This window comes from Vicia villosa, unplaced genomic scaffold, assembly GCF_029867415.1.
Source record: "Vicia villosa cultivar HV-30 ecotype Madison, WI unplaced genomic scaffold, Vvil1.0 ctg.001502F_1_1, whole genome shotgun sequence".
Classification (NCBI taxonomy): Eukaryota; Viridiplantae; Streptophyta; class Magnoliopsida; order Fabales; family Fabaceae; genus Vicia; species Vicia villosa.
In genome coordinates, this window is record NW_026705642.1 from 210,698 (window position 1) to 282,786 (window position 72,089).

The 72,089-nt window shown below is 38.2% G+C and overlaps 1 protein-coding gene across 1 annotated transcript; it reads right to left on the minus strand.

Annotated features, from left to right (window-relative positions):
• Window positions 1-46,221: 46,221 nt before the first annotated feature.
• On the minus strand, window positions 46,222-51,420 carry LOC131635504 (tetraspanin-8-like). Its single transcript, XM_058906122.1, has 4 exons — window positions 51,220-51,420; window positions 48,033-48,163; window positions 47,178-47,277; window positions 46,222-46,834 (listed from the first exon to the last, which is right to left on the minus strand). Exons 2-4 carry the CDS (start codon window positions 48,053-48,055, stop codon window positions 46,505-46,507), a joined length of 453 nt encoding a protein of 150 aa, XP_058762105.1. The 5' UTR covers window positions 48,056-48,163; window positions 51,220-51,420; the 3' UTR covers window positions 46,222-46,504.
• Between the last annotated feature and the right edge of the window lie 20,669 nt (window positions 51,421-72,089).

Sequence of the window (72,089 nt, forward strand, 5' to 3'; positions counted from 1 at the left end):
CTCAAAAAGGGCATAGTGAGAAGAATGCGCAATTCGGGGTCTCTAGACATGTTCGAAGCAGAAAGCTTGCCCCTGCTATCCTTGGAGGGTTTAGAACAAAGGATCAATTAGAGGGTGCTTTGTTTGAAGCTTTACTCGAGGTGTTATAGGCCTTAGTTTTTATTATCCAAAATCTTTTGAATGCCTCTTCTCTTAGCTTCTAGTATGTTTTTTTAATTCTGTAGTTGATGGTAACAACAACCCCCAAATAGATGTACTCTTCTACTTTTAATGAAAAATATTTTGGCATCGCTTTGTCTTTTTGCTTTATTTGCCAAATATCTTGTTTGAACACGAAGCCATTTTGGTGCTATTTTTACCATTTTGGCCTACGTAGCATACTTCGAATATCTACGTTTTTGCAATCTTTACTTCGTGCATGCTTGGTTTGTATCTTTTCAGATATTTTCCATTTACTCTTAAGATCCTACGATCTTCTTCCAATTATTCTATCTCATAAGCGTTATTTGAGAATATTTTTAAAATTCGAAAGGGTCCTTCCCAATATGGGGACCATTTACCTAGTGATTGATTCTTTCGATCTATAGGCAAAATAACTTTCCAAACTAAGTCATTATTAATAAATGTTTTACCTTTCACCTTTTTATTGTATGCTCTAGACACCCTTTCTTTTTGCCTCTTTATCATCTCTAACGCTCGAAGTGTGTCTTCGTCCAAATCTACCAATTCGTTCATCATCAATTCCCAATATATGTTTGGGGGAATTTCTGCCTGTCTTTGGATTCAGACTGATTGCAAGTATATCTCAACTGGAAGCACTGCATCGTGTCCGAATGTCAATTGGAAAGGTGTAGTGTTTGTAGCTTCTTTTGGCGACGTTCGACAGGCCCAGAGTGCTTGGTCTAAAGTTTTATGCCAACTCTTGGGTTTTTTCCCTACGTGTTTCTTTATGAGACCAATTATTATTTTATTTGCTGCTTCGACTTGTCCATTTGCCTGAGCGTAGTAAGGTGTAGAGGTAAACAACTTAAACCCCATTTCTTTGGCGAAGTCTTGCATCTTTCGCCCAGTAAACACTGATCCTTGATCTGTGGTTATACTATCTGGGATTTCGAATCTATATATAATGTGTCTTTGAATAAACTCAATCACAGCCTCTTGATCCACATTTGCAAGTGGAATCGCTTCGACCCATTTTGTGAAGTAGTCTATTCCCACCAAGATATATCTTTGACCTTTAGAAGATTTGGGGTGAATTTCCCCAATTAAATCTAGTGCCCAACCTCTGAAAGGCCATGGCTTTATTATTGAACTTAATTCATTTGCAGGAGCATGCTGAATACCTGCATGTTCTTGACACTCTTGACATCCTTTAGCGAATTCTATGCAATCTTTTAACATAGAGGGCCAATACATTCTGTACCTAAACAAAAGCCATTTCATTTTGTGTCCCGCTTAGTGCGCACCACATGCTCCACTATGTACATTCGAGAGAGCCAAATATGCTTCAGCTTCACCCAGACACTTTAGCAAAACTCCTTCAGGAGTCTTCTTAAACAATTCATTTCCCATCAAGAAATATGATAAGGCTCGATACTTTACCTTTCTATCCGTGTCTGTCGAAGGATCTTTTAAATAATTTACAATTGGACTCCTACAATCTGTGTCTGCTAAAGAGTCTATATTTAAAACTTCGAACTCCTCTTTGTTAGCAAAACCTAATTGTGAATTCTCCAGATCACTTGGGGAGAGCTTGGTGGCCATTGCTTTGCCTCTTACTTCGATCAGCTCTTCTAGTTTTTCTGTTGATACTCTGTATCCTGAGGCTAACTGTGCCAAATCATTTGCTTCTTGATTATTCAATCTTGAAATGTGACTTAAATCCACATACTCGAATTTTTTAAGCAGCCTGTTTGCTATGACAAAATACATGATCAAATTTTCTTTGATACATTTGTATTCTTTCGTCAATTGCTTAATCACTAGTTCAGAGTCTCCTTTAATTTCGACTCTAGTTTCCCCCAATTCTAACAAAGCTTCAAGTCCAATGATCAGTGCTTCGTATTCAGCTTCGTTGTTGGAGCATAAGGGACCTTTGATCTTATACTTGAGCTTTGTTGGAATTCCATCAGGAGAAATTATCAGTATTCCAACACCGGTTCCTTCTTTATGAGTCGAACCATCGAAGTATAACTTCCAAGGCTTCAAGTCTACATATTGTTGAGGGTGCTCAACCACTGCATGGTCAACAATGAAATCTGATACGATCTGCCCTTTCATTGCTTTAAGTGGTTGAAATATCAAAGAGTACTCCGTAAGGGCTAAAGCCCATTTGCCAATTCGACTATGCAATATTGGTTTTGATAGCATATGTTTAATAACATCACAATGAGACGAAACATAAACATCAACTGGCTTTATATAATACTTGAGTTTAATACAAGAGAAATATAAACAAAGGCAGAGTTTTTCTATGGCGCTATACCTAGTCTCTTCATCATTGAGTACTCTACTTAAATAATAAATAGCTCTTTCAACACCATTGTCATCTTCTTGTGCTAGCGTGCTGCCTATTGTATTATCTAAAGCTGAGATATACAGGCGCATACGCTTCTTCCCATCTGGGGGAGACAATATTGGTGGATGCATCAAGTATTGCTTGATTTTTTCAAAAGCTTCTTGGTGTTCAGCACGCCATTCGAACTTTCCTTGCTTGAGCCGCAGTAAGGGGGAAAAGGCTTGCGTGCGTCCACTTAAGTTTGAGATAAATCTTCTCAAGAAGTTTATCTTTCCCAGTAAAGACTGTAATTCTTTCTTCGTGGATGGAGGCTTTGTTTCCATAATAGCTTTTGTTTTATTTTGATTTATTTCTATTCCCTTCTTATGGACCACGAAGCCCAGGAAATCTCCAGCTTGCACAAAGAAAGCACATTTAAGGGGGTTCATCTTTAAGCCATGTTTTCTCATTCTCTCGAATGATTGGCTCAGATGGTCGAGATGACTGTTATCTGGAACATACTTTACAACAATGTCATCTATGTATACTTGCATGAAAGTTTCTATAAAATCATGAAATATAGAATTCATTGCTCTTTGATAAGTTGCCCCAGCATTTTTTAAGCCAAAAGACATTACAACCCACTCGTAGGTGCCTATTGCCCCTAGGCAACGAAAAGCTGTTTTGGACACATCTTCTTCTGCAGTGAAGATCTTGTTATACCTAGAATATCCATCCAACATACTTAGATATTCGAAGCCTGCGGCTGAATCTACTAGCATTTCTGCCACAGGCATGGGATATTCATCCTTAGGCGTTGCTGCATTTAGATCACAAAAATCTATGCACACTCTTAATGAACCATTCTTTTTAATAACTGGCACAATATTAGCAATCCATTCAACATACCTTGTGGTTCTGATGAATTTGCACCGTAGAAGTCTCTCGACCTCTGCTTTGATCTTCGAATGAATTTCTGGTGCGAACCTCCTGGGAGTCTGTTTGATGGGCTTTTCCCCCTCTTTTATGGGCAGCTTTAATTCGACCAAGTCTCTTCCTAAACCAGGCATCTCGTCGTAATCCCATGCAAAGCAATCTTTGTTTTCTTTCAATAACTTAATGACTCTCGATTTCAATGTTGGCTATAATTTTGCACTGACATATGTTACCCTCTTTTGATCTCCGTCTCCAAGATTTACTTCTTCGAGTGGATCTTGGGATAACATTTTGATATTTTCCCCCATTAGGTCTTTCTCGAATCCCAAAGGTTCTTCGTCGTAGATTGCATCCAGCCTTTGACTCAACTCTTCATCTGAAATCTTTCCAGCTTGAACTGTATCTTCAAGGAATTGAGGGATCGGACGCATACCAGCATCTGTCGTTTCTTCCTTTCTTGAAATTGTATCAACAATCATGTTTGATAATTCTGCTTCGAGGGCCGTCTTTCTTTTGTTCTCGGCTATGTAAGCCGAAATCTTTTCGAAGAAGGATGATTCAAGCATCATCAACATCGTCGTCCCAGCCTGTTGGCCGTATTGTTGGAAAATGCTCTATTGGTGCGGTATCTTCTGGATCGTCCATTATTTCTCTATTCCATTGGAACCCATTTGGGTTCAAAGACAAATAGTATAAAGCATTCTTATTTGGGGTGTATATATCTTCTGCAGCATGGCAAGGCCCTATGTTTTCCAAATTCCTATCGAAACTGGTTTTATTGACTTGATTATCTTCAGCCATGTAGTAACTCTGATCCCCTTCAATGTTCTCTACTATACCATCTTCCCTCCAAATGGTTAATCTTTGATGCATTGTCGAAGGCACCGCAGTAACTCCATGGATCCACTCTCTTCCTAGCAAGAGATTGCAGTTTGCCTTCGCTGGTATCACCATGAACATCGTTGGTCTAGTGACCGAACCCACAGTTAAATTCACTTGAATGACACCAAGAGTTTGCCCGATTTTGTCTTCGTAGTTAGACAAAACCATATTATGCGGCCTTATATCAGTGTCGAACATACCAATTCTCTTTAACATGTACTGGGGCATTAGGTTCACTGCTGCCCCTCCATCTACCAGGACTTTGTTAATGCCAACATTTTCAATCTTAGCCCTTATGAAGAGTGGTTTTAGATGATTTCTCATACCTTCATCTGGCCTCTCGAAGAATGCATTCTGCTCTTCAACTTCCCCGTTGTTTAGCACATAATAACACACAGGTTTGTGTCTTGCCATCTCTTCCATATCAGCTTCTTCACAATCTTCAGCTTCTGTTTCTTGATTAAACTCGTGAGGGAGCACTGACACAACATTGCAATTGAGGTTTATGGACGATACTCCATCTGAGTCGAAATCGTTTGTCATTCTATCGTCTTCTTTCCAAGGGCTAGAATGCATCTTCTCTTCTTCCTTCTCATTTTCAGAGTCGAACAATTTGCGTTCTACTGGAGGTTTACTTATCCTTGCCCCCTGGGTTTGGACTTGGTTGCTACTAGACTCTCCAATCTCCCTTGGTTTGTATTCTCTTTGGGCCTTCTTCATCCTCTGATGCCTTCTTCATTGAGATCTGGACATAGGATTTTTTCCTTTGTAATTCTCCAACCTGTACATCTCTCGATTTGAGGTGTGAAATTGCTTCCTATATGCCATTGCAGTCCTTCCCCCTTGGTCCCAACTTCGCCATTTGTTGGTTCTCACACCAGCTTGCATCCATCTATCCCTGGGTATGTCTGCAGGGACTTTGAACGTGACTCTTCGAGCTCTAGGGTGTGGGCTGTCAGGCCTCTTTGATGGGGTCAATATGTCGAACCCATACAGGTTGGGACGAAGCCCCTGGGTTTCTCGACCCATGTAGAAATATACCCTTTCGAATGATCGTGCTAGCAATTCGTCATAGACTGCTCCACATCTGGGACACAATGCAATTTCAGTGTTTTCCTTATGACACTTGACCAAGAAACCCACCAAGATTTCTTCCATCCTTGGATACACCTTCAGCAATGGGTTTCCTCCTCTCCAGGGTTGTTCCAATCTTTCTCGTAAGGCCCTTTCGAAATTAGCCTGAACCCTTTGATTCAGCATGATTGAACATCTTGGGCACATCAGCATTTTTCCACTATTTTTCTCATGACAATTCCAGAGATAATCTTTCAAGCTTTCTCCTCTTGGTGGGATTTCAATGTTTCCTTTCTCCCTTATCAGCTATTTTTCTAGTTCTTCTATTTCAGACAAAGGATGCCTAACATTGACCATGTTAACAACTGCCGGAGGAGCTTCAGAAATCTGTATCTGCTGAAGTTTCACCCTGAGGTCTTCAGTGGCCTCACTAGTTTTTCCTTTCAGATCTTCAGTTATAGCTGCATCGAAAGATTCTTCAACATCAGTATTGAAGACTTTGTTGTCATTTAGGCTTTAAGTAGCCTGCTTTCCAATTGAAATTGTCTCCGATTCAGCAACATCTACTTCAGACACTTCCACCATGTTGACGTCAAGTGGTTCACACAGGTTAGTGGCAGCAACATTCAAAAGGGTCTGTGTCAACCTTCATATGACTCTTGGTTTTGTCAGCGAATTTCAGACGTCCGTCCTTGATAGCATTCTGAATTAGATCCCTGAAAAGAAAACATTGTGAGGTTTTATGGCCTAAAAAACCATGATATTTGCAAATGCCTCGTTTCTTTCGTTGTTCTAACGGAGGAACTTTAGAATTAGGAGGCACTATCATCTGGCCATCTTTTACTAACAAATCAAATATTTCGTCACATTTAGTGACGTCAAATGTATAAGTTTTCTTAGGAAATCTATCGTTTTTATCATTCTCTACTGGATTTTTTCCATTGGCCGGTGTGATCAATTTGCAAGAATAAGGTGGCGCTTCTTTTAACTCCGCTAGGTCTATTTCGACCTCTTCCATGCTGTATGAATCTTCAAAAGATTCACCGTCGACGTCTTCAGCCTCGACGTATGCTATTTTTTCTTTCTTGTAACTTTTATTTGCTCTGGCCTTTTCTGCTTTAAGTGGTTCGACTTGTCGAACCCTGTGTGCCAATTGGGCCATGTCCCTTAGGTATTGAGTATCCAATTTCTTTCGAATTGAATAATCTAAACCGCCTGCAACCATTTCGACTAATTCATGCTCTGGGACAGTCGTGAAGCATCTTGATTTCAACAAACGGAACCTATTTAAGTAATCATCTATATTCTCCGTGAACTTCCTCTTGATGCTAGCCAATTCTTTCAGGCTTATCTTGGTTTGACCCATGTAAAACTGTTCATGGAATAATCTCTCCAAGTGTGCCCATGCATCTATGGAATTTGGGGGTAAGGTGGTGAACCAAACGAAAGCATTCTTTGTTAGCGAACTAGGGAAGTATTTAATTCTCAAATCTTCGTTCCCCGCTAGGTCTCCTGCTTCTGTTAGATATCTGGCTATGTGTTCCACCGTTGATTCATTTGTGTCCCCTGAAAATTTAGTGAATTTTGGTACTTTGGTACCCCTTGGCAATTCTGTTTGCATAACATATTCTGCTATGGGGGATGTATAATTTGGACGTCGGAGTCCAGTATTGAGGCCATTGTTAGCCATTATTCTCTCTATCATGGCAGTGAGATTGTTCTCCGTTGCCAAATTGTCTCTCCTAACCCTATGCACAACTTCGTCAGGATGTTCGTTCCTTCTCACTGCAACTACATTAGGCTGTTGCTGGGCAACTGCTTGTTGGCCAACGTTAGTCGTTTGACTTCGAGTTTCTAAATCTATCACTTGGTTTCGTTCAACTGGTGTTGGCCTAGGTGGCTGTATTGCGGTTCGAACTGGTTCTAGAATGGGTTCCCCTTCCTGATAGGTTGATTGGTTGTTTCTTCGCCTATTTTGTGGAACTCCTAAAAAATTCGCCATTCGATTTATTTGAGATGATATTTTCTGGATAGTTTCTACATTATCCTGGTTAGTCCTGGCAATGTTTGTTGCTAATGGATTCAAAATCGACCCCAATTCTTTAGCAAGGGTTCCTAACATATCATGGTTACTTGCATCCATTTCTTGTCGAAATGCTGCTTGACTATTTGTAGTGAAAGGGGGTATTTGGCCAGAGAAACCAGTATTCTGTGCGCTTCGACCTATAGAACTGACATTCGACGAAAATGTCGTCGGGTTAGTTGTAGTGTATGTAGGCCCTGGTCCTCGTAAACCTGTCATATATGAATATGGCATTCCATATGGATTGTTGGGTCTCCATCCTTCGAAGGTGGATGATGGTCCTGGGGAAAATAATTGACTTGCAGCGTTTGTCGAGAAAGGTGGTATCTCGCTCGCGCTGATGAATGGAGGCGCGGTGATCGAACTCGAAACTGGTATAGTCCCTTTCGTTGTCATGCACTCGGTTTTTTACCGTACCTTTTGCGGAGAGATACGCGAACTGACTCTTTTCTTCCTGCTTTTGTGTTTTTGAAAATCAGAGAGTCGCCACCGACTTTTATTTTATCCAATTAAGGAAAGGTTTATAAAAGAAACAGAAAAAGACCTTTAAGAAATTCTGGGTAAGGGGGTAGGTTATACAAAGGGAAGGTATTAGCACCCTTTGTATCCATGGTTATCCATGGGCTCTTTAATTTGCTTAGCTCACTTCTTTTGAATTACTTTTCTCTTGCCTTGAAATGCTTGTATGTGGTTTCAAATACTTTTGTAAATTGACTTTGTAATGATCCTTGTGTGGATGTATACAAAGTGTTTTATCTTTCGAAAAGATGTTTTGAAAAAAAGAACGTTAACTTCGTAATGATCCTCGTTTGGATATATACAAAGTATTGTCTTTTTTTGAAAGTTTTATTTTGAAAAAAAAACAGTATAAGAGACATTTGTTTGTTTTGATTTGAGCAAGCAAATTAGGAGGTCTACCCTAAGTTATAAGGTCTTTTCCTATTTCCTTTAAAAAACTATCCTTTTACCGGATGTAAACGAAAGTTCGATTTTACATTTGAAACTGTAGAATTTGATTTTGATTTTGAAAAGAGTAAAAGAGGGATTACCCTAAGAGGTGCAAGTGTGATTGTGTTTTGATTCAGATATTTTATCTTTGAAGTTAGTGATCTAACGATTCAATTTTAATCTTTGGCATACACGCAGTTTAATATGTACTGAAAATTAAAATGCGGAAATGTAAAATGCGGAAAGTAAATATACGCTATTACATCGATTTTGCGGGAATGTAAACTACGCTATTTACATGAATTTGACAACCTATACACTTGATCTATGAATTTAAATTGCAAGAAAATAAAAGAAATATTTTTGGATTTTTTGATGATTAATTTTAATTAGAATTAATGCATGATTAATTTAATTAAAATGAGAAAAAGATGGAAATAAAATTTAAACCTAAAAATTAAGTTTAAAATATGTTCAAAATACTTGTTAATTAATTTTAAGACAAAACTAATTTTTTTGGAATTTTTGAAGTTGATTTTGAAATTATTAAGTTAAATAATCACATAATTGTACAAATAATTACACAAATAATTAAAACTTAAAGAGAAAATTATCCTAAATATGTACAAAGTTAGCTTATAATATGTAAACTATATTTAATATAAGGAACAATTTTTTTATGATTTTTTGATGGGTTGGAATAATTAAAAGATAAATATATACCTATTATCTAATTAATTATACAAAATATTTAAATTATGAAGAAAAATAAAATATTTTTATATCAGAAAATAAAATATTATTTTATCAACTTAAAAATATTTTTTGTGTATTTTTTGGATTTTTAGAACTATTTTAAAATAATTTTATAAAGAAAATAAAATAAAAATATAAAATATAAAAAGATATGATCATGTGTGGTTGATTGGAGAGTCTATGACATGGGGGTGCGTTTTGGTGCGTTGGATATGTTAAGATCATGATTTAATGGCTTAGATTGTGAGGGAACATGATATGATAGTGGGTGACATTCGCTGAATCCAAGGAGAATTCAAACTTCTGACTGGGCCCACACGCAAGTTGACCAGCGAATGAGAGGAAGGGAAAGTGCCACGCGAGCGGTCAACTTTTCCACCTCACTATTCATCATCTTCTTCCTTTGTACCTGCGGAATTTCCTGCAAACTTACCTGCGGATTTTCCTGCGGATTTTGCTTTCAATTTTTTAACCTTTTGAATGACCTACAAAATGAAAATAAAAAAGAACAAGGGCCACCCATATCACCTAAATGGACCCTTCTGAACATGATAGCGTCGTTAGTTTTTTCATTTGGAGCTTGTATCATGGAGAACGAAAGTTTCACATGTTTGAAGCTCAAAAATGGTGGAGCTTCAAAACCACATTAAAGCTTACATGTGATCACTCAAATCTACTCTATAGCATGCCATGAGTCCATGCAAGTGGTTAGTTTTTATTTTTATCAAGCATGCATACGAAAACGAAAGTTATATGTGTATGCTCATGGGAAACACCATACATGCATTATGACTCTCATGGGACCATACAAAGAGTTTATTCTTACTCTATATTACTTTAGAAGATGATTGGAAGTGTTTGTTTGTATTGATAATGGTTGGAATATAGAAAACGAAAATTTACAAAGTTATGGAATTTTTGAGAATTTTATGAAGTTTCTTGCTATGCCTTTGCTATATTTTCGTGTGTTTCTTCTTTGTGGAGTATGCTGCTTCATTTATAAGCTAGGATGTGCTTAAAATTGAAGCTAAGAAGAATTGATGAGCTTTGTTGAAACTTTGATTTTTAAATATTAAAAATCTTTGAAACTTTGACCAAAGCTTGCTCTCCTTTACTTCTCTTGATTTGTACTTCCTTTTGCTGCAGAAGATAAGCAACCTTTGATGGCTCATGCTTAAGATTCAAGCTACACATTATCCTTCCATTTTCCTTTTTTAATTTAATCTTAAATGGGATAAAATTAAATCAAAAAAAGAAACAAAAATGCTATGGGCTTTGTCTTGGTCGTGGGAGGCCCTTTACATCATGGGAAACATGTTTGGACCATGGAAATTGGGTCTCATTTGGAAAAAAAACATTTTTGATCAATGTTGATTTCATGCATTTTCCCAAAAAATGGTCAACTTCAACAAGGCATAAATCCCTCAATTTTTATCATATGAAGGAGATCTTGTACTTTTTGGAAACCTCAAAGAGTTCTCTAACCAATTTCCATGCTCCTTGTGTATCCTTTTGAAAAAAGTGACTTTTTGTTGACTTTGAAAATGACCTGTAATGTCTTTGTCCATATTTTTCAAATGGTGAATCTAATGACCATGGGACCAATTGCATTAGAAAGATAATTGAATTTCCTTCAACATGAGCTTTGGTTTGAATTTTTTGGATGAAGGATGAGAGAGTTATGATCAGTCAAAGTTCAGTTGACTTTTTAGGAGAAAACCCTAATTTTGAAACTTAGGGTTTTGTTGATTTTTGATCTTTCCTTAATGAATTATGATCAACCAATGATCAAATGATGAATCCTTTGACAAAATATTGATGTTGACAAAAGATTTCATTTTTGACTGTCTGTTGACTTTTTTGGTCAAATGGGTCGTCTGTTGACTGTTTGAGCTGCTGACTGTGCGTCTGAGTGAATTGATGTTTGAAAATTTGTATGGTGGTACTTTGAGATATATGGAGGTCCATGAAATCCATTTGAGGTCTCAAAAATTTGTTCTCCTGAAAAAAACAAGAAACCCTAGTTAGGGACTATTTGTGTAGGAGACAGTTAAGCGTACCTGATTTTTGTGCAGTGCTGAGTCTCTGCTAATCATGTGATATTCAGAAGACTTCTAGGACAAAAATCTTGGAATTTTGAAATTCAAAAGTTTGATTTGATTGATGGTACAAAACACGGAGAATTGCACTGTCAGCGGTTTGACTGTCAACTAACTGTTCAGGCATGTAGCAGTTAAAGTGAAAATTCAACAGTCAAAGTTAATATTTTTGTTGTTTTTGTTTTTGGTTTTGTTTTGTGTTAATGATGAAAATTTATTTACATGACTTGTTAGAAAAACACAGACGTAATAAATAAATAATAATTACTGTATGCGAGCAAAATTACCGATAATAACCCTGAAAATCATTTAATGCACAGAAAAATAAATATTTAACTGGCAGAAAACACACAAAATATTATCTGGATAATTAAGCAATAATATGACAAATAGTACGACATTTAATACTGACAGTGCAAATATTACATACTATAATGAACAGTACGACGAGTAAACGGTACATTAAGAAATAAGAGATACGGCAAAATTTAGGAATGACGATTAATAACCCATGCTACAAACAGTAACATGTAGATGATTGGGAGTGTCAACATCCCAGGTCCACATTTTTCAGGGCTATGCAGACAGAAGAAGGACATGATTACCACCACGACGGTGATGATCATAAGAAAACACGTCTCTATCCGCTTCGCCATTTTTTCCGGGGGAAGAAGAGAGAATGAATATGAAGTAGAAATTTGAGAGATGAGTTAGAATTTGATGTGAGATTTTATGAAAAAAATGAGAAGTATTTATAGAATGAAAAGAAAGATAGAGACGTTGGGGAATGAAGTGATTCCGTACAAAAAAGGAGAATTTGAGTGGAAGTAGAATTTGAAAGAAAGTGTATGATAGTGTTGGGAAAAAGAGAGATGCATAGAATAAAGTTAGGATTTGATTTTGAAAGAAAGAGATTTGAATAGAAAGGAAAAGATTTTGAAAATAATGGAATATAGTACAAAAATTAGTGGGAAACAAAAGATAATAATAATTTACTTGTTACCAGTACAGTCTGAATCCCCGAACTATGCGCATGCAAAAGATTTAACTCTGTACCAATTGCGTCAGTACTATTTATCTGTAAATGAATCTCAAATAAATAGCGTGTGTGAAGTAATAAACAGTAATTGGCGTTTGCGTAAGAATAAATCCAACAGCGAGCCAAAATACCGTATAAGAAAAATTCTAAAAACCAAGTATTCATAAATCAGGATATGAAAATCCAAGATTATATGAAACTCTTAATTTTTAGATTGAAGTTTTCTTGAAAAAAGATGCGGGCAAATTTTGGGGTATAACAGTTGCCCCTATTCAATCTTCTTAAACCTGAAGAGATTGTTTGAAATCTGAAGGTAGAAGATGATTGAATATTTTAGATGCCCTGAAAATTTGCACTTACCTCCACCGGACGTGATGTTGGAAATTTCATTTGAATGTTGTATGAGAAATGTTGTTGGCAGATTGAAACATTACCTGAGATGGGCTTTCAGATGCCATCTGGCAGATGTATTTGATGGTTTGTTCACCAGAATGAATCCATTGATTATATCTTGATGAAGGATTTGAAAACCTCTGCGTTGACTGTTTGGAACCGTCCAAGGTTACCGCTTTAAGTCTAGGAGGATGATCGTTACGGAACTGTCCAAAGTTTTTCCGCTTTAGATTTTGAAAGTTGATCGCTGTGGAACCGTCTGAGGTATCAGCTTTAGATCTTCGATGGTAGATCGTTCTGGAACCGTCTGAGGTATCGACTTAGATCTTCGATGGTAGATCGTTCTGGAACCGTCTGAGGTATCGACTTAGATCTGTGTTGCTTGTTTTTTGAGTTGATAGGTGATTTGTAAGGAGAGATTTATTTAGAATGAATCTTCGGCTGATTATATCTGAGAGGACTGCTTATCTGAATAGAATTCAAGGGGAACACTGCATGTGATTGAGAACATCTTTGCTGAAGACATCCATTTGCCTGAAAAAAATCAAGTTAGTGATTTGCAATATTTATGATGTATGTAATGTATGAGATTCTCGAACTAAAGGAGAAATATGCATATTATGTTGTGTATGAATATGTGTATGATGTATGATGTATGATGTATGATGTATGATGTATGATGTATGATGTATGATGTATTGAGCGTATCAAGCTTCTGGTTGGGAAAATAAATGAAGGCATTGTGATCGTTGATGATTTTTGTCGTCTTGTTTGAATACCCTCGGCTGGGGACCTTCTTTGAGAACCAGGGTGCTCTGTTGAAGGATCTTTGACTACCGCTCGGGGATGAAAGGTAATTTGAAAATTCTGACTTTGATGCCCTTTTAAAATGGGAATGAGGAAGATGCATAATCCTATGATGCACTATTTGACCAAGTCCTGGTGTGGAGATCACACCTTCTAGGGATAGCAATCTGGAACAGCCCTGCTGGGGAATAAGATTTCTCGAATCACTTTGTTGGAGAGAAAAATCTCATTGAGGAATTTGCTGAGAAATGCACTTCTGTTGTGGATTTTTCTTCTGATGCTGGTTTCAGGATGATGTCCAAATGATTGGGACATTACTTGAATGTTATTCCTGTTTTTCCTGGTAAACATCAATCATATTCAAATGCACATGTTCATTCAAAATTATCATTGAGACGTTTACGTATTCAAAACAGAAAAAGTGAAAATGTTGATTTTGAGCCTAAGCTGCATTGATTTTTGAAAAAGAGCCATAATAGGCTGATTAGTACAAGGAGACAAAAATCCTAGTAGTAGGAAATTGTCATAAAGTTTTGAAAAGTATTTATAAAGAGAAATAGCTATGTGAAAACAATCCAGTTGAGTTTCAATTCTGCTATTGCCAATCTGTCTTCGAGCATCTCATCCCTCACTTGTTGGAAGAAAGTAATTGGACTGATCGGTGTCTTTGATGTGTTAAATCTTGAAGGTGAGTAGGTAAATAAACGGAACATAGTTGTACGCTTTATTCCCTAAATTTTGCTTAGGCTGCCCTTTCAGGTTTTCAGCCTACCGGGATAATTTTATTTAGCCTCTAATTTTTGCCTGGATCGCCCTTTCGGGTTTTCAATCCACCGAGACGCTCATTTTTGCCTAAGTTGCCCTTTCAGGTTTTCAACTTAGCGAGCTTTTCTTTAAGCGAAGTACTTTTTGACTATGTCCGCATTCACAGGGTGTGGGAAATCCTCGCCATCCATGGTGGTAAGCAACATGGCACCGCCGGAGAATATTTTCTTGATTATAAACGGTCCCTCACAAGTGGGAGTCCACTTGCCCCTGGGGTCACCTTGTGGTAAGATGATGCGTTTGACAACCAAGCCACCAGTTTGGTATGCCTGACTTTTGACTTTCTTGTTGAAGGCTTTGATCATACGCTTTTGGTACAACTGGCCATGACAAATAGCTGCGAGCCTCTTCTCATCAATTAAGTTTATCTGGTCCAACCGAGTCTGAATCCAATCGTCTTCGTCTAGATCAGCTTCTTTCATAATCCTTAGGGAAGGAATCTGAATTTCAATTGGAAGAACTGCCTCCATACCATAGACTAAGGAAAATGGAGTTGCCCCTGTTGAAGTACGCGTAGATGTGCGATAACCATGAAGAGCAAAAGGTAACATCTCGTGCCAGTCTTTGTAGGTTACTGTCATCTTCTGTATGATTTTCTTGATGTTCTTATTGGCAGCTTCCACCGCGCCATTCATCTTTGGTCGATATGGAGAGGAATTATGATGTTTGATCTTGAACTGTGTGCAAAGTTCAGTAATCATTCTGTTGTTTAGATTTGTGCCATTGTCTGTGATGATCCTTTCAGGGATGCCATACCGACAAATGAGATTGTGCTTGATAAACCGGGCCACAACATTCTTGGTGATAGAAGCAAATGAAGCTGCTTCTACCCATTTGGTGAAGTAATCGATAGCGACCAGTATAAAACGATGTCCGTTGGAGGCAGTAGGCTTGATTTCTCCAATCATATCAATACCTCACATTGCAAAAGGCCAAGGAGCCGTCAGGACGTTTAGCGGGACTGGAGGTACATGTACTTTGTCGGCATATATCTGGCATTTGTGACAGGTTCTGGAGTGACGATGGCAGTCTTTTGTAAGAACAAGCATACACTCACAAATGAGTTTTTGATTCATGGCAAACATCACAAGCAACCAAATACAAAAGCATAAATGAATGACTCAAGACAATGGAAGATTATGAAGCTCAAATCACTCAGAAAATGGTATTGCATCTGTTAGGTCGACCAAGCAAAGCCCTAGGTCGACTCAAAACCAGAGCAAACTCAGCAAAACTGACAAGGTCACTATTAGGTCGACCTACCCACACTCCCAGGTCGACCTAAACTGAAGGGATTTACACATGTCACTGTTAGGTCGGCCTACCCACACTCCTAGGTCGACCTAAACTGAAGAAAAGTCACAAAAATGCATTTCAACTGACTTTAGGTCGACCTAAACCTTCAACAGGTCGACCTAACTGGAAACAACTGACTTTAGGTCGACCTAAACCTTCAACAGGTCAACCTAACTGACTTTAGGTCGACCTAAACCTTCAGCAGGTCAACCTAACAGATTTTAGGCCAACCTAACAGGTCAACCTAACTGGGACAATTTCAACTCTGCTTCTGTTAGGTCGACCTAAGCACTAAAGTAGGTCAACCTATTTGCTGAAAACTTCCCAAATTATGTGTTTTCTCTGCTCCAACATACCAGCAACTATATATATCATTCCATGTTAATTATTCATCAACACCAACAACTGAAAGATACACAAATGCGTCTCATCTTCGTTCTTCATCATCTCCAACACAATTACACATAATCATTCTTGTGTTGAGGGTTAGTGATCGAGTTCGATAACATCCATGGAACGGAATTGAAGATTCCTAGTGGGTGAAGATTTGTGGGGTTTTTGGTGAATAAAATCCGAGGGTTTTGTCCTCCAAGATAGGTGAATTTTGGGGGTTTTTATCAAGAAGCTTCATCAAGGATCCAGCTGAGTGTGAAGATTGAAGAACAAGTGTTCGAGCAATTCAAGACACTGCAGAAAGGGATCAAAGTGAAGCTCTTGGAAGACCTTGATCTGGATTAAGGGGAAAGAAGATTCAAAGGATCGACAAATTTGGTTTATTGTTTATCGCTTTGTTATCTTCTTTGTATAAACTGCTTTCAACATTAATGAAAGATTTCCCAATTTCAGTTTGGAATTGGGGGCAGACGTAGTCGTAGCGAGGACGATCGACGAACTGCCTAAACAAATATCGTGTTCTTGTCGCTTTTATCTTTTCATTTAAGTTCTGTTCATATTTGGTTATAATTACAAATTGATCAACGATTCGAGTGTTAAAATTGTGAATTAAGAACTTGCATAAACATCACAATTCATCACACATTGAATTACTATCAATTTGATCATTATCACCAAGTGTTTGTGTTTTTGCTTCTTTCACTATTACTGTATTGCAAACATCGTTCATCATATAAGAAGTTAATCGATTTTCATTAGAGCAACATATTGATTCTATAGGGTATTCTCTTATCGTTTATCTCAAGCTGTTTAGTGGTTTTAACACATATACAATCGTTTCAATAGTGGTCCAGAATAGACGCGAGTCGATTCAGAACCGCTTTCGCTTAAAGTTCAATTAATTCCGAAAAACTGTGTGAGATCTATTCACCCCCTCTAGATCCTTAAGCCTAGCGTCTAACAAGTGGCATCAAGAGCTCTGGTTTATTCTGTGCTACGTGAAACACTTATTGGAAAGATGGCTTCCGGACCTAAAGGGGCTCACAATAGAGCTCCAGTTTTCAACGGTGAAAACTATGGCTATTGGAAGGATTGTATGTGTGTCCACATCAATGCAATTGATAGGAACATCTGGACAGCTATTGTCAATGGTCCCTTTCAGATCACCATGACAAATGCAGCTGGTGCAGTTGTTCCAAAACCAGAAAATACTTGGGATGCCGAAGATGAAAAGAGATATGGATACGATTGGAAAGCGAGAAACATTCTAATCTCAGCTCTAGGAGTTGATGAATACTATCGCGTTTCCCATTGTAGATCCGCTAAAGCTATGTGGGACACATTGCAAGTTGCCCACGAGGGAACGGATGATGTCAAACTAGCTAGAATCAATACGCTAACTCAAGAATTCGAACTCTTCCACATGGAAGATGGTGAATCCATCGAAAACATGCAGAAGAGATTCGTTCACTTGAAAAATCGTTTAAATTCTCTTGATAGACCTGTTTCCAATGCAGTTGCTACTAACAAAATCTTAAGATGTTTGAACAGGGAATGGCAACCCAAGGTTACAGCAATAAAGGAAGCAAATGATCTAAACACCTTAGACATCACCACTCTCTTTGGTAAACTAGAAGAACATGAACAACATCTTAAATGCCTTGACATGCATGAGAAAAGGGCAAAGAAATAGAAGAACATGGAGAAAGAGGTAGAGAAGAAGTCAATAGCTCTAAAAGCTTCAAGCTCCAAGACCTCAAGACAAGAGCTAGAGGATAGTGATACAAGTGATGATGAAGACTCCGATGATGAGGAAATGGAACTGTTTGTGCGAAGATACCACAAATACCTAAAGAAAAATGGAGCAAAACATTATGACTAAGGGTTGATCAACTATAGAAAGCAATCAAACAAGTTCAAACAAGATGACAATAACAAAGGAAAAATCAAAGGTCCTTGCTTCAATTGTGGCAAAGCCGGTCACTACAAACCGGATTGTCCATACCTTGAAAAGGAGAAAGAGAAGAACCAAAGAAAAGGTCACAACAAATCTAGAAGAGCCTACATAGCATGGGAAAGTGATTCATCTAGTGAAGACTCATCAAGCGATGAAGAAGAATTGGCAAACTTATGTCTTACGGCTCATCAACACAAGAAAAAGAAACGTGTAAGTCATCTTAAACTTGAACTTGTAGATAAGGTATCTCATGCTCAATTAAAATTAGCCTTTGAAGAACTACATAGAGATGCAATTGAAGCTTTTAAACTTTTGGCCTCAAATAAGAATTTTTTTTCATATCTTGAATCAAAAGTTGAGAAGACCGAAAAGGACATGGAAGCTTTGAAACAATCTATGCTAGATATTCAAAAGGATAAAACTGAGGAAGATCCTACATCATGGTTTGGTTGTGAGACATGTCATATTTGGCAAAAAGAAGTGAGAGACCTAAAGGCCAAATTAGATAAGGCTCTACAACCAAAAATGACGTTTGCGGTTGATCCGAATAAGTTCAAAAGATCGTATACTCCTTTATATAGTAAATACACTTTTGTACCAAAAGTATCAACTAACAAAACAGCATATTCTCATCATATTACCTGTCACTATTGTTGCAAAAAGGGACATACCATTGAAAAATGCAAATTTAGGAGGATTTTAGTTCCTAAAGGAGTATTTCAATGGTTACCTAAATGCAACAGTTTATGTACTCACCACCCAGGACCCAATGAAGATTGGGGACCTTCCACTATAAATTAATTTTGCAGGAAAAGTGTCTTGACATTGCCGAAAGGTTGTGGTTCCTTGATAGCGGATGTTCAAGACATATGACGGGAGACATATCACTCTTTGTTGAAGTTCCACGCAAAGAAAAAGGGGTGTGTCACCTATGGAGACAACAATCGGGGAGCTATACTTGGTAAAAGAAGTGTAGGTAACCCGTCTACCACAACTATAACTGATGTGTTACTAAGTAGAAGGTCTTAAACATAATCTCCTAAGTATTAGTCAATTGTGCGACAAAGACTTCAAAGTAACTTTTACAAATTTTGGCTACACAATAGAACATATTAAGAAAAGAGAGATCATGTTTAATGGCACATGGGTAAACCACATTTATATGCTAAAACTGGAAGAAGGCATATTTTTTTTACTCTCAATCTAGTAAGGCATATAGGCATATAGGTTCTATCAATTCAGTTACTACTTATTGTTGAAGAGTCAGTTCATGTGTTCTTTTTGATGAATCTTATGCAAAATGTGTCGAGAAAGGTATATCTTTTGATAGTGCAGACCCATCCACTGAAGAAATTGTCAAAGATAAGGAAGATGAAAGTGAAAGTGTTGCAAAGGAAGATGCTAAGAAAGAGAAAGATGAGTCTCATGATAGTGTTGAAAAAGAAAGCATCTCAAACAATGAAGAACTTCCTAAGGCCTGGACAAATGTAAAAGATCATCCAATCGACAACATAATAGGGGACATCTCAAAGGGCGTGACAACACGCTCCAAGATAAGTAACTTTTGTCATCATTTTGCTTTTGTTTCACAAGTTGAACCGAAAAACGTGAAGGACGCATTACTTGATGAGCATTGGCTAATGGCCATGCAAGAAGAATTAAACCAATTTAAACGGAATGATGTTTGGGACTTTGTCTCTCATCCGGGAGATCATCAAGTAATCGGTACTAGATGGGTTTTTCGTAACAAACTTGATGAAAACGGAGTTATCACTAGAAACAAAGCTAGATTAGTTGCTCAAGGTTACAATCAATATGAAGGTATTGATTATGAAGAGACATACGCTCCTGTAGCACGTCTCGAAGCTATTCGCCTCTTACTTGCCTATGCTTGTTCAAAAGACTTCAAACTATTCCAAATGGATGATATTATATTTGGGTCGACTAATGCAAAACTTGTCAAAGAATTTTCTAAGCTTATGCAGAGTGAATTTGAGATGAGTCTCATGGAGCTGCTCAAAAAGATTTGGAATGAGTGAAGCGAAGGAGATTGACACACCTATGGCAACAAATACTAACCTAGACAAAGATGAGAAAGATATCAATCTTGTCCAAAGGAATCTCACTTAAAAGCTGTCAAAAGAATTCTGTGATATCTACGTGGAACTCCTACATATGGCCTATGGTATCCGAAGGGAAATGAGTGTTATTTGGTAGGATTCTCCGACTCAGATTTTGCTGGCTGCAAATCCGATAGAAAGAGCACCAGTGGAACATGTCATCTATTCTCAAATTCATTGATAAGTTGGCATAGCAAGAAACAAGTATCGGTTGCATTATCTACTGCTGAGGCAGAATATGTAGCTGCCGGAAGCTGCTGTGCGCAGATATTATGGCTCAAGCAACAACTTCTTGACTTTGGTATTAAGCTTGATTGTATACCTATCATGTGCGACAACACAAGTTCCATAAACTTGAAGAGCAAGAAGCAACTAGCTGACATCTTCACCAAACCTCTTGCAACGGAGCAGTTCTTCAACATTCATAGGGAATTAGGGATATTAGATATCTCTAATTTGAGCTAAATGCGTTTGTTTTCTTAATTTTATTCCTTTACTTTATATATATTGATTATGCTCAAGCTAACATCTCTCTCAGTATGAAGGTAGTTCATCATCACATCAAGTATCATTCCACATTGACTAGAGGAATATACTTCATTCTACGAAATGATGACGAGATACCTATAATTGAGAAAGTGGTAACATGTTTGTTGTTCACTTCCAAAAATATCATTGATGCTATAATATGCTATCAATTAACATGTTTATAGTGACTTCTTATATGCTTCTCCACCTATCTCATTTACATGTATATGTTGTTCATCATTACTCATAACATATCATGTTTGGACATAAAAATAGTAGAATAAGCATACATCTAACATGTTTGGGCAAACGTTAGCGAGCATTGCATTAGTTCATTTCATTGCATTGCATCTCATTTCTGTCATGTTATTATGTCTTTTATTACTTGAACTTAAGCTTGGTTTGTACCTTTAAATATGTTTGGATATTATGCTCTATTTCTTTACTATTGTGTTATGTAAGACATTGTTTTGTTTAGATTATTTTGTTATTCTCTTCTACTATTCTCCTGGTTTCTTTTGATGTTGTCAAAGGGGGAGATGAGTTGAGAGTACGGGGGAGCTTAGTACGGGGGAGCTTACGCATACAAGACCGGGGGAGCTTTCGTCATTTAATCAAATGTTTGCCATCATCAAAAAGGGGGAGTTTGTAAGAACAAGCATACACTCACAAATGAGTTTTTGATTCATGGCAAACATCACAAGCAACCAAATACAAAAGCATAAATGAATGACTCAAGACAATGGAAGATTATGAAGCTCAAATCACTCAGAAAATGGTATTGCATCTGTTAGGTCGACCAAGCAAAGCCCTAGGTCGACTCAAAACCAGAGCAAACTCAGCAAAACTGACAAGGTCACTGTTAGGTCGACCTACCCACACTCCCAGGTCGACCTAAACTGAAGGGATTTACACATGTCACTGTTAGGTCGACCTACCCACACTCCTAGGTCGACCTAAACTGAAGAAAAGTCACAAAAATGCATTTCAACTGACTTTAGGTCGACCTAAACCTTGAACAGGTCGACCTAAACCTTGAACAGGTCGACCTAACTGGAAACAACTGACTTTAGGTCGACCTAAACCTTCAACAGGTCAACCTAACTGACTTTAGGTCGACCTAAACCTTCAGCAGGTCAACCTAACAGATTTTAGGCCAACCTAACAGGTCAACCTAACTGGGACAATTTCAACTCTGCTTCTGTTAGGTCGACCTAAGCACTAAAGTAGGTCAACCTATTTGCTGAAAACTTCCCAAATTATGTGTTTTCTCTGCTCCAACATACCAGCAACTATATATATCATTCCATGTTAATTATTCATCAACACCAACAACTGAAAGATACACAAATGCGTCTCATCTTCGTTCTTCATCATCTCCACCACAATTACACATAATCATTCCTGCGTTGAGGGTTAGTGATCGAGTTCGATAACGTCCATGGAACGGAATTGAAGATTCCTAGTGGGTGAAGATTTGTGGGGTTTTTGGTGAATAAAATCCGAGGGTTTTGTCCTCCAAGATAGGTGAATTTTGGGGGTTTTTATCAAGAAGCTTCATCAAGGATCCAGCTGAGTGTGAAGATTGAAGAACAAGTGTTCGAGCAATTCAAGACACTGCAGAAAGGGATCAAAGTGAAGCTCTTGGAAGACCTTGATCTGGCTCAAGATTAAGGGGAAAGAAGATTCAAAGGATCGACAAATTTGGTTTATTGTTTATCGCTTTGTTATCTTCTTTGTATAAACTGCTTTCAACATTAATGAAAGATTTCCCAATTTCAGTTTGGAATTGGGGGCAGACGTAGTCGTAGCGAGGACGATCGACGAACTGCCTAAACAAATATCGTGTTCTTGTCGCTTTTATCTTTTCATTTAAGTTCTGTTCATATTTGGTTATAATTACAAATTGATCAACGATTCGAGTGTTAAAATTGTGAATTAAGAACTTGCATAAACATCACAATTCATCACACATTGAATTACTATCAATTTGATCATTATCACCAAGTGTTTGTGTTTTTGCTTCTTTCATTATTACTGCATTGCAAACATCGTTCATCATATAAGAAGTTAATCGATTTTCATTAGAGCGACATATTGATTCTATAGGATATTCTCTTATCATTTATCTCAAGCTGTTTAGTGGTTTTAACACATATACAATCGTTTCAATAGTGGTCCAGAATAGACGCGAGTCGATTCATAACCGCTTTCGCTTAAAGTTCAATTAATTCCGAAAAACTGTGTGAGATCTATTCACCCCCCCTCTAGATCCTTAAGCCTAGCGTCTAACATCTGTCTCCATGGTAGACCAATAATAACCTGCTCTCAGAATCTTTTTAGCCATTGTATGTCCACTTGAATGAGTACCAAAGGCACCATCGTGTATGTCTTCCATAATCTGTTCTGCTTCTTTCTTGTTTACACAACGAAGCAAAGTCGAGTCATGGTTGGGTTTGTATAGGGTTCCATTACTTAGAAAGAATTTGGCAGCAAATCTTCTTAGAAACTTTTTGTCGTTAATGGATGCCCCTTCAGGGTACTCCTGAGCTTCGAGATATCTTTTTACTTCATGGAACCATGGTTTTTCTTCCGTTCCTTCGGCATCAATCTCATTGCAATAGGCTGGTTCATCTTGTCTATAAATGGTGATCATTGGCGCCTCATTGTCCCACCTGACTTTGAACATGGATGACATAGTAGCTAGAGCATCAGCTAGTTGATTTTCTTCACGCGGGATGTGTTCAAAAGTGATTTCTTCGAAATAAGGAATCAAACTCAGCACATATTCTTTATATGGAATTAGATTCGGGTGCTTCGTGTCCCATTCCTCTTCGACTTGATAAATCACAAGCGCCGAGTCTCCGTAGACCTCCAGGAACTAGATTCTTAGATCAATTGCAGCTTTGAGACCCAGGATACATGCTTCGTACTCGGCTATATTGTTAGTGCAGTTGAAGCATAATCTGGCAGTGAAAGGTGTATAACCTCCTACAGGGGAAATGATCACAGCTTCGATGTCATTGCCAAGTGCATTAGAAGCTCCATCAAAAACCATAGTCCATCGGGATCCTGGCTCGGGTCCTTCTTCCGGTCCTGGTTGTTCGTAGTCAGTGACTAGCATAATGTCTTCATCTGGGAAGTCAAAATTCAATGCTTGATAATCATCCACTGCTTGATGAGCCAGATGATCAGCTACCACACTTCCTTTGATTGCTTTTTGTGAAGTGTACTGGATGTCGTATTGTGTTAAGATCATTTGCCATCTTGCTATTCTTCCAAAGAGAGCAGGTTTTTCGAACACATACTTGATAGGATCCATTTTGGAGATCAGGAAAATGGTGTGATTTAGCATATATTGTCTTAGTCGGTGAGCCGCCCATGCTAAGGCACAGCAAGTTTTCTCGAGTAGTGAGTATCTGGTTTCACAAACGGTAAACTTTTTGCTAAGATAGTAGATTGCATGCTCCTTTTGGCCGAACTCGTCATGTTGCCCCAGTACACACCCCATTGAATCTTCTAACACTGTTAGGTACATTATCAGAGGTATTCCTTCCACAAGTGGTAACAAGATTGGCGGTTTTTGGAGATATTCTTTGATCTTATCAAAGGCTAATTGGCATTTGTCATTCCATCTTTCTACTTGATCTTTCTTCAACAGTTTGAAAATCAGCACACAAGTAGTAGTCATATGGGCAATAAATCTGGCGATGTAATTCAGACGTCCCAAGAATCCTCTGACTTGTTTCTCGGTACGGGGTATAGGCATTTCTTGAATGGCTTTGACCTTGGCAGGATCAACCTCAATACCTTTGCTACTGACGATGAAACCTAAGACTTTGCCGGATCTTACTCCAAAGGTACACTTGTTTGGATTCAGTCGCAACCTGTATTTCTTGAGTCTGTCAAACAGCTTGTGTAGATGACCCAGATGTTCCTCTTCGGTGTTGGACTTTGCAATCATATCATCGACATAAACCTCTATCTCCTGATGAATCATATCATGGAACAGAGCTACCATTGCACGCTGATATGTAGCTCCCGCATTCTTTAAACCAAAGGGCATTACTTTGTAACAAAAGGTTCCCCGGGGTGTTGTGAAGGTTGTTTTTTTCATGTCTTCGGGTGCCATCTTGATTTGATTGTACCCTGAGAATCCATCCATGAAGGAGAATACCTTGCATTGTACGGTATTGTCAACCAGTACATCGATGTGAGGTAAAGGGAAATCATCTTTGGGGCTTGCCCGGTTCAGATCTCTGTAGTCTACACACATTCTGACCTTCCCGTCTTTTTTAGGCACAGGCACGATGTTAGCTATCCAAGGAGGATAACTTACAACTTTTAGGAATCCGACATTGAACTATTTCTCAACCTCGTTTGATCGGCAGGCGATGAACCACAATGTCCGTGTCAAGGCCAGGCATATCTTCATAGGACCAAGCGAATATCTCAACGTAGTCTTGTAACATTTGAATCAGTCTTTGCTTGACACTATTTTCTAGATCAGCCCCTATCTTGACTTCTTTCTTTTCTTCGTCGCTGCCTAAGTTGATGACCTCAATTGGTTCTTCATGCGGCTGTATAGTCTTTTCTTCTTGTTCTAGCAGCCTTGCAAGTTCTCTTGGTACTTCACAATCTTCCTCACTTTCGTCCTCAGTTTGGTAGATCGGATTTTCAAAGTCATGACTGGCAATAGCAGAATCGTTATCAACTGGATCCAGAGTGAATGTGAATCTGCATTTATTTATGTGGGTGTGTGTAAGAACACATAGCTATTTGAAAAATGAATAAAGCAAAGAAAGAAAAAGGATCACAAAATTTTGAATATGCAAACGTCCCATGATTTTATTGAATGAACATGATCATGATATGACAAACCCTTATAAAAGGACCAATGTGCTTCGGGCAAGGCATGTAACACCCTTCTAAACCCCACGGAATTAATAATTAATTTTTAGAGTAAAACATGAAAACAAGGGTGCCACAATTCAATTTAAAACAAATTATCATAAATCAATTGTCATGCTTCACTTAGGGGCAAATCATCCATTTAACAAAATCATGTTTCTACACAGCGGAACATTAATCAACGGATAAGCATAACATCATCTATGCAATATCTCACAAAATTACTCCAATAACAACAAAATAGAGTATCATCATCAACTCTAAACTAGCGTTCCCCTAGTGTTACAATATCAGAGCATGACACCGACGCTATACTAAACAAACTGACTCATGAGCTAATCCTCACCGAGCCAAAAGCCGCTATCCTCAATCTGAAAATATCAACAGTAAGGGTGAGTCTCATTCACAATTAACGAATGTTATCGAATTATAAACAATAACACATCATAGTCACATTATTCATCCAATTTCATTATATTCAGATTGTCAGGAAGTACTCATCAACACACAACACAAAGAGAATACATTACCAAGAGACAACACCATGCTTTATCCAAACAAATCATAACTATTATACAATCATCACATATTATAACATTGGACAATCTTCCATTCATGTTATAATAACACAAGTAGCCTAATGCAAATGCAACTATATGCATGTGGTACCAAAATCTGGGATAACCCAACTCACCGATCCACCATCGTCAAGGATACGGCAACACCCACTCACTAATTCCACACAATGGGAATTAGCTACCACTGATCCACCATCGTCAAGGATACGGCAACACCCACTCACTAATTCCACACAATGGGAATTAGCTACCACTGATCCACCATCGTCAAGGATCAGCCACATAATGATTATGAATGCATGTATCAACCATAACATGCTTATCACCCACATAAATCAACCAAATGTCATAATCATCAACCACCACAATAATCAATAGCCATACACCGTTATGCTATTTCTCAACCACAATAAAATACATATTTTACATCAACAATATATGTATAACAAACACCAATTACAACCACAACATCATAACAGGTAAATCATTCACTATACAATGCAACAACGATAACACCCCTCACAATCGTGTACCAAGTACAACAAAGCAACTCATCAACGACAGAGTATTTACCTCATCATTCCTCAAAACACATGATAACCATATTTACCATGAACAACACCCATTTGCACAATTAACAGAAGCAACCACATTATCACAACATACATCATTGCACATATTCAATTATGCACACAACAACCATTGCACCTCATCAGCTATGCAAAACCAGAATAAACCACATTTGAAGAAAATGATACTTTTTAAAATAAAATCAAGTTGTTATTGTTTTATTCGTTTCATATGGTAGAACATTCAATTTAAGGAACAACGTCCAAAACGGCGTCTAAAACGGACTTACGGTTTGAAAGTTACACATCTTTAACTTTTTACAAGAAAACAATTATCGCTACAGCACGCGGCGCAACCAAAGTTCGCGGCGCGACCTGAAGCATACAAACACGTTCGCGGCGCCAACCTATGCACGCGGCGCGATGCGAGAAAACAAGTACGCCTTCGCGGCGCGCACCTACCTTCGCGGCGCGAACTGGCAAAAGTCAGAGCTTTCATCGCATTTGACAGCATTATGGGATTTACCCCAAAATCCCCAAAACCAAACCAAGTTATCTTATGAACCTCAAATACCACCATATCAGCCACATACATGTTATAACACAAATATAACACCAAAAGAGGATCATTTAATCATCATAACAATCCTATAATCATACAATTCATCAAATCATACAATTCCCCTCAAAATCATCCCAAAACCCCAATCCATCATACAACCAATTGACACAAACAATGCATCTAAATCAGTCCTATTATCTATAATACGATAAAAGATATTAACCGGAAGAGTCCCCCCTTACCTTAGCCAAATATCTTGATTAGCCCTCTTTTTCTTCCGTTCCTCTTTCACGTATCAGCACTTCTACTCTTCTGTTCCTCTTTCACATCTATTTTCCTTTTTCCCAATTTTCCTTATTTCCTTTATTTTATGAAAACATAAAATAATTAGTAATGAGCTTACTCACTTAGCACCCCCATACTACTAATCTCACCATTCCAGCCCAATGGCCCTTAATCCATAATTCTCCAATAATTCAACAAAATACCAAATAATTCTAAATAATAATTTAATTTCCGATTAAATAAAAATTAGAAAATATGGGGTGTTACAAGGCACACGACTTTCAAGTCCATGGTTCGATAGTACTGGAACCATTTTTATCTTTGAACAATATAAACAACGCAAAACAGGAAATTGCATTTACTCCTGATCAAAGCAGATCACATCCTCAGCTTTCCAGCTGTTCAATCCATTGTTGTGAGCAGGGAGTATCCAGCTGTTCCAGTTGCAGTTGTCTTCTTCATTTTCCACAGCATTGATTTCATTGGTGGGGAAATGAGCTGGTGATCTTTCGGGATAAGTAAGATGCTCTGTTGGATACGAGGATCCAGGTTGAGGTATCTCTGTTGGTTGAGCGAGATACTCGATAAGGCCGTCCCATCCAGTCGGGATGACGTCTTGGATAGAGACTTGTGCATTCTGTTGAGTAGTGTACTGTGACAGAAAATAACCCTCGTTATTTGGTGTTTCCCTGGCTTCTTCAAGAGTGAAATTGTCTTCGCAATGTTCGTCCCATCCAGTTGGGACAATGTCTTCAATGGCGACTTGTGAGCTCGGAGGAGCGGAATATTTCACCATAAATTCATATTTGCCACTTGGCTCTCCTAGCGTATCCCAAACTTCTTTAGGTGGATTTTGATATTGCTCAGTGATGGAACTTGTGAAGCTTTTGTCATTTTCAAATTGATCACCCCATCCAGTTGGGGTAATGTATTCCATAGCAATAAAAGAACTCGGAGGTGCAGTATACTGAAAATTATACCCGCCGATTGGTTCTCCCAAAGTATCCCAAACTCCCATGGGAAGGGGTGGAACTTCATTTGGATATGGCTGAATGATATCGTCTTCAATAGCGTTTACTCCTTGGCTGATGAAATGTGACATTAATCCTCCAGAACAAGGACTTTGATCGTTCTTTTGATTTCCATTAGCATAGCCCAGGCCTAGCTTGTCGGACTTGTAAGGTATATCGAGGAGTTGTCCCCATACTATGCAACCACCTTTTTCGATCACAGCTTTGGCATCTTTGAGAGAAGCCATAGTTTTAGTTGGAGTAGCAGAAATATGCTTGGTAGTAGAGACATCTGGAGAGACCACCTCAAAAGATTGGCAGGGAGTTTCGATGAATTCGTCATCCAACTCAACATACTTGGAGTTACTCAGGTGGCTAACCACATATTCTTCTTCGCCATAAACTGTGACAATCTTTCCTTTTACTGGATACTTCAACTTCTGATGTAGGGTAGAAGTTACAGCATTTTCCCCATGTATCCAAGGGCGTCCCAGTAAACAGGAATATGCTGGGTGAATTTCCATTACGTAAAAGGTAGAATCAAAGATCTGAGAGCCCACTCTGATTGGGAGATTCACCTTTCCGTACACTGTTCTTGTTGACCCGTCGAAGGCTCTTACCACAACATCGCTTGGTTGTAACACAATTCCTTCGAAGTCAAGCTTTTCTAGTACTGTTTTTGGTAACACGTTCAAAGAAGAACCGTTATCTACCAGCACATGAGATAGAGTGGTGCCATTACATTCAATGGAGACGTGTAGGGCTTTATTGTGATTCTTTCCAGCAGGGGTTAGATCAACATCAGAGAAACTGAGGCCATTATTTACTGTTAGACTGGCAACACAATTTTCAAATTGATCGATTGAAATCTCTTGTGGTACATGTGCAGCTTTCAGGAACTTCATCAGGGCTTTGGCATGAGCTTCTGAATACTTTAGCAGAGACAGCATTGAGATTTTTGAAGCAGTGTGCCCCAGTTGTTCGACAATATTGTAATCACTCTTGCAGATGATTTTCAATATTTCCTCCATTTCTTGCTTTGATGGATCCTCAACAGTGACTTCCACCGGTATTTGAACTGGTTCAACTTGTGGCTCTTTGCCTCGAGCGTTGATATCTTGATTAGGAACTGGGACCTGGACTGGATTAGTAGCTGTCGCGGGGAAAAATTGTTGTCTTTTTTCGGGATGAGACACCTGATGCCTTCTTTGGGCTCGAGTGCTCAAAAAATGATTTTTCTTTTGTACGGACCAAACTTTTTATTATTTCCAAAGGAGGAAAAGGAAAAAAGCTGCAATAACCTAAAAGTGGGGGGAGAGATCTTGGGTAAGAGGGTTGGTTATACGAAGGGAAGGTATTAGCACCCAACGTATCTATAGTACTCTATAGGTTTCTTTTATTTTTCATTCCATGTTATTGAGAGGTTCTTGTGAGAAAGAGGTGGGACCTAAGGTGTTTGTTTGATTATGCTCGCAAAGACCATCGCGATCCTCTGCATACATATCCCTTAGAGGGAATCAGAGCATCTGTAGCTCGGGGTCTACGGGTGCTAAGGTTTGAGTGGTTTGAGAGAGAAGTTTTTGCTCGCCAAGGAATAAGACCTTGTGCCTACGTATTCTCAAAGGGATGTTGAGAAAGTCAGAGCAATCGTAGTTCCCACTTATGTTAGTGGAAGCAAAGGATAAGAGACAAATGTCATCTAAATGTTCGATGTATCTAATCTATATCATCACATACATCTGTTTGATTTTTGTTTGAAAATCTTTTCATTATAAGCCCGGGGCCATGCCACTTAGGGTGCTTAGAATGATAAAGATGTTTTTGTTGTTTAACCAGCCTTGTGGCAAAAACTTTCAATGAAGTCAGCCTTGTGACAAAAAGTTTTGATTAATCAGCCAGCCTCGTGGCAAAAGTTTCAATGAAGTCAGCCTTGTGACAAAAACTTTGATTAATCAGCCAGTATGGTGGCAAAACGGTTTGATTGATTAGCCAGCCTTGTGGCAAAAAAAGTTTGATAAGTTAATTGTTTGTGATGATATAGAAGAGATACTCCTATCATAGAGATGATAAATGTCTAATCTCCTAGGGTATTTGATTTGGATATTGGGGATGCTTATAAGAAGCCCGTGGGTCCTTGTACGAAGCCCAAGAGGAGGCTATCCGAGGGTCCTTGCATTGTAAGCCCAAGAGGAGGCTATGGGAGGGACAATCCAGGGTCCTTGCATTGTAAGCCCAAGAGGAGGCTATGGGAGGGTCACTCGTTTGTACAAAGCCCAAGGGGAGGCATGGTATAGTTGGTTTGAGCTCTTAGAGCGATTTCACCGGGAAACCATACTCTATGTCCTAACCTAAACTAGTGGAGATTCTTTGCACGAAGCCCAATAGGAGGCTATGGGGAACCTAGTGTTGTACTAAGTTGAACAAGCACACATATCACACATATGAACAAACATGAACAAGTATGAACAAATATGAACAAACATGAACAATTATATATATGACAAAGTGTGTGTATATAATGGAGTTTATGAAGGAAATATACCTGTAGGCATGATCCATTTGTATACACAGGGGCTCGGGACTCACACTCGAGGAGAGGTCCGCTTGAATTTATTCAAAGCTATGTAAACAGGTTTTTACAAGAGGGCTTGGGACTTATACCTACATGGAGGCCCATGGTATATTTTTGGGAAGATTTAAAGAAAAACCTTCATTTTTGGTTTGTTATTCAAAGTTAAAAATCAAATTGATTGAGATATGTACAAAACGGTGTGTACAATGAAATACCTAATTTCATGTACAGGAATGGGTATGTACAAAAGGGCTTGGGACTTATACCTACGTGGAGGCCCGTGTTTTATTTACAAAACATGGTTGACTGTTTTATTTACAGGACGCGAGGTTTCGCTTTTGAAAAACTGTTTGAAGATTTGTTTTGAAAAGTTTATTGTTTAAAACTGTACAAAAAGAAAAGAAATGGGACTTACACTCTCTAATATTCGAGAGGCCCCCGTTTTATTTTCATAAAACAGGGTGGATGGTTCTGAAAAAAAAGATGTGAGATTTATTGTTTTGAAAACAGTTTGAAAAAGTATTGTTTTGAAAAAGTTTTCTGTACAAAGAAAAACTGTAAAAGGAAAAAAAATGGGTCTTATACTCTCTAATATTCGAGAGGCCCCACATCGTTTTGAAAATCATTTGATCAATTAAAAAAGATTTAATCAATAGTTCCAAAAAGAAATGGTTTATCGTTTTTGAAAAGAATCGCGATCGCTCGTTTTAAAACGATTTGAATTTGAAAGAAATCAACTTAATTAAGTTTAAAACAAGTTTTAATGCTTAATTAGGATCTAAGTGATTAGGGTTTGATCACAAAAATATTTACAAGTGATTAGGTTTGAAAAAATCAAATAAAACAATATTTAAAGTATTTGAAAATACCTAAAAACATGTCATTTTAAACCTAATTAAAAACACATTAAATAAATATTTTTTTGTGATTTTTTTTGATATTGTCAAAATATGTATATTAAATAAGAAGTGTGTAAAAAATGAAGGGAAAATAAATTAATTTGAATGGTTAAATTAATTGGTGAAGTTGTGAAGAAATTGAAGAAAAATAGTGATAAAAAAATTGGTTTTGGTCCCTAAGGGTGTTGAACCCACGACCTGGAGGTTGTTTCTCAAAACAAAAGCCAACTGAGCCACGCTTGTGGCTTGTAACATATACGCGTCCATTTAGTTATATTAACAAACAAGAATTTGAAATTTCTGAACCAAAAAACGCGCCAAGAACACCAACCCCATTTGAATTTGAAAATCTTCAAAACTGAACCAAATTGATCAAGTGAAGGGTGTATCTTACTCGTTTTTTCATAAGGAACATGATGGTACCATTTAATTCCATTTATTTTCACTCTAGGGCCATTGATTCTCTGATGAACACGAAGAACCCTAATTCTATAATTCACTCTGAAATTGTGTATAGTTGATGAATCATGAAATTGATTGAGGGCTATTGATCAGTGATAGTGCAGAAACAAGATGGTAAACCAGTTTTTCATTTATGATGCATGATTCATAGAGTTTGAAGTTCATGAGCACTTACCTCAAAAACGGCCAAGCTGGGATTCGAATTCTGCAATAGAGGTGTTACAGAAGTTGTTTCTTGATCTGGATAGCTTCAATGGACCATATGGAAGGTGTATGGATGCTTGGAACCATCTGAATTCATCTGGGCATGGCTATGGCACCTGAACTGCAGTTGCTTCAAGTATGAATCGAATTTGAAGATGGAGGTGTTTCAGATCATGGATGATGGTTGGGACAGCTCATATATGGTATATGGAATGTGTTTGGATGGTTAGATTGGACAGAAATGAGCCAGAATGAAAATTGGCATGATAAGGCTCATTATGTGTTCATATGGAGGTGAGGTAGTGATTTTGAATTCTGAGTGTTTTTGGGGTGTGTGGATGGATCAAACACTTCACATTTGATGTTTATGGGATGTTAGAACCCTCACTTTGCTTAGAAATTGCAAGAGATGGAAATTGCAATTCTCCCTCTTTGAAACTCATGAAACTTGTAACTTAAGAAAGAAGAGAGAAAACCTATGATTATGAGGTTTTGGTGTGAATTTGAATGAAGTTTGGACCTCTATTTATAGGCCAAGGATTCTGAACTCCAAGCTTTGCAAGTTGATCAAAGAATGGTGATTTGGCACTTAAGAGATAGAATGGAATCTTACCATTTAATGCATATGGTTAAAGTTACTAAACCATGGTTAAAATTGGCTATGCTTCTTATCTCTTTCCCATCTGTCTCAAATCAGAAAAATATCCCCAATTATTGCCTCTATGCATCATTACTTGGTCCATTTGGCAATTTGGTTCATAACTTTGTGAAAATGGCTTGAAATTTCAAGTGAAAAGTTCACTAATGGCAAAATTCAAAACCATAGCTACACTTCAAATTTTTTCATGCTCTTGGACATTTTGGAAAGCTCATATGACACACTTCAAAACCCTAGTTGAAAGTTTCTTCAAGATCTTTAAGGAAGTGGGTGAAAAAGGTCCATGAACTTTGAAGAAAATGAGATTTCAAGTGAAGTTTTCAAAAAGTACCAACTTTGAAGCACCATATCTCTTAAATGGTTGATCTTATGGAAAAAATTTATATGTGTCAAAGTTGTTTATTGGATCAAAATCTACAACTTTCATGTTGGAAGTTTTTTTCAGTTTGTAGGTGAAATTTTGAGAAATTCCCTTCCAAAGTTTGGAAAAAACCATTGAAAAACACTTAGAAAATTTTCTAAGTATGAAAAGTCAAACTTTTGACTTTTGATTCTTGATTGATTTTCTTGATTTCCCTTGATCAAATGACTTCTCATATCATATGTTGATGATTCAAAACTTCAAAAGTCATGGTTGACCAAAATTCCCCAAAAGTCAATGGTGATCTTGTACAGTTGACTTTTTCAGACGAATCGCGTTTCTGGAGATTTCAAATGAAACAGGCTATCCTCACCAAATGAATAGTATGAATGGATTATATTGAGGCATTAGAGGATATTGAGCCATGGTTTGAGTTATGGCACCATGTCCTGATTAAAAAGTCAGTTGTTCAGTGAATTAGGTCAAAAAACCCTAATTGTCGACCTGTTGAAATTGATGACTGTGGATCTTGAATTGTGATACAATTTCCATTGTATATTGTCATAGGGATTATTTTAGGATGATTGAAACCTTTGATTGACTTCCTGGGGATTTTTAGGGTTTCCCAAATGTGATCCCTGATTTCAGTCCCTGATAGTTCAAAAACCCTAGTCTGAGGATTTGTCTGATCAATCTTTGTGTAAGAGATGTCTTGAGCCAATGGATTAGGTCAAAATGATGCACTTGGGGTCTTGAAGTCATGTCCCAAGTCTTTAGGTCAAATTCTGAGCAAAAGTCAGGAGTATGCTATCTTCAGTCAAAACCCTAATCTGGTTGATTCAAAGTCTTTGAGCTTGTTGAAATGAATCTCTGAGGACCAAATGTTGATTGTTGATGAAGATGATTCATTTGAAATGAAGGGAGAACAAAACCCTAATTGATTGTTACTTGTACTGATGAGTGATTCCCTGATTAAATCCTGCTGAGTCACAAGTAACAAACACAAGCTATGCAGTTTGTTAGAGATGCAAATGATGCATATGCAAATGATATGAGGTGGTATCTTAGGTCAAAAATTGGGGTATGACAGATGCCCCTATTTAAGTTTCTTCAACCTGAGACATGAAGATTGAAAATCTTCGTTTTGATAGGGTGGAAGAGACTTAAATATCAGAAGACGCAAATTTTGGACCTAAGATACCAAAATTGCGAATGATGCAAGGATATCTTTACCGAGGGAATATCAAGAACTGACTCCACTGGGGAAAAGAGATTGGGAAGGATGTCTCAATCCGTTTTTAGGAAGAGAATCCATTTTTTCGGGAAAGCAAGTGTATGCTTCACCGAGGAATGATAGCTTTGTAAGAAAAGCTTACCAATCGACATTATCGACTATCAGCATGGGGATAGACTTGTTTAATAATGCGAAGGTGAAAGGTATGAAACTGTGTTACCGACTACCAGCATGGTGATAGACTTGACAAGGTAAAAAGAGTTTCAAAGGTTTGGTTAATATTACCGACTATCAGCCTTGTGATAGACATGTTGAATAATATAACCAGAACAAAGAGGTTACCGACTACCAGCCTCGTGATAGTGGTTCTGAAGACATGATCAATTATCAGCCGAGTGATAAAATGATCTTGGAGACTTTGCTAGGGAAATTACTGGTTATTCAGCCTTGTGAACAGTAATAAGGCCCTGATTGTCAAATGGTCTTCATGATTGATTTCCTTGAGAGGAAAAAAGCTTTTGAAAGAGACATAAGCTGCTCAGATGACGAGGCTATTGCTTATTGTCTGTTTTTCACGACTCTATTTGGGGAATCGGAATTTGAATCTTTGGTAAAGACAGGATTCTATCCAAGAATGAATTGGAAAGAAATAGTCAAACAAGACTTTGCACCCAATGAGGAATGAACTCAACTGGGGATTTCCTCCTTTGTTTTGAAAGGAGAAACTGAAGCAACCTTCTTCCACGAGGAACGATCTCAGTGGGGAACTGGAAAAAGAAGATGTTCTTTTCTGCTTATGGGTGACAACCTACTTGGAGAGATGACACGCCCATATTTGTTTTTCTTTCTTTTCTTTCTTTTTTTCTCTTTCTTTGGGATAGATATATCCTAAACAAGTGATTTTAAAGCAAACATTGAAAAATGCAAGAATGCATAAATGATGCAAATATGATGAATGATGAATGTCATGAATGTCGCATGCATGCTAACAATACTGACAGACAAAAGAGTATATATTGGAGAGGGACCGACGTCGCAATACAACCAGATACTTGGCAAATGTTCTTCGACATGGTGTAGATAACACAGGTGATGAATGATGCTGCGTGCCTTAGACTTTTCTGGGGAAGACAAGCATCTTTACTGAGATGGAAAAGCTTCTTCACTGGAGATGAAATCTTCGTCACTAGGGATAAAATACCTTCTTCACTGGGGATAGAAGAGCTTCTTCACTGGGGATAGAAGAGCTTCTTTACCTCGAGGGGTAATTGCTTCAAGAATTCTTTTATGGGACCAGAATACCGTTGTCTCAACAATTTTTCAGGGAGAACCCTTTTGTTCATCCTACGGAGACAACTGCTGATGTTCCTGCCGTTGTTCACAACTCAAAGGAAAATTTCGCTTTTATTTTGAAAAAGAAAAGTGAAGTAAATTCATTTAAAACTTTTTTTTTGTTTTTTTTTTGTTTCAAAAGCGAATAACACAATTAAAGCGTCATTTTGCAGGCTGAAAGAAATTAAAGATTGCAAACAAATGGGCACAAGGCTCAAATTTATTTAATAGGATGGTAATCAGCTAAAGGCGTGATTCCATAGAGTATTTACAAAAGTTGGAAATGGTAATTATGCGGAAAAGGCTACATTGAAAGCAATAACCACTATTCCCCCTAACAACTTTGAGTTCCAACTGTGCTTGTTGCTTCAGATTGGAGATGATTTGATCGTAGATCCTTTGATGAAAAGACTCCTCAGGTGACGAAGTACGGACTGATGCAGTTACTTTGTCATAAATCCCTAATTTTTGCCTAGATTGCCCTTTCAGGTTTTCAATCTACCAGGATGAATTTTTCTGTTTATTGTCTCTAATTTTTGCCTGGACCGCCCTTTCGGGTTTTCAGTCCACCGAGACGCTCATTTTTGCCTAAGTCGCCCTTTGCGGGTTTTCAACTTACCGAGCTGTTCTTTTGTATTTTTTAGACAAAGTATTTCTTGACTGCATCAGCATTCACAGGATATGGGAGTTCATCACCATCCATGGTTGCAAGAGTCATGGCGCCGCCAAAAAATGTTCTTTTGACAACATACGGGCCTTCGTAATTAGGAGACCATTTGCCCCTAGAATCCGGTTGAAAAGACAAGATCTTTTTAAGCACGAGGTCGCCTTCTCGAAATTCACGAGGTCGAACCTTTTTGTTGAAGGCTTGTTTCATCCTTGCTTGGTACAATTGTCCATGGCATAGAGCAGTCATACGTTTTTCTTCGATTAAGTTCAACTGATCGTATCTGCTTTGACACCATTCAGCCTCTGATAACTTAGTCTCCATGAGGACTCTCATTGATGGTATTTCAACTTCTACGGGGAGCACAGCTTCCATGCCGTATACTAGAGAAAAAGGGGTTGCCCCTGTTGAAGTACGCACTGAAGTACGGTACCCATGTAAGGCAAATGGTAGCATTTCATGCCAGTCTTTGTAAGTGACGACCATTTTCTGGACGATCTTCTTAATGTTCTTGTTAGCGGCTTCAACGGCGCCGTTCATTTTTGGTCTGTAAGGAGAAGAGTTATGATGCTCAATCTTGAATTCCTCACACAATTCTTTCATCATTTTGTTGTTCAAGTTCGAACCATTGTCAGTAATGATTTTGCTGGGAACACCATATCGGCAAATGATGTTATTCTTGATAAACCTCACAACCACTTGTCTTGTAACATTGGCGTAAGATGCTGCTTCGACCCATTTAGTGAAGTAATCAATTGCTACCAAGATGAAACGATGACCGTTTGAAGCTTTTGGTTCAATCATTCCAATCATGTCGATCCCCACATGGAGAAAGGCCATGGAGATGAGAGAACATTGAGTAGAGTCGGTGGCACATGGATCTTATCTGCGTAGATCTGGCACTTGTGACATCTCTTCACGTGTTTGTAACAGTCAGATTCCATTGTCAACCAATAGTACCCTGCCCTTAACATCTTTTTGGACATTGCATGCCCGTTTGAATGAGTTCCAAAGGACCCTTCATGCACTTCATGCATTAACATGTCTGCTTCGTGTCTGTCCACGCATCTGAGCAAAACCATGTCGAAGTTTCTTTTGTATAGCACATCTCCATTCAGGAAGAAACTGCCAGAAAGTCTCCTTAGAGTTTTCTTGTCTTTGTTTGATGCCCCAAGTGGGTACTCTTGAGTTTGAAGGAAGCGTTTGATGTCGTGGAACCACGGTTTATCATCGATGACTACTTCGGTTGCAAACACATAGGCGGGCCTTTCAAGGCGCGTAATTCTGACTGTAGGCATATCGTTCCAATGATTGACTTTGAACATGGAAGATAAAGTAGCCAAGGCGTCTGCCATTCGATTCTGATCTCGAGGTATATGATGCAATTCAACCTTGTTGAAGAAAGTCAACAGACGTCTTGCATAATCTCTGTAAGGAATCAAGCCAGGGTGGTAAGTTTCCCACTTGTCTTTGATTTGGTTGATCACAAGGGCTGAATCTCCATATATGTCGAGGATCTTGATCCTTAAGTCAATGGCTTCTTCGAGACCCATGATACAAGCTTCATATTCTGCGATGTTGTTGGTGCACTCAAATAACAATCTGGCGGAGAACGGGATATGAGTACCCTTGGGAGTGATGATGATTGCCCCAATTCCATTGCCAAAAGCGTTTACTGCTCCATCAAAAATTAGGCCCCATCTTGATCCGGGCTCAGGACCTTCTTCAGGTAACGGTTCGTCACAATATTTCATTTTCAAGTACAAGACATCTTCATCAGGAAAGTCAAGCTTGAGAGATTGATATTCATTAATTGGTTGATGCGCCAAATGATCGGCGAGAATGCTTCCTTTGACCGCTTTTTGAACACGGTACTCAATGTCATACTCAGATAACAACATTTGCCATCGGGCGATCCTTCCTGTTAAGGCAGGCTTTTCAAAGACATACTTGATCGGATCCATTTTGGAGATTAACCAAGTAGTATTGTTGATCATGTATTGGCGGAGACGTTTTGAAGCCCAAGCCAAAGCACAACACGTTTTTTCGAGCATGGAGTAACGAGACTCACAGTCTGTGAATTTCTTACTCAGGTAATAGATGGCATGCTCCTTCTTACCAGTTTCATCTTGTTGTCCAAGCATACAGCCCATGGATTCTTCCAACACGGTAAGGTACATGATTAATGGTCTTCCTTCATCCGGAGGAATCAATATTGGTGGTTCTAACAGGTACTCCTTGATACTGTCGAACGCTTTCTGGCAATCTTCGGTCCATACGACCCCTTGATCTTTGCGGAGAAGCTTGAAAATCGGCCCACAAGTAGCAGTCATTTGAGAGATAAATCTGGAGATATAGTTCAATCGTCCGAGAAATCCTCTAACTTGCTTTTCAGTTTTTGGTGCAGGCATCTCTTGAATAGCTCTGACTTTGTCGGGATCTACTTCAATACCTCTTTGGCTGACAATGAAACCCAAGAGTTTTCCAGATCTAACCCCAAAAGTACATTTGTTAGGATTCAAACGAAGCTGATATTTCCTTAATCGTTGAAACAACTTCAAAAGGTATTCAATATGTTCTTCTTCTGTGCTGGACTTGGCTATCATGTCGTCCACATAAACCTCAATTTCTTTGTGCATCATGTCATGAAAGAGAGTAGTCATTGCCCTCTGGTAAGTTGCGCCTGCATTCTTTAATCCAAACGGCATCACTTTGTAGCAAAAGGTACCCCATGGGGTGATGAAAGATGTCTTCTCCATGTCTTCAGGAGCCATCTTGATCTGATTATAACCGGAGAACCCGTCCATGAAGGAAAAGACGTTGAACTTAGCGGTGTTATCAACCAGCATGTCGATATGTGGTAATGGAAAGTCATCTTTTGGACTGGCTTTGTTCAAGTCACGGTAGTCAACACACATTCTTACTTTGCCATCTTTTTTCGGAACTGGCACTATGTTGGCCAACCATTGAGGATACTCGGAGGTGACAAGAAAACCTGCGTCGAGTTGCTTTTGAACTTCCACTTTGATCTTGTTAGCCATATCAGGGCGAGTCCTTCGTAATTTCTGCTTAACTGGCGGACATTCTGGCTTCAATGGCAAGTAATGCTGAACAATATTGGTATCCAACCCAGGCATGTCTTGGTAGGACCAGGCAAACACGTCAACATATTCTTTGAGAAGGTCTGTCAACTTACTCCTGACATCAGTATCAAGCAGCGATCCAATGGTCACTTCTTTTTTGTCTTCTTCAGAACCCAAGTTGATCTTTTCTAAAGGCTCTTTGTGAGGCAGAATGGCTCTTTCCTCGTGCTTAAGTAATCGAGAGATCTCGTCCGGGATCTCCTCTTCTTCCTCTTCTTCGGCTTCGAACACAGGAAACTCAAAGTTGGGAGAGGGCATAGGGTTATTGCATTCAATGGGTTTATCAATAGTTAATCTGCACATGCGATTTATATTTATTTCAGAAAATTTATGAATGCAAGAGTGTATGCAGATTTTTTTGAAAAGCTTTTTTTTTTTTTTTTTGGGTTTTTTAGGATTACCATCTCCAGAAAAAAGCAAAAATAAAACATATAATGTAGGGAATTCAAAATGACACTTTATTTATGATTCATTTTTGAAACAAAGCCCTAAACACAAACTCATTTGTCTTGGGCGGTGACAAAGAGGGAAACTTTTAAAACAAAGCCCTATACACAAAGTTATTTGGGCGGAACATTTAAAAGCGAAGCCCTATAAAACATCTCTCTGCTTTGGGCAAGGCAGGAGGTCAAAATAACAGCGAGGTGATTACTTTGAGCGGCGAACAACATTCGGAACGTCGACAGCCTTCCAGTAGCAACGAACTCCTCTGTGTATTATGTATTCAGGAAAATTCTCTCCAGAATTGTCTTCAGTATTGACATTGACCGCTGGTCGAGCAGGATTTGAAGGTCCTGGTTTGTCAACCTTGTTCTTTGTAGAGTTGAAACGGTCTTCTTCTACTTCTTGAAGAGCATAAGATGAGTCACAATCTTCAGAATTTTCAGGATGTATTTCCCAGTCTTCAGGATGAAGAGACTCATTGTCAGCGACACTTTCTAAGTTAGCTGTGGGATCATCTTCCCCTTCATCTTCAAAAATGGCATTTATGTGATAATAACCATCATCAGGATTATCAATCTTGGCAGGTGCATTGAATCCGAAATCTTCAGCAGTTTCAGGTTGCTGAGAAAATTGACAGGGCTGATAAACCTCTTCTGGTTGACTATTATATTCAAAGGAATCTCCCCATCCAGTTGGTTGGATATCCTCCATCGCAATCTTGTAACTTTCCGGTGCAGTGTATTTCACCATGTAATCAAATTTTCCACTTGGTTGTCCCAAGGTATCCCAGATCTCTGTAGGAACAGGTTCAGTTTCATCGCCTTTGGATTTCTCTGAAGGAGGATGTGGTTCTTCCTGAGATATGTATCCCGAGTCATTGAGATAACATTTCCATTCTTCTTCAGGATTAGGTAGACCTTCTTCGATGCATTCTTCAATAAGGACATTAACCTCTTGAGGAATTGGGTTAAGGAATCCTCCACTAATGAATGTTTCTTTGATCGGACGAAGGGTTTCATCCTTCTTAGTGCAGTTTGAGAATGTTGGTGAACATCCGAGACCCGTTCTAGTTTCATTTTTGGTAGGGATCACAACTTGCCCCCAGCCAGTGGTAGTTCCATCTTTCACTACTTTTACTGCCTCTTTGTAAGAAGAGATTGACGCTTTCTTTTTGGAAGATTCGTCTTCTAAAGAGAGACCTTGGAACTGAGTTCCTTCCACATCATCGGCACTGATAAAAGAGAAATTGGATAAATGACTCACCATTAAGGCTTGTTCTCCACTTATTGTTACCAATTTTCCATTTGTTACAAATTTTAACTTTTGATGGAGCGTAGAAGTTACTGCCCCTGCTTCATGGATCCATGGTCGTCCTAACAGACAACTATAAGCAGCTTGAATGTCCATGACCTGGAAAGTGATTTGAAATGTATGTGGACCAATTGTCATGGGAAGGTTGACTTCGCCGATAACAGATTTTCGCGATCCATCAAATGCTTTGACAACTACACCACTGAACTTCATAGGCATTCCTTGGTAAGACAAGCGAGCAAGAGTCGTCTTTGGCATAACATTTAAGGAAGATCCAGTGTCTACCAATACATTGGACAAAGAGTCTGACTGACAGTTCATAGAAATGTGCAAAGCAAGGTTATGATTTCTACCCTCCTCGGGGAGTTCTTCATCACAGAAGCTTAAATTGTTACAAGCTGTTATGTTGGCTATTATCCCATCAAAGTGATCAACAGTCACATCATGATCGACAAAAGCTTGATCCAATAATCTCATCAGGGCTTCCCTGTGTGCTTCAGAATTTAACAGCAATGAAAGTATTGAGATTTTTGAAGGAGTCTGCATAAGCTGATCCACAATCTTATATTCACTTCTTTTGATAAGCTTCAAAATTTCATCAAAATCAGGATTCACATTGGTTCCACTGGATTGACCAACATCAGTGTTTGTATTACTGACAGGAGTTTCCACAGGATTTCCCACCGGAACATTGACAGGATTTTGCCCGGTTGCAGGAGCAACAGGCTGCTTTGAAGGTAGTGGAGTATACACACGTCCACTTCTTGTTACTCGACTCACATCAGCGATGTTCACAACAGATGAAAGAGTAGGTAAAGGAACTTCTTGTCCATTCTTTATCATTGTAGCATTGTAGTTGTATGGAACTGCCTTGTCAGAGCCATAAGGAACAGGTCCAGGTAGACAAATGATCAAAGGAGCAACAGGAACCTTTGGCTTGTTATAAGTAACTTCCATGCGCTCAGGCATGTTGAAATGAGGAACGATGACGTTAACTGTAGGCATTTCCGAGTTGATATCTGAGACTAAAAGCTCATGCGGATAGCATCCTATCATGTTAACTTCATTTTCATTCCTATTTCTGTAGATCTGAATAGTACCATTATCCAACAGAACTTGGAGATCTCTTCTCACAATCGAACATCCATGAGGATCTACACAACATATGCTACAGGAACCATAGTGATGCTGGCGAAAATTCTGCCCTCGACAGAGAGTAGCGTGCATTTGTACCAAATCGGCTCTTGAGTGATTGATATTATAGACTCGATATGGACCAGGACATCCATACACCATGTTCACAACATGCCCTCCATGATTGGGCAGCGGATTTGCTTGCACATTAGGATTCAAATTTCTGAAAGAGAGGAGATTAGATCTTACCAACCTCTGAACTTCATGTTTCAAAGCTATGCAATGCTCGAGATCATGGCCAGGTGCTCCTTGATGATAAGGGCATGAGACCTCAGCTTTGTACCACCATGGGAGTTTCTCAGGTACGGGTGGTGGTGCTTTAGTTTGAACAAGACCTCTTTCAATCAAGGCAGGGTACAATTCTGTGTAGGTCATTGGAATCGGATCAAACTGTGGAGCTCTTTGTACACGGTTCTGATTATTGTTAAACTGCTGAACCTGTGGTCGAGGCTGTTGCTGAAACTGCGGAGTAAAACCCGGATTCGGTGCAGTATTAACGACTGGCGCAATAGTAGCAATCTGTCGTTGACGATTGACATTTCCTCTTGGCTTTCCTTGGGATACCATGTCAACACTTTGTTCTTTCTTCTTTGGGAAACCACTTCCGAACTTTTTGGTTCCGCTTGAAGATCCACCTTCTTTAGTTAGACGTCCAGTTCGGACTCCTTCTTCTAGACGCATCCCCATGTTTACCATTTCGGTGAAATCACTTGGAGCACTAGCAATCATGCGTTCATAGTAAAACGGACTGAGAGTATTCAAGAAGATCTTTGTCATCTCTTTCTCTTTTAACGGTGGATTAATCTGAGCAGCAGTTTCTCTCCATCGTTGGGCATATTCTTTGAAAGCTTCATGATCTTTCTGAGCCATGGATCGAAGCTGATCTCTGTCCGGAGCCATATCCGAGTTGTACTTGTATTGTCGGACAAAGGCCTCACCTAGGTCATTGAATGTTCGAATATTAGTGCTATCCAAGCCTGTGTACCACTTCAGTGCGGCACCAGTCAAACTGTCTTGAAAGTAATGGATAAGCAACTGATGATTATCTGCATAAGTAGACATCTTCCTGGCATACATCACAAGATGGCTTTGTGGACAAGAACTTCCTTTGTATTTCTCAAAGTCTGGGACCTTGAATTTAGCTGGTATTTGTACACTGGGAACCAAACATAGCTCCTGGGCATTCTTTCCAAACAAGTCTTTTCCCCGAATAGCTTTGACTTCCAACTGAATCTTGTTGAATTGTTCTTGGAGATCTCCCACAAGATTACGCTGATTTGTGCTATCACCCTGATCATGATAAATCTCATTATCTCCGTAAGGAACAGTGTGAACCATAGGAGTCGGAACCGTCATAGTGGGTTGAGAAAGTGCCATAGTGACTTGAGAAAAAGTTACCCCCTGATTTGGAGTAAACTGTGAACTTTGTGCAGCAGGCGCTTCAGTCGTGGATGTTTGAACCCCAGAGACATTATGGCGGAATCCTGTACCAAAACTGAAAGGCGTGCCCCAACCTTCTGGCATGGAGAAAGATGGAATACCGAACGCAACTGTAGAAACTGGAGTAGTGACTTCAGATGTTACCGTCGCTTGGTTGTTGGGTGGCGGCGGCTGATTTTGTGCGGCCATCAAGGAGTCAACCAGAGTAGTGAGGCTTTCCAACTTTTCCTGAAGAGTGGTTACCGTACCACGGAGCTCAATATTCTCTTGTTCAGAGTGTTCCATTACTCTTCTTCTATTCGAACGAGTATCGTATCTGTGATCTGATTGCGAGCGCGGTCGAGAAACTTTGAGACGCGACAGCTTGACAATCTATTGGAGAAAGATCCAAAAGATAAGACTCTATACAACAGACTCGATATGCAGAATGATGCATGTAAAAAGAAGTTTTATGATTTTTCCAAATATTTTAAAGATTATTTCTTTGCAAACATTTGAACACAAACAAATCTTTTATTCATCATCATTTTTTTTATTACAATAATGGGAAATGTTACAACATTGGAGCGTAGCTCCTTACAAAAGCAAATGATAAATAAAAAAAGCTAAATAAATCCTAAGCATCTTCATCAGACGAAGAACCAAATGCATTGTGCAGCTTGAGCTTCATGATTTCTTTCCCATAGTGAGCTTTCAATTCGGCCTTTTCAGTCCTCAGCTTGTCAACAATATTCTTCCAATCATCAGGAGTCGGAGCGTTGCTAGTTGAGCCTTCAAGATTCTTCTTGCTTTCTTTGATGTATCTTCTGATTGCGGCATCTTTCTGACGAATCTTCTCATCTTTACTCATGAGTCATCCATCTTGGTAATAGAGAGTTTCTTCGTGATCTTTCACTCTTTTCTTCAACTTTCTATTTTCCACCTCAGTGCTACGAAAATTTTCTTCCCAAGCGTCTTTTTCTACCCTCATCTTGGTCAAAGTGTCTTGGTATTCCTCCATAGCGGGAATGTTGGGTCGTTGAGATACTGCAGGAAACATGGGTTTTTCATAAGCATAAGGCATTTGGAACTCTTTTGCTCTTTTCTTTACCCAGCAAGTGTAGGTGTCCACGGCAATGCAATTTCTTTCCTCGCCTTTTTCTTTCCATCGGACGTCGTACCAAGCTTTCACCATTCTCGCTTTCAAACTTTTAGGATTATCCCCTTCTCGGTAGAAGTAACCTTCCACTGTAGGACCAATGGGTTTAACTGAATTTGCATACCCGAGTTGTCGTCGGGCTAGGACCGGATTGTAGTTAATTCCTCCTTGCGTACCAATGAGGGGTATGTTGGCGAACTCTCCACAACTATCAATGGTTTCTGTACCACAGCGAGCCAAGGTGTACCAACGGATATCATTATTAGTAAGCACTACGCCAAACAAGTAAAAAGACAGCGCTTTTTTTGGCTTTAGGCAGCGCTTTAAAGCGCTGTCTATTCCCCCGCTGCCATAGGTAAAGGCAGCGCTTTTTTTCACCTTAAAAGCGCTGCTTTAGGCCCCCTTTAGCCAGCACTTTTACCTATAAAGCGCTGCAAAAGACCCCCTTTAGACAACGCTTTTTTATAAAAAGCGCTGCTAAAGGCCCCCTTTAGACAGCGCTTTTCTCAAACAAATTTTTTAAGAAACAGCCTTTTAAAAGCGCTGTCTATTCCCCCCTTTAGGCAGCGCTTTTCATTAAAAGCGCTGTCTATTCTCCCTATATAAAGCGCTGCCTATTATGAGTCAGCATATATGCACCAGATTTTCACCATTTTTGCACCAGGATTTTACCAAAATTTGCACCAAAATTGCTAAAACTTGAAACAAATTTGTAGCTTCAATATATAATTTGAAGCAACAACAACATCAATATACATCTCGAGTCCATACACTAAGAGAATACTAAGAACAATAACTCATACAAAATCTCAGAACCTAAGTTATGTCACCATGGATTCTATACAAGAGGATTCAATTTAAAAAAAAAAAAAAAGCCTAAGTTATGAATAATGAATGTCACCCTAAGGCTTCAAAAAATGATGTAATATTTGAGACACTTGCAGATGCAATATTTGTATCTTCAGACGGTAGCGACTCTTGGGCATGTTTCAGGACAATGACCAAGAAAATCAAGAATATGATGTTGACAACGACCACCTTCTTCCAATCAGTCTTGAGGTTTTGCAGTAAGACAGCCTTGCAAGATTGGCAATCAAAACACAGAATCTTTGAATCATTATTCCAAGCTTTATAGTCAAGGTTGGTAGAGTTAACAGTTCTGGGCGTCCAGTCTGTAGGGCTCACATATCTAAAACTACAGTCCTCTGAAGGCTTACAATATCCAGACTGCACAAAACATCGGAAAATGGAAATCAATAAGGCGTCCAAAGTTCACAAACCATTAACAGAATATATAAACATTCTATAATCATTTTTTGAAATCAAACAACCATAGTAGAAGTTCTAAGAATGGATTTCAATCCTAGGAACAAATTAATCCCCCAAAAAAAGAACAAATGCAGAACACCTCTGCCTTAAGCACAGGGTAAAGAGATAGGGGAACTGTCAAGAAACACTAATCCTGAAACTTGAATCTAACTTGTGTATAGCCATGTTGTATCAAGAAATGTGTAGATGTGCAAAAATAAAAAAATAGCCAATCCTAATTTGTAAAATGGTAAAAACTTACAAAAAACTGATTAGCTAAAACTGGTTTGTCTTCAGTCGCGAGAGGGAAAAGCTCCCAACGCTGAAACTCACCTTGAAAACTTCTTCCAATACTTCCTGCACTGTAGATGAGTTTGAAAAAGAAACAAGTTTAGATAGTGAAAAGTTAGTTGATAATTAGAAGAGAAATTGTAATTATTGAAAACATACCCAACACCGCCTAAAGGAAGAAAACACACAAAGATCTTTTGATCTGGAAATTATTTACGCTCAGCTTTTCAAGACCAATAATTTATGAGGTAAAATTACTTAATTCAAAACAAGTAATAATGTATATTTTAATACTATTTACTGAAAATAAAAATGAATTGAGAAATATGGAAAATGGACAAGTATTAATGATATTTTAATTTTTAAACCCATAATGCTTTACTCATTCTAAAAGAGGTTTCAGTTTAAATTCTGCAGCTCTGTCCCTACCCCCTTGCCATTTATGTTATGCATGCATAAGTAAACCATAAAACTTTGAACCTATCAAGATAACATCTAGCATAAGCTACATAAGATTGACAAGCTGAACTACTCAATTTAAGGATATTGATTTACTGGAAGAGCTCAGTTTAGATATATAACACAGTGATGGATTTGACTAAGATTCAGCAACTTGAAATTTATCAAAAATTAGTGCACATGTGTAATAGAAAACCCTGGTAAAAATATAACGAATGTTTTCCATGACTCCATCACATAGGAATTTATGGCAAGAAGAAGATGGACTATCCATCTTTCTAGTAGCAACAAATTAGAAAAATAAATAAGGCCAATTCAAGTTAAAATATATAGAAGGATGTATATGAAAAGGAAGTAGAGAGGCCACCTCTTTGAATGTACATCCAACATCTCATGCAATTGACTGTATGGCCCGAGATTGGTTTTTCGTGTGGACAAGAATAGCAATTCCTTTCTTACCAGCGCGTCTTGTTCGTCCAGTTCGATGAACAAATATCTCTAAAGAATTTGGAAGTTCATAATGTATTATCTATATGAGGAAACCATGTCAAAAACTCACATAATAAAAAATTGAATAACAATGGATGCTGAGGTCAATGACAAAGTGTTTTCATATATACTGATATATCATCATATTAAGAAAACAACTTTCAAATTAGAAACAAATTGCTGAATGAGTGTAAAGTTATTAGCCACAATGAACTATTGAATGCTTAAAAACAACGTCTGAATGTGAGTGAACAAGGAACCAATTATAAACATAGAACACTTAGGCAAATCCACATACACTTGTTGGGCATAATGCAACCACTGTATAGTCTAATTGTTAGAGTTGATAGTTTAATTGTCCGTGTCACTATTACTATATCCACCTCTATCTAGTTTGGTTACACGTAGAATCTAGTTCCAATCTGACTCAGTTCAATAATCTATGTCCAATATCACAACATCTCCCAATGAACATATCAATATTGTTGAAATCAATGTCACTCTTCCTCCTAAATACAAATATGTTGATGTCAAACATATTAATGTTAATCTTATGCAAACTAGAGAAAAGTTTGGTTTTGTTCAACCAAGACTTGAACATAGACTGTTAACTAACTCATTGAATCTAAAACTGTCAAACAATCTCTATTAGACCCTCAATGGAAAACAACCATGCAAGTTGATTTTGATGCTTTGCACCAAAACAAAACTTGGACAATAGTTTTTCTTCCATCAAACTATCAAACTGAATGAATGTTGAATGCAAGAAAAGGATATATCAGTTACAATATATTCAGGTTGATATCAAACTGAATGAATGTTGAATGTAAGAAATAATAAATGGAGAGAGAAGAAGAGAGAAGCTATGGGAATAATATACTGTCCTCATAAGAGAATGTTGGTGTTAGAATGGATCCCCATGCAAATGCAATGCATCACCAATTCACCATGCTAAGTTTTCAAAGACTTATGTAGATAGTTTGTTACTACATTTTCTGAATTCATAAAAAAAAAAAAAAGAAACAAACAAGGAAGAAGAAAATTCAAAGTTGACGAATTAACCAATAACCACACAGAACATAGCTAAAGTCATCCACTTATCTAAGGTATGTCAATAGGTATGTCAAACATTTATGTTACTCAATTTTCTCATGATTGTTGCATTTTCATAATAGGTATGTCAAACATTTATATTTTCCCATGGATCTAGCTTCCACTATGCCATTTCAGCAGATATATCAACTTATAGCCGACAAATCACACAATAGAGGGGAAGTCTTCGGTTTTCTTAACATGCTTAGACTCTGGCGATTGAGACGTGTTAGCGAGCTCTTCTCAAGGTATATTTACAAAGGACAAAACTTAAATGCATTTTCTTAGTTCTTAGTTTAAAATGCATTTTTTAGTAATAACAAACTTTAAGAAAATTATAAATTTGAGAAAATCATAAATAGTTAAGTTAATAACTACTAGAATAACACATGTACCTCAGTTAATCACTCTCTTATAATCCAAAAACGGTACTTAAATACAAGTTTGAAATGCATGAATTATTACTTAAATACTTATAAATACTTTCATTTTCTTTAATTTTTACTATGTCGTGCTAAATTTTCAATAAAGAAATACAAAGTTATGTTGAGATTTTTTCACTCATCATTTAATGAACTTATAAATAAAAACAAAACAAGCCATAATATGACGTTTTTGATGTTTAAAGGATTGATAACCAAATGGTTTGCACTACATTGACTAGTAGTTGAATGTAGATATCAGTAGTAAGACAGTACTGCAGCAGATGATATCCAACCACACTAATGTTTACATATTTAAACATGTCTTTCTTAGCCCACATGGGTGATAGAAACAGCAAGAGCAATAATCCATGCATTTCAAACTTGTATTGAAGTAGTGTTTTTGGATTGTATGAGAGTAAATGTTAAGGTTGTTAGATTAGGTCTTTGCATTGCAATTGCATTGACTGGTAGTTGGCTATGGATAATATTCTCTCGCGTGTTACAGTTGCACCACATCTCTTTCACTCTTTCTCAAATGTCATATTCTCTAAGCCACATCTTTCAACCAATAGGATTATCCTTTGAGAAGTTTTCTACAGGAAATGATATCCAACCAGTGTTTTTTTCAGTGTGTATAACAAGTATTAGTGAATATCCATTCAAACATATCTACCTTAAACCACTTGCACGATGGAAAATAATAGACTTCACAGTTAACAGGAAGATGTGAGGCCAATTTCCAAAGTTTACTGATAACTGAACATTACCACAAGATGTGAATGCAATTCAAGCGGAATCATAGTATTTAAATTCCAAGCTTGAATGATAAAAGATATTGTGGTCGAAATCCAGAGTCGTCTTAAGTTTTGGCGGTCATGTATAGGATAGTCCCATGTAAATATGAATAATGGGCAGGGTAGAGAAAAATGTAAAAGAGCATGTAATGATCTGAATGTTAAGATGTAGTAGGAAAAAATAACCATTAAGATGTACCAACCGTGCCTGTCACCAACATGATTTCTAGAACCATGAAGAGTGAATATCTGAGGCAAAGCATTGCGGAAACAGGTCCACTCAGATTCTTGAGATAGAATACAAGATTTTATCTACAATCCATCATACTAAACTTCACAAGTAAATTCTTAAATATGAATAATCAGAGATATATTCAAACCAAGATAGACCATCTAACTACTTCTTCTCATTAGAGGAGTCAATGTGTTCATCTATTTGTTAACTATCTGAGCTTGACATGTTAAATGCTCTATCAGACACATTTGTTTAATTAAACTTCTAATCCCAGCATAAACAAAAGCAAGGTCCAAAAGCAACTTGACGGAGACAACATTTTGTATACTCAGAGCTACAAACCCTAACAAAATCAATCAGCCACAAACCCTAACATATATTTTCTTTATTTCAAACATCCTAACATTCCTAACAATAACTAACAGAGCTAGAAACTAATAGAAAACTTCATCCAAGGGAGTAAAATGGCTTTCAAGCACAACTGTTCGATTGAAATGGCAGAGAAGAAAACAAGAATACCTGGATTCGAGTCGCTCCGAGAACTTCACTGAAGCAGAAAAGAGTTTTGTTTTTCTGGCGATGCAGCTTCAATGAAAAGAAAGCAAAAGCGAGGAAGCGGTGAAGGAAGCTCCAATTTCGTTTTGCAGTAGGTGAAAACCCCAACTGTGGGTCCGATTTATGAATTCGTGGCCGTGCAGAAGAAGAAATTCTCGTGGGAGAAGAGAGAAGAAACTATTGGTCGTGCTGAAGAGGAAATTTTCGTGGATTTAGAAGATTTTGGTGAGGGATTTCCGAAATCGTTTGGTCGTGCTGAAGATTTCATGAGGGTTAACAATGATTAATAGATATTTTTAGGGTTTTCGTTTGGGAGAGAAGAAGAACCATATTAGAGAATAGAAAGTAAGGTTAACAGTGATAAGAATCTATTATTTATTGGTTTTAATATAATTATCCAAATATAGCGCTTTGGAGAAAAAGCGCTGGCTAAGGTAGGCCTTTAGCAGCGCTTTTAAAAGTGCTGGCTAATATGGGCCTCTAGCAGCGCTTTTGAGAATATTTTTTTTTAAAAGTTACATGACTTTAGATAGCGCTTCTGGGAAAAGCGCTGTCTAAGGTAGGCCTTTTTCAAAAACGCTGTCTAAGGTATGCCCTTTAGCAGCGCTTATAAAAAGCGCTGTTTAAGGTAGGAATTTTAGCAGCGCTTTTACTCTTTTTCGTATACAATTTCCGTGTTTTATTTTTTATTTAACTTATAGCAGCGCTTTTTGAAGAAAGCGCTGTCTAAGGTGCGCTAGTAAAACTCATTTTTGGCATAGTGAAGAGACATAAGTCTTCGAGGCCAACGCAAGCCTTCTCGGTTTTCTGTGAAAATAGGAGACTGAGGTAAGTGTGAAACAATCCATTTGAACAACAGAGGTGCACAACAAACAATGATTCCACCGCCTTGGCGATTCCTATGATGGATAGAGAAATACATGTCACCAAGCAAAGTCGGAACAGGATTTCCAATAAGAAAAATCTTTATGGCATTGATATCAACAAAGTTGTCGATATTGGGAAACAGAACTAACCCATAGATGAGCAAGGCTAGTGTAGCTTCAAAAGCTATCATGCTACCAGTTTCGATGAAATCAAAGGCTTTCTTTACCAGGAAGTGTGAAGTTAAACCCGGGAGGTTTCCTTTGGTAGTCCAATTACTTTCTACTTCAGACTTTTTCATGTGAATACTTGCTGCAATGACGTGTGACTTAGGAATGGCTTCCAAACCATTGAAGGGTATCTTGTCAGACACAGGAATACCTAAAAGATTGGCATATTCTTCCAAGGTCGGTACCAACTGGTAGTCTGGAAAGGTAAAACACCGGTAGACGGGATCATAGAACTGAACCAGAGTCTTGAGAAGTCCTTCATCAACATGAGTGTTCAAGATAGGCAAAAGCTTTCCATAACTTTTTCCTAAAATTACAAGGATCTTGTACAGAAGATGCTAACTCTATCAGTCTTTCCACATCAGGCGCTTTGAAACCGTACTTTTTGGTATACCTTTTTTCCATAACTTAATCCTATAATGTTTGCAAAGAAAAATTCTCTAAATTTTTTTGGAAAAATCATGTTTTTTTTTTTTTTATGGAAAAAGATGGGTTTTTTAATGAATGTATGAATGCATGGATGCATGGATGCCACATATTCAAACATGGTAAAGCAAACATGGTAGCGCAAACATGGGAACACTAACATGGTACTACAAACATGGTACACAAACATGGTAACGCAAACATGGTACTACAAACATGGTACACAAACATGGTAACGCAAACATGGTACGCATAGGCTCAAAGGTCCAAAGTCACGAGCATGAGGTCAGAGAACCAAAGATGGGATAGTTCTAGTTAATCACCTGCAAAACATGTTCTACTGATACGTCAGAGTCTACATTTTTCTTTCGGATATTACCGGCCTTCCACAATTAAACTCATGAGCCAGTAATATTCTCAAGAAAAACTCGTCTGAGTGTGGTTCTCCGCATGACAACTAATCCAAGTCTTCACCTGAATAGTTTCTGCACCACAACCTAATAAGGCCAGGATGGGTTGGGGTTCTACGGTCTCTCAGCTTCTACAGTTCAATGAAAGTAATAATGTCTTCGCTACGAAACATGCTAAACATATATTACCAACAAGGAACCTCCACTGAGCGGAAGGATTCTCAAGTGCGCCTGCACATGACTATACCCTCCACCTAATTTCTTATGTGTACTTAATCCGGGTTAGGATTTGTCCATAATGTATCACTTGTAACAGAACCACGCAAGTAACAGAACCAGAGAATCACACATTTAACAAAAAATGAAATGAAAAATAAAGCAAATAGAATTAATCCTTCCTTTGGAAACAATAAAAAGATTCTCCCCAGTGAAGTCGCCATTTTTTCTGTCGCGGGGAAAAATCGTTGTCTTTTTTCGGGATGAGACACCTGATGCCTTCTTTGGGCTCGAGTGCTCAAAAAATGATTTTTCTTTTGTACGGACCAAACTTTTTATTATTTCCAAAGGAGGAAAAGGAAAAAAGCTGCAATAACCTAAAAGTGGGGGGAGAGATCTTGGGTAAGAGGGTTGGTTATACGAAGGGAAGGTATTAGCACCCAACGTATCTATAGTACTCTATAGGTTTCTTTTATTTTTCATTCCATGTTATTGAGAGGTTCTTGTGAGAAAGAGGTGGGACCTAAGGTGTTTGTTTGATTATGCTCGCAAAGACCATCGCGATCCTCTGCATACATATCCCTTAGAGGGAATCAGAGCATCTGTAGCTCGGGGTCTACGGGTGCTAAGGTTTGAGTGGTTTGAGAGAGAAGTTTTTGCTCGCCAAGGAATAAGACCTTGTGCCTACGTATTCTCAAAGGGATGTTGAGAAAGTCAGAGCAATCGTAGTTCCCACTTATGTTAGTGGAAGCAAAGGATAAGAGACAAATGTCATCTAAATGTTCGATGTATCTAATCTATATCATCACATACATCTGTTTGATTTTTGTTTGAAAATCTTTTCATTATAAGCCCGGGGCCATGCCACTTAGGGTGCTTAGAATGATAAAGATGTTTTTGTTGTTTAACCAGCCTTGTGGCAAAAACTTTCAATGAAGTCAGCCTTGTGACAAAAAGTTTTGATTAATCAGCCAGCCTCGTGGCAAAAGTTTCAATGAAGTCAGCCTTGTGACAAAAACTTTGATTAATCAGCCAGTATGGTGGCAAAACGGTTTGATTGATTAGCCAGCCTTGTGGCAAAAAAAGTTTGATAAGTTAATTGTTTGTGATGATATAGAAGAGATACTCCTATCATAGAGATGATAAATGTCTAATCTCCTAGGGTATTTGATTTGGATATTGGGGATGCTTATAAGAAGCCCGTGGGTCCTTGTACGAAGCCCAAGAGGAGGCTATCCGAGGGTCCTTGCATTGTAAGCCCAAGAGGAGGCTATGGGAGGGACAATCCAGGGTCCTTGCATTGTAAGCCCAAGAGGAGGCTATGGGAGGGTCACTCGTTTGTACAAAGCCCAAGGGGAGGCATGGTATAGTTGGTTTGAGCTCTTAGAGCGATTTCACCGGGAAACCATACTCTATGTCCTAACCTAAACTAGTGGAGATTCTTTGCACGAAGCCCAATAGGAGGCTATGGGGAACCTAGTGTTGTACTAAGTTGAACAAGCACACATATCACACATATGAACAAACATGAACAAGTATGAACAAATATGAACAAACATGAACAATTATATATATGACAAAGTGTGTGTATATAATGGAGTTTATGAAGGAAATATACCTGTAGGCATGATCCATTTTTATTCAAAGCTATGTAAACAGGTTTTTACAAGAGGGCTTGGGACTTATACCTACATGGAGGCCCATGGTATATTTTTGGGAAGATTTAAAGAAAAACCTTCATTTTTGGTTTGTTATTCAAAGTTAAAAATCAAATTGATTGAGATATGTACAAAACGGTGTGTACAATGAAATACCTAATTTCATGTACAGGAATGGGTATGTACAAAAGGGCTTGGGACTTATACCTACGTGGAGGCCCGTGTTTTATTTACAAAACATGGTTGACTGTTTTATTTACAGGACGCGAGGTTTCGCTTTTGAAAAACTGTTTGAAGATTTGTTTTGAAAAGTTTATTGTTTAAAACTGTACAAAAAGAAAAGAAATGGGACTTACACTCTCTAATATTCGAGAGGCCCCTGTTTTATTTTCATAAAACAGGGTGGATGGTTCTGAAAAAAAAGATGTGAGATTTATTGTTTTGAAAACAGTTTGAAAAAGTATTGTTTTGAAAAAGTTTTCTGTACAAAGAAAAACTGTAAAAGGAAAAAAAATGGGTCTTATACTCTCTAATATTCGAGAGGCCCCACATCGTTTTGAAAATCATTTGATCAATTAAAAAATATTTAATCAATAGTTCCAAAAAGAAATGGTTTATCGTTTTTGAAAAGAATCGCGATCGCTCGTTTTAAAACGATTTGAATTTGAAAGAAATCAACTTAATTAAGTTTAAAACAAGTTTTAATGCTTAATTAGGATCTAAGTGATTAGGGTTTGATCACAAAAATATTTACAAGTGATTAGGTTTGAAAAAATCAAATAAAACAATATTTAAAGTATTTGAAAATACCTAAAAACATGTCATTTTAAACCTAATTAAAAACACATTAAATAAATATTTTTTTTGTGATTTTTTTTTATATTGTCAAAATATGTATATTAAATAAGAAGTGTGTAAAAAATGAAGGGAAAATAAATTAATTTGAATGGTTAAATTAATTGGTGAAGTTGTGAAGAAATTGAAGAAAAATAGTGATAAAAAAATTGGTTTTGGTCCCTAAGGGTGTTGAACCCACGACCTGGAGGTTGTTTCTCAAAACAAAAGCCAACTGAGCCACGCTTGTGGCTTGTAACATATACGCGTCCATTTAGTTATATTAACAAACAAGAATTTGAAATTTCTGAACCAAAAAACGCGCCAAGAACACCAACCCCATTTGAATTTGAAAATCTTCAAAACTGAACCAAATTGATCAAGTGAAGGGTGTATCTTACTCGTTTTTTCATAAGGAACATGATGGTACCATTTAATTCCATTTATTTTCACTCTAGGGCCATTGATTCTCTGATGAACACGAAGAACCCTAATTCTATAATTCACTCTGAAATTGTGTATAGTTGATGAATCATGAAATTGATTGAGGGCTATTGATCAGTGATAGTGCAGAAACAAGATGGTAAACCAGTTTTTCATTTATGATGCATGATTCATAGAGTTTGAAGTTCATGAGCACTTACCTCAAAAACGGCCAAGCTGGGATTCGAATTCTGCAATAGAGGTGTTACAGAAGTTGTTTCTTGATCTGGATAGCTTCAATGGACCATATGGAAGGTGTCTGGATGCTTGGAACCATCTGAATTCATCTGGGCATGGCTATGGCACCTGAACTGCAGTTGCTTCAAGTATGAATCGAATTTGAAGATGGAGGTGTTTCAGATCATGGATGATGGTTGGGACAGCTCATATATGGTATATGGAATGTGTTTGGATGGTTAGATTGGACAGAAATGAGCCAGAATGAAAATTGGCATGATAAGGCTCATTATGTGTTCATATGGAGGTGAGGTAGTGATTTTGAATTCTGAGTGTTTTTGGGGTGTGTGGATGGATCAAACACTTCACATTTGATGTTTATGGGATGTTAGAACCCTCACTTTGCTTAGAAATTGCAAGAGATGGAAATTGCAATTCTCCCTCTTTGAAACTCATGAAACTTGTAACTTAAGAAAGAAGAGAGAAAACCTATGATTATGAGGTTTTGGTGTGAATTTGAATGAAGTTTGGACCTCTATTTATAGGCCAAGGATTCTGAACTCCAAGCTTTGCAAGTTGATCAAAGAATGGTGATTTGGCACTTAAGAGATAGAATGGAATCTTACCATTTAATGCATATGGTTAAAGTTACTAAACCATGGTTAAAATTGGCTATGCTTCTTATCTCTTTCCCATCTGTCTCAAATCAGAAAAATATCCCCAATTATTGCCTCTATGCATCATTACTTGGTCCATTTGGCAATTTGGTTCATAACTTTGTGAAAATGGCTTGAAATTTCAAGTGAAAAGTTCACTAATGGCAAAATTCAAAACCATAGCTACACTTCAAATTTTTTCATGCTCTTGGACATTTTGGAAAGCTCATATGACACACTTCAAAACCCTAGTTGAAAGTTTCTTCAAGATCTTTAAGGAAGTGGGTGAAAAAGGTCCATGAACTTTGAAGAAAATGAGATTTCAAGTGAAGTTTTCAAAAAGTACCAACTTTGAAGCACCATATCTCTTAAATGGTTGATCTTATGGAAAAAATTTATATGTGTCAAAGTTGTTTATTGGATCAAAATCTACAACTTTCATGTTGGAAGTTTTTTTCAGTTTGTAGGTGAAATTTTGAGAAATTCCCTTCCAAAGTTTGGAAAAAACCATTGAAAAACACTTAGAAAATTTTCTAAGTATGAAAAGTCAAACTTTTGACTTTTGATTCTTGATTGATTTTCTTGATTTCCCTTGATCAAATGACTTCTCATATCATATGTTGATGATTCAAAACTTCAAAAGTCATGGTTGACCAAAATTCCCCAAAAGTCAATGGTGATCTTGTACAGTTGACTTTTTCAGACGAATCGCGTTTCTGGAGATTTCAAATGAAACAGGCTATCCTCACCAAATGAATAGTATGAATGGATTATATTGAGGCATTAGAGGATATTGAGCCATGGTTTGAGTTATGGCACCATGTCCTGATTAAAAAGTCAGTTGTTCAGTGAATTAGGTCAAAAAACCCTAATTGTCGACCTGTTGAAATTGATGACTGTGGATCTTGAATTGTGATACAATTTCCATTGTATATTGTCATAGGGATTATTTGAGGATGATTGAAACCTTTGATTGACTTCCTGGGGATTTTTAGGGTTTCCCAAATGTGATCCCTGATTTCAGTCCCTGATAGTTCAAAAACCCTAGTCTGAGGATTTGTCTGATCAATCTTTGTGTAAGAGATGTCTTGAGCCAATGGATTAGGTCAAAATGATGCACTTGGGGTCTTGAGGTCATGTCCCAAGTCTTTAGGTCAAATTCTGAGCAAAAGTCAGGAGTATGCTATCTTCAGTCAAAACCCTAATCTGGTTGATTCAAAGTCTTTGAGCTTGTTGAAATGAATCTCTGAGGACCAAATGTTGATTGTTGATGAAGATGATTCATTTGAAATGAAGGGAGAACAAAACCCTAATTGATTGTTACTTGTACTGATGAGTGATTCCCTGATTAAATCCTGCTGAGTCACAAGTAACAAACACAAGCTATGCAGTTTGTTAGAGATGCAAATGATGCATATGCAAATGATATGAGGTGGTATCTTAGGTCAAAAATTGGGGTATGACAGTAGCAACATTTGGAGAAATTTCTGGTGAAAAGATCCATCCACTTCTCGTAATCTTACTGGTACCCACAATATTATCAACAGTTGGAGTAGTAAAATTCATGGCCTCTTCGGTCAAGGTATCCTGTTTAACTCCATGGACATAAACATTAGTGTCATAACTCCACGGGACAGCTTTGTCTGAGGAGTATGGAAATGGAGTCGGACTGGTAATGATTACCGATGCCACTTTGGGTGTAGCAGAAATTTTGAAAGGAGCTTTGGTAGGGATTTTCAAGGGTATGTTGGAAACCACTGAGACATCCTCTATTCTCATGCCGTTTGAAAAGACTTCACATAAAACGTCCATGGAAGGTAGCCTCTCAAACATAATGATACGGCGATCCATCCACTTTTGAACTCCCATTCTCAGATTTTCACAACCATTGGGTAGGTGTGTGCAATAAAAGCAATCAGGGTCACAACCTGGAAAGTAACCAGCTTAGATTAGCTTTCCTTTGACTTCAAGGAGCGGAGTTGACAATTCTCTCACAACATAGATGTAAACAGTGTCTATGATAGCATTGATGGTCTTGTCGTGCTTCGGCATAAGTGCCGTGATGACATTTGGAGTCTCTAGAGGATCGAACTCAATTTCCCCAGCATCTATCATGTCTTGTATTTTATTTTTCAGGGCCCAACAGTGATCTGCGTCATGTCCTAGACAGTTAGAGTGATACGCACATGTTGCATCGGGGCGATAACTCGGAGAGGAAGTGTTGACATTCTTTGTAGGGTCTTTCAACGTGATCAGATCTGCTTTTAACAAATGCTGCAATGCTTGAGAGATTGGCATATTGATTCTGGTGAAATTTCTTCTTGGTGCATCTGGTCGACGCGTATATTTTGGCGGTTGATCTTTTTGAGGCGCAGATGCGGAGATCAGAACTGCCCCTACAGATTGGTGATGCTCATTTTTGCGACCTTTCAGACTGTGCATTGTGTTGACTTCATTTCTCCCACTGATGGGCCTTTTTGTAGTACCAGAGGAAGAGCCTATTTGAATCTTTCCATTTTGAATGCCGCTTTCGACACGCTCTCCAGTCAATATTAGGTCAGTGAAACCTGATGATGAGCTTCCCAACAAATGACTATAGAAAGGGCCAGTTAAAGTGCCCATGAATATGTCGACCAGCTCGCGATCAAATAAGGGTGGTTGAACCCTTCCAGCCAGATCTCTCCACTTTTGTGCATATCCTTTGAAACTTTCTTTCGGTGCCATGGACATGCCCCTTAGTTGAGTACGGGTTGGTGCAAGGTCAGCATTGTATTGATACTGTTTGTAAAAAGCAGCAGCTAAATCTTCCCAGGTATGAACTTTTGTACTTTCCAGTTGGTAGTACCACTCGAGTTGTGTACCCGACAGACTTTCTTGGAAGAAGTGAATCCACAATTTGTTATCTGCTGTATGAGGTTGTATCTTCCTTACATAGGACCTCAGATGTAGTTTTGGGCAAGAAACTCCATCATATTTTGCAAAGACAGGAACTTTGAACTTTGGAGGGATAACAACATCTGAGACGAGTCCCAGATCATCGAAATCTAAACCAGGTATTTTTTGTATCTCCATAGCTTTCATGCGTTCTTCCAACTGCTGGTATTTGTCATCATCCTGTTCGTCTCCAGAATGATAATCTTCTTCGTTAGAAGAAAGAGAGGGTTTGGCAGAACCCTGGTTGCTATGATTGTCTCCTTGTTCACCATCACCGACTATTTCAGGGATCGGTGGCTTTTTGGACTTTTTGACTGGGATTTTGATCTTCCTTTTCAGGTGACTCAAGCCTACAGATCCTTTGGGCTTCTTTTTCTTCTTGGTTATCAGGGCTTTCAGTTCTTGTTGCCCCTTTGCTAGCTCCAGAATTGCTACCTGAACTTAGGTGTTCTGTGCTTCGAGATTCTTGATGCTTGTTTCAGATTCCATCTCTTCTAACTGAAATAAACAGCGAGGAGATGAGAAATCCGTCATGTGAACCTGTTATGCAATGTGTATGAATGAAATGCATATGCAATGTTTTCAAGGATCTTAGAATTTATATTTGTTAAAACAAAGGAGAAACAAACATTTATTAGTTAAACAATTTATTTCTTTTTTCTTCTTCTTTTTTTTTCTTTTGCCTCATTCGAGCTTACAAAACAAAAATAAAGAAAATGAAGGATCCCTCAGGTCTCCCATGGACGCTTTCTCTTCGCACCCAGGAATGTGTTGATCTGCTGCTCTTCTTGGAGTTGTCCGGTGAGCTCCAATACTTTCCTCTCATAGTCTTGACAGTGTGCTTTGAAGGTGTCTCTTTCCTCTTTTAGTTGAACCCAAGATTTCTGCAACTCTTCCAGGTCAATTGGCATATCCGGATGTAGAATAACTCGAGGTTCGTCTCCTTCGACTTCTGGCTCAATAGTCACAGGTAGAATAGCGGGATATTGCATTATGAACTTCTGAGCATGAGTAAGCACCCATCTGAGGTAAGGTTCCATAGGAATAGAATTCCATTGCCCTAAAGTTTTGCTTTCTATTCTATAGACACTGCCCCACGCATGTATGAACCTTCGTCGATGTCTATGTGAATCATCCTCGTAATTAAACACAATGCCACGGATAATCATGTCATGAGGACCGTTTCTCCGTGCATATCCGAATTGGCGTAAAGCTAAAGAGGGATTGTAAGTGATGCCTCCCTTGATGCCAAGTAGTGTCACATTAGGGTACTCTCCACAATGATCAATGATAGTAATGTCTCTTTGAAAGAAGTTGTTCCACCGGATATCTGAATGAGACAAAGACATAATCCTGCGAGACCATTTCATTCTTTGTTCATTTCTCAACACTGATCGGGGAAGATGAAATGTAAACCATCTAGCCCATAGTGGTACACATCACATAAGAGTTCCTCGTTTCATCATGGTACGAGTGTGTAGAGAATGTAGAATGTCTCCCAGCAAGGTCGGTATCGGGTTACGGGTTAAGAAAAGGTTGATAATGTGCACACTTATGAACTGGTCGGGATTAGGGAATAAAACCAACCCATATATCAAAAGAGCCACAACCTCCTCAAAAGCTGGGTAACTTTTATTTTTAAGTAGTAATCGAGCCTTTTCCATTAAGAACTTAGCAAGCAAACCCTGGATTCCACTCTTTGTTTCCCAATTGGACTCGATTTCTGACTTTCGCAAATGTAAGGCAGCAGCAATGATTTCAGGTTTTGGAATCCTTTCTAAACCAGTGAAAGGTAATTGATCTTGAACAGGTAATCCAATTAGTTCATAAAACTCTTCCAAGGTGGGTACTAACTGGTAATCAGGAAATGTAAAACAATGATGTTCGGGATCAAAGAACTAGAATAGGACCCGTATCATGTCTTCCTTAAATTTTGAGGTAACCACATGGAGTAGGTGACCGTGCTTTTCAGTGAATTGAGCATTCCTGGGAAACTCTGATATTAAGTCTTTTAGTTTAGATGGCACCGTTGAGATGTTGATTCGGATGTAATTTCTGGTAACGGGAGCCATTACCTGCAATAACAAAACAAAGGTATACTCTTTGGTCCTTGAAATTGTCATACCCCAAATTTGCCCTACCCCTTTTGCTTTTAACTGGCTTAGGCTTATGATTCATGTACATACATCACTTAGGTCATAACTCTCACTCATGCATCCATATCATGGGTGCTATTCGAAGGCTAGCAAGAAAAAGCTCTGTTGCAAAGAATTTTGATCAGAGAATAAGGAGACTGAGGTATAATCATGTGGTTCTATGTTCAAGGAAGTCTTCCTGGATTGGGGGTTTCTCGCTGTCTCAAGTCAAGGCATTGGTTGAAGGATACTGGCTTGCAAATCATCCGGTTCTTTAAATCAGGGTTTCTTTGACCAAAGTCAACCAGTTGACTTTCTGGTCAACATTTAATCAGGAATGGTTTCTATGTGTGGAAAGTTTCTCATACTGACTATGTGGATGTGTTTGTTTGACTGGATTTGACTGGAGGAGATTTAATCAAGAATCCCATCAATGATCAGAGAAATCAGAACAGTTGACTTCTGGGTCAAAATCAGAAGAATCAGTCAAATATTGACTTTTGGTGGAAAATCAGTCAAGAAAAGTCAAAGAATGGATAAAATCAGGAGTTTGACAAAAGTTGCCAAAAATAGAAAAAAGAAAAACAAAAATGGAAGGTTTTCATACTTAGAAATTTTTTTGTACATTTCAAGTGTGATGATCAGTCAACTTCACAGCATAATTATACGTGGCAAATGACATTTTTTGGAAGAATTTCCAACATCAAAGTTGTTCCTCTCATGGAGGAGAACAACTTTGTAGTTGGATACTTTTTCATTTGAAGCTTGGTTAGAGAAGTATTGAAGCATGAAGTTTCTGAAAACTCATTTCATCTAAGTCACAATCCAAGTCATGGGCCAAGTCATGACCAGACATTTTATCAAGCATGTGGCATGCTAAATTACAAGCTGATTCCAGAGATGTACAAATGTGATAAAGACCCACACTTGGTATCATTCTATTCCTCTCCATGTGATCTATCCAACAAGTCAAGAATCAATCCAATTGGGTAAGTATTGAGGCAATTACGAAGCTCTAAAGTCAAGCCCTTGCCAAGTCATGCATTGACGTATTACCAAGCAAAATCCTGGGCAGCACGCATGCATTTCATCAAACACGTGGTGTTCCATGTTTGAAGCTAATTTCAGAAAAGTAGAAGCAACATTTGGAGTTAATTATAATGTCAATCTCCTCTCCTCCAAACCCTCTTTCCAAAGAGCTACGTATTGTGATAATTGAGTGCACATGAACTAAGATAGAGAGTTCTAAAGTTGTGCCCTGACCAAGTTACATACTGCCACGGATATGGGCCAAAAGAACCAAGCCACGCGCGCCAGGGCCAAGAAGTTGAAACTTCATGACTTCAATGCAAATTTGAGTGAGATGCAAGCCACACCTCAAGAATTTTGTAACATATAATCTTCTCAGCCCCATCTCTTCTACCTTTTGAGCATAAGTTTGAGTCCAATGATGAGCTATAGGGAGATATATAAGCACCCAAAGTAAGACCTGGACATGACCTTGTTGTTGCAATGTAGAGGACACTCACCAACATTTCCATACAAACACTACACTACAAATCACCATGCACAGGACTGTCACGTGAAAAGTTCACCAAAAACTTACCTCATTGATTCACTACACCCATGCACACCATACACACTCACGCATGAACACTCACCATATATAAACCAAAACTCTTCACAACTCACACTAGACACGCTCATTTTCTCACTCTCAAAAAAACTCTCTCCTCTCAATCTTTTCTTCTCTCTCTCGGTTCTCTCTTACTCTTCATACACTCTCCAAGAGTTTGTTACAAATTGTAACAAACTCTTCCACCTTCAATAAGCTTCATCACCAAGCTCCATCAATCCTCTTCACCACCATCGACCACCACCACACTCTCAACCTGCTACGATCATCATCATTCATCACTCTCAGCATTCTCCATTTGTCAACCCTGAAGACGTGAGGATCATCACTACCTAACGCTGTCAAGATTCATGAATCTCCATCATCCTAGTGCATACCGCAAGATCTCCAAACTGAGGTTACCTTGAAGACCAACGTCAAGGACCTACGGCAACTGCATCATCACAATCTCAAGCCTAAGATCGCAAAGTCTTCTGGAGTTTTCATTCAAGATCTTGAAGGTAAGCTCTCTCAGATTCTCTTAGAAGTAGCACCATATATGCATCTGTGCATTGAACGTGTACGAAAGTCTCGTGATTTTTGGGTGTGATTCGTCTTATGCCAAATGCCTACTGTTTGCACGTTTAATCGTATGCTTGATCTCTGCGTAACATGAGGATTAGCGTGACATAGAAAGATTTCGCTTCCATGAAGTTTTGTAAGTTAGGGTTTTGCAAAACCTTTCGGTTTGATGAATAGATATAGAATCAATGCAAAGTAATAGTGCATCTGGATTAAGCTCGGAAATCCGAGTGGGACGACGGTTATAATGTGATTTTCTGGGCAGTTTGAGGTCGCTCCGGTGGCGGAGGTGCCGGAGAAGACGACCGGAACAGTGGTTCCGGCGTCTGAGTTTGTTTCATGGCTTTGATTTCGTCTAGCGTACGTGGCATGTGCTCATTGGTTTATATTTTTAATTTGATTCCTTTTTGGCCTTATTCATACCATTGGAACGAGAGGTGGTGGTTCATGATTGGCCAGGATGTGTTTTTGTCCTTATCTGACTTAAAAATATATGGACCAATTGATATTATAGTAATGCTTTCCCATGTCACGTTTTGGCATACATAATAACATCCAAAAAATAAAAGCTGACTAAAATAAAAATAGAACAAATGAAATAGAGTGGTTTGTTGGTTGCTGGGCCATACGCGCTTTGAGCCCTTCCTATTTCTGGATTACACCCATAATCTGCTAATACACCATACGCCTCAATGAAACTGGGCCTGGCATCCATGCTCTTCACACCCATCCGAATCAGGCCCAGTTTCTGCCTAACTAGTTTTAGTTCACATTGAAACTACTAATACACCCCCCTGCGGTGTAGATTAGATTTTCATTTTAACTGTTGTTTTGCTTTTATTTTTAGCTCATAATTCCAATTTTGACTCAAACATGAAAAGGTATAAAAAATAATTTTAGGTATTTTAGGTCGATTAAATAATTGCCTTGATTTTTGTTATTTTTTTGCTAATTGTTTTTAACCCTTTTAATAAGTTTTTTTCTTCACAATATGTTTGATATTCTTTGTTTTAATATTTCCTTGTAAATAATCCTTTAATAGACTTAGGAATTGATTTTTAGTCTTGTTTTTTTTGGTATAGATTTAATCGATATATGTGTGTTCGTGAATACCATTTACTCGTCATAGTTCTCAATTTTATTTTCGTATTTTGACTTCCCTTTACATATTCCATGTGTAGTTCCTTTTAATAAATTGTATAGCTTTTATTATTTTGATTCCCTTGTATGGACAACTTAGACTAGAATTTAGAAATAGTTCCCTTCCTTCATTCTTTTCCTTTTTTTTAACTTTTAAAATACTTAATAAATACCGATGAAGATCATACCGTTACTATATTTCATAGTAGGAAAGAAATGATTGGGGTGTAGGCCCCGATGTATGTTCTTTCCTACTTAGCGGAAAAGAAATGATTGAGATGAGAACCCTCGATGTATTTCTTAACCGTTATTTAGAGAAACGATCCTGGCGTAGGCCTCGATGTGCATTCTCTAAATACTCACAAAAGAACTCCTTTTTGTATTTCCTTTACTTAGCAGAGAAGAAATGATTGAGGTGTGAAGCCTCGATGTATTTCTTAACCGTTATTTAGATAAACGATTGTGGTGTAGGCCTCGATGTGCGTTCTCTAAATATGCAAAACAAAACTCTTTTTGGTATGATCTAAATCACAAATAAATTCCCTTTAAAAAACACCAACCAAAAACACTTAAAACACTAATAAATGATCAGATTTAAAACAAAGTAAGGAAGTGATGCGAAGCCTTGTAGTGGGTTTTGTCATCATGGAATTACCCTAAAAAACACAAACCAATCTCTCTCTTTCTTCTCTTAAGGGCACCGTTATTTCCGCTCGTACGCATCGCAGGTCGATCCCTTGTGCAAGAGCGTGAACGTTAACTCCGCCCAACTAAAAAACACAAAAACAAACAGAAAATCGTGAGCCGAGCTACGGTAACTCTGATTCCTGAAAAGGATACGTAGGCAGCGGGGTAGGGCCCGTGCGAGTACAATCCTTTCTTTTCCCTACATTTTGCATTCATTCACATTTAGACATAGACATAGTTTTACACCTGTCATACCCCAAAATTTGCCCTCCTCTGCTTATCTTCAATGGCTCAGATGATCAATAATCGACTATGTTGACCTACAAGTCAACTATAGGCAAAATACAGTCAAACTTCAAGGTTTTGGGTCAACATTGAGTATGTGAGGTTATATCCATCATTTGATCAAAGGTTGATCATGATCCATCAGTAGAAACTCAGAAATAAACAAATGCAAAAGGTTCAAATTAGGGTTTCTTTAGGAGAAAGTCAACGCAACTTTTACTGGTCATAATTTTCACATGGAGAATCAAAAGTTCCCCAACCAAAGCCTAATCTCAAGGAAATTTCATCCTCTACAACTTTGATGTTGGGCCCGAAGTCAAGAAATGCACCATTCAGGAGATATGGACAAAAACATTACAGGTCCTCCGAAAAGTCAACCGAAAGCAGTTTTTTGTCAAAGGCCATATCATCAAGATAAAGTCTCCAAATGAAAAATATGTTCCAAAGTGGCTTATAGAGGACATCTTGAGGTTTCCAAAAAAGTCCTAGAACTCTTCGATATCATAAGAATTGAGGGAGATATGCCTTGTCAAAGTTGCTCGATTTTGAATGAAAATATGAAACAAAAGTGGTTCAAAATGAATATTTTTGCAAATGGGCCTATCTTGTGATAACCCAAACTTGTTCCTCAAGTATTCAAGAAGCCCCAAGACCAATCCCACAATTTAGTTGATTTTATTATAATTTTTGTGAATTTTCATTCATTTAAAACATAATAAAAATCAAATAAATCAAGGGGAAAACAAAAGATATGATTTAAAAATAAATTCCAATCATAACCAATTGCCATTTATACCTCATATATAGTACAAATTCGTGCAAAAAGGATTGGTAGTGAAAAAAAATTGGAATTGGCTTATTTTGGAAAGTTTCATAATCATGATTCAATTAAATCATAATCTCCAAAAATATGAAGATTTGATGGAATTTGTTTGACCTAATGTTGTTATCACATATATGTGGGAATCCTAATGATCAAAGGAGGGGGGAGGACGGAAAATCTGAGCAAAAAGGGGATCAAAATCGAGTTCATAAACTCAAGGAAAAAAGAAAATCGAATTGGAGATTTGGAGTCGATTCAAGGAGCCTTAGCAATCCAAATACATCTCTGGTGCATAATAGAAGAATTCTTGTTCGTTCTCCTAAGCCAATACGCTCAGAATCACGCCATTATTGGCCTCGGTTTGCATCATCCTTCTTATCGTCGATTCTATCCATATGCATCTTGTAAATTGAATTTGCTCATATAATTGCGCTTATATTGATGTTGGTAAGCTTTCTGGAGAGTTAATTCGATTTTGGTGTTTGTTTGAAAGAGCTACCATGATTAGGGTTTCTAGTTCATAATTTGGGGTCGCGTAGATAGAGACGAAATTGGTTTAAATCGACGTCGTTTCCATGTTCGGGGAGTAGGATTTAGTGAAACCGGATGATTAATTGGGATTTATCTTCACCGTGTGATGAAATTGACACTTGCAGGTCTATAGCAACGGATAGAAACCGTTGCCAAAAGCCTGTGTTGTTTTCCAAAGGTTCACGAAGAAGAAGACCGTACAGGGCGCGCTTCTTGTTTTTAAAAAGGGAGATATAATTTTTATTTTATATATTATCTTGGTTTCGTTTCAGGAACAACAAGCGCCGATAGCACGGTTGGCAAAGTGAGCGTGTTGCGGAGGCAAGTCACCTAGGTTCGATACCCGCAGGTGTAGTTTTGTTTTTCCAGATTAATACACTTGCATACTTGCCAATCCTGTACGGTGAAGCCATGTATGTGTATGGTATGCGCGCAACATCAGCCATGGGATCACCAGCGATCCTGAAATCCAAGGACTCTAAGAACATTGCCCATGGTATACCCTCAGCAGAAGACCCTACAGGATCAAGGCCAGGTTTTAATTGCTTTTATTAATTTATTTAATAGTATCAATGTATTTCTAAAATACAATTTGATTGCTAAGTTAAATCAATTAATATAATAAAATTAGGATTAGGACTATATTTATTTAGGATTATTCTCCCGACTATTTTTTTCTGATTAATCGATTTAATTAATTTAACCAACATTATTTTTAATCACAACAAACCCTATGAAAGTTACCCACATATTAGGGTTTGCCCAATCCCATTGAACACTGAGCTAAGGTTTTAGGATTTAATTTATTATTCGTTCCGACTAAATCTATTGGTCGCGGTGGTTAATAATCGATTAATTTAATTAATCAAATCCTATAAATTGAAATACACTTTATTTTGCTAAATGGTTTTAACCATCTTATTGGTTATGATGATTAGCATATTTTCCTTATCAACTCGTTATTATTTGTAATCGAAACTATCGGTTACGAGGGGTAACGATAAATTAATAAGTTAATAATTAAAATATAAATCAAATTGTATTCGATTAAACGGTTGCAATTATCTTATTAATTGTGGTGATTAATCCTCCCTTTCTCTAAGTTTAATTTGTTATTATTTGTAATCGTATTAATCGATTATGAGGGGTAACAATACAAAATAAAATTCATAAAAAACAATAAAACATATTAATTCATTATTAGTGATAATCGAATCAATCGATTTGAATTGGTAATGATGCAAATCTCCTAATCTTTTAACTATGGTGATCAAACCTATTGATCATTGCGGTTAATAGTGCCATATTAAATCAGGGTTGTACGCCCAAAACACTTAAAATACATCAAATCACAAACCACGGATTTTCATCTCTTCAATTCCGCGATGTTCAAACTACGATAAGGTAATTCAAAATACCTTCGAACTTCGCATTTCAAAAACAGTTTCAAATCAACTTCAAACCATCTCAAATCAAATTCTAAATCTAAGGGCGTACAACCCGTCGCCCGAACTACGTTGACTCTGATTCTCCATAAGGAGATACGTAGGCACTTGGCAACAAGGCGAGTCCCCCTCTTCCAAACTCTAATCATTTCATATAATTAGCCTTTTAACCCTATTAGCTGTCTGTCATCTTTCTTTATCTTCTGCCATAACCCTTGTCTTTGCAATGTTAACCTTTAGGAAAGGGTTGAGGGTGCCTAACACCTTCCCTCGACCCGAATATAGTATCTTACCCCGATCTCTCGACTACGTAAGGTTTCCTATTCGCCTTGGTAGAATAGGTGGCGACTCTAAAAGTCTATATTTTTAGGGCAGGTTGCTACAACACCTTTAGATAGAAATAAACATAGGTGGATACCATCGAGTACGATGGGCGTGAGGGGTGCTAGTACCTTCCCCTTGCGTAACCGACTCCCGTACCTAGATTCTCTGGTCGCGAGACCCTATTCTTATCCTTTGTTAGGTTTTCTGATATTCCTTTCCCTTATGGGATAAATATATTGGTGGCGACTCTGTTCATTTTTCGCGAGCGTGCGACAGCTGGCGACTCTGCTGGGGATGTTGATAGACCTGTGCTGGTCCATTCTTAGCGAGTCGATCCTAGCCTTGGTTTGTTTCTTTTATTGGGTGTTTATTTATTTGTTTATGTGTTTACATTTTGTTTATATGCTTGCATATCATGTTTATTTCTTGCTTGCATATCATGTTTACTTTCCGCATGCATCTGGACTATATTATGGGTCCCCGTGGGGGGCACATATTTTCTCTGTTTGCAGGTTGGGTGGGATGATTTTATGAGGTAAAAGGCCCAATACCCAGGCCATGAGTGATACCTTAGGAACTAGGAATAGAGTGGCCATGACGGACAGAAGACGTATGTCTGATTGATCCGATCATGTATCCACGGGCAGAGCTTGGTTGAAAGAGGCAATATCGTATGGTCACGCCTACTTTCAATCCTCTGTTGGCTTTTTTGACCTACCCTGGCCTAGATTCACCTGTGAGTGGGGAGGGATATACATGACAGGTACCGTTGGTGACTATTCTGCTCTGTTGGTGACTATTGTTCTTATGGCTGTGTGGCACCTATACCGGACCTTTGACCTTATGACATTCGATTCCGCTCAGAGGCAACACAACAACTCTCTCATATTGGGAGAATCTCCATTGCATCATTTTCATCATGGCATATTTATTTTCAAAAAAAAAGAGAAAGAAAAGATGTAATAAAAAAAAAGAAAAAAAAAGAAAGAAAAAGAAAATAGTATTATTTCTCATATGCATGCCATTTTTCAGGGTATATGAGGTTATTACCTTTCATTCAGGATGGCTAACAACGTGACCGCTACTAGAGAAACTACAAGGCGTACTCACACTTACAGTTTTCATCGTGAGGGCATGACTCAGTTGGGACAGTTGGGTGGATTGATTACTGGTCACAATAAAACAGTGTTCACTGAGAATTATGGCAACATCTTGACTCTTTTGTACTCACATGTCGACGAATGGGCTTTATCTACTCTTCTCCAGTTCTATGATCCTGACTTGCGTTGTTTCACCTTCTCAGGCTATCAGTTGGCCCCCACTCTCGAGGAGTACTCTCACTTTCTCAATATCAAGATTCAACACAAGGTTCCTTTCGTTTGTGTCCCAGAGAAGCCTGATTTGGACTACATCGCCAACGCTCTTTATTTGAGCATAGGAGACGTTCATGGAAATTGGAAGAAGAATGGTAACACTCATGGTTTCTACATGAGTTTCTTGATTGAAAAGGCCCAAGAGTCGGCTAACAAAAAGATGTGGGAAGCCTTCAACGCCCTTCTAGCCGTTCTGATCTATGGGATCGTGATGTTCCCTAACATTCACAAGTTCGTTGATCTGGCCTCTATATGTCTTTTTGTGGATAAGAATCCGATCCCTACTTTGCTAGCCGATACGTACTATTCCGTTCACTCTCGATATGGGAAAGGAGGAGCCATAAGAAATTGTTTGCCGTTGTTATACACCTGGTTTAAGTCCCACTTACCTACAAGTGGTCCTTTCGTTACTTCTACTCAGAAATGGCCTCAAAGGATCATGGGGCTTACCGGAAATGACATTGTCTGGTGTCCCACTGGAATGGACGTGGAGAAATTTATAACTAGCTGTGGTACTTTTGACAACGTTCCTCTCATAGGAACAAAAGGTGTTATCAATTATAATCCTAAGCTAGCGCTGCGTCAGTTGGGTTTTGCACTTGAAGGCAAGCCTTTGGACAAAGAGATATTCGAATCCGTTTGCTTTGAAAAGGGAACCGATCCAAAGGGTCTAGAAAAAGTGAGGAGTGCCTGGAATAGCATCCATACAAATGATCAGATTTCTCTAGGTGAAAAGAATGTCGTTGCCAAACAAGCCTACACAGATTGGGTTGAAAATAGAGTTAAAGATCGCCTGTTGCCTTTCCCGAAGGTTAACCCATTGTACGAGCAACCACCTAAGATTCCAATTGCCACTGTGCCTGTTGAGAATTGCATCCAAGTGAATATGGAAAGCACCCAATTGCACGAAAAGAGGTCAGATGCGCGACCAAAACATCATCTTGTGGACCAAATAAGGGTTGAGTTGACGCATGAAGCCAAGGTGCTGAAAGATGGATCTTTGAGA

What these genes read in the sequence shown, in the direction of transcription:
- LOC131635504 (XM_058906122.1), bottom strand. Translation starts at nt 48,055, where the DNA reads ATGTTGGATGTACATTCAAAGAG. An exon ending in TTGGATGTACATTCAAAGAG is followed by an intron (nt 47,278 to 48,032) that starts GTGGCCTCTCTA and finishes ACTCATCTACAG; the next exon opens with TGCAGGAAGTATTGGAAGAA. An exon ending in TTTTAGCTAATCAGTTTTTT is followed by an intron (nt 46,835 to 47,177) that starts GTAAGTTTTTAC and finishes TGTTTTGTGCAG; the next exon opens with TCTGGATATTGTAAGCCTTC.